Source organism: Oncorhynchus clarkii, chromosome 9 (genome assembly GCF_045791955.1).
Source record: "Oncorhynchus clarkii lewisi isolate Uvic-CL-2024 chromosome 9, UVic_Ocla_1.0, whole genome shotgun sequence".
NCBI lineage: Eukaryota > Metazoa > Chordata > Actinopteri > Salmoniformes > Salmonidae > Oncorhynchus > Oncorhynchus clarkii.
In genome coordinates this window covers 54,442,547-54,504,099 of record NC_092155.1, presented here as the reverse complement: position 1 = coordinate 54,504,099, position 61,553 = coordinate 54,442,547, and the positions used below count along the sequence as shown (strand labels likewise).

Below are 61,553 nucleotides of genomic sequence, written 5' to 3'. Positions count from 1 at the left end.
AATGTCAATCTGAGTTCTCCAGTGGTCTTAAGGATTATTTTCTGTTGCATCCAGAGCCACATTCACAGATTGTTAAGCAGCAATGCTGTAGAACCACTGATCCCATTCTTTTATTTTTATGCCTTTGCATGACGGAACCTGATTAGGTAAGGTGATCATTCGGTCATAAAATGGATGCCTGCATCACCCAGGAGGATGGTCCACATTGATGGTAGATGAAGTGAGTTTACCCCTACATAATGTAACTTCAGGGTATCTCTTACAGACCCAGAGGAAAGCATTTCATAAATGCATTCCATAATCTTCCTGTCTAGTTGTGTTTATCATGTGTTGAAATGTGTCTGTGGATAATACATTCAGAACAACATCTGCATGGAATGTCATAGCAACAAGCCAAAAAAAGAAAAACAAGAAAACAAGCACTTATCAGTGTCAGAAAAAGCCCAAACCAGCATTTTCAACATTCTTTGTATTTTCTTTTAATACCTACATTTGGCCTTTGGAATGTAATGTTTTGGGCTAAGCATTCAAGAGACAGACTGAAAGATGAAGTTGGTTGAGCAAGCATTAAGGACGTATAACTTGTATCCTTTGTACTATAGCTGCTGTTAGGAGGGGGGTGAGGAGAGGAGCAGCATCTTAAGCTTCCACCCTGCTTTGTGTCCTCCCCTCACACTGTGTCCCAGCACAGCATCTCTGCTTCTTCTCATGCTGGGCCTTAATTAACATTCCTGTCTAGGCACTATAAATTGCTTGCGCTTCACGTCTTTTCGTAGTCACACTCCCTTTTTCCTCCTATAATGAAAAGAGAAAACGTCATCGTGTCATGTTTTTGCAAAAAGTTTTGCATTAAACAATTGATGTTTATGTCAATTAGCCATGCTCCCAGCAGGCTTTGCGGGGCCAATAGGAAAAGATGAGCCTCAACCACTTGACGCTTGACCTTGATTGTCACAAGGTTGATGCTTATGTCAATACATTTATGGTCAATGGGAAAATATGACTGTCAATACATGACATTCAATGGGAAAAAATGAGTGTCACAAGGATGAGGCTTATGTCAATACCTTGCATTTAATGTAAAAGAAGAGTGTCACAGGGTTGCATTGCATTCAATGAGAAAAGATGAGTGTCAACTAGAGGTCTTCACAGGTCCACCCAAACCCGAATACCAGATACCTGACCTGGATCGGAGCGGGTCTATTTAACTACCATTGATTGACCGAGTGGACCCAAATAAGATTAATTTATTTACTTATATATGGCCTAACCAACATCTAAAATCCTATTCATTAACCAAAAGAACAACTTGGCTGATAAACCTAATTTCTTTTGTCACTCCAGTCCAATCGGGTCTGTTGTAGACCAGGTCTGGGTTGGGTCTTGGTTTAGTTGTCATCGGGTCCATTCGGGTTCTGGGTCTGATTGTCCTTGGGTCTGTTCGGGTCCGGGTCAAACCTTTTGACCAAAGAAGACCTCTAGTGTCAACCAATTGATGCTTATGTCAATACATTGCATTCAATGGGAAAAGATGAGTGTCACAAGCTTGATTGTTATGTCAATACATCACAGACAATGGGAAAAGATACATGTCAACCAATTGATACTTATGTCAATACATTTACAGTCAATGGGAAAATATTTGTCAACCTATTGATGCTTATTACAATACATTCCAGCCAATGGGAAAAGATGAAGAGGAGTATGTGGAGACCTGCTTGTCGAACATCTCATTACAAAATCATAGGCAGGCTTTCCCGGGGAATTGCTTCCATTCAGCCACAAGAGCATTAGTGAAGTCAGGCACTAACGTTGGGCAATTAGGCCTGGCTTGCAGTTGGCGTTACAAATCAGGGTTGAAGTCAGGGCTCTGAGCAGACCAGTCAAATTCTCCCACAATGTCTCAACAAACCATTTCTGTATGGACCTCACTTTGTGCACGGGGGCATTGTCATGCTGAAACAGGAAAGGGCCTTCCCCAAACCGTTGCCACAAAGTTGGAAACACAGAATCCTCTAGAATGTCATTGTATGCTGTAGCACTAAGAACTAAGGGGCCTAGCCCGATCCATGAAAAACAGCCCCAGACCATTATTCCTCCTCCACCAAACTACATTTGGCACAATGCATTCGGGCAGGTAGCGTTCACCTGGCATCCACAAAGCCCAGATTCGTCTGTCAGACTGCCATATGGTGAAGCGTGATTCATCACTCCAGAGAACGCGTTTCCACTGCCCTAGAGCCCAACGGTGGCGAGCTTTACACGACTCCAGCCGACGCTTGGCATTGCGTATAGTGATCTTAGGCTTGTGTGTGGCTGCTCGGCCAGGGAAGCCCATTTCATGAAGCTCCCGACGAACAGTTCTTGTGCTGACGTTGCTGCTCTGTGAGATAGTGTGGCCTACCACTTCGGGGCTGAGCCGTTGTTGCTCCTAGATGTTTCCACTTCACAATAACAGCACTTACCGTTGACCGGGGCGGCTCTATCAGGGAAAAAAATCGAATGAACTGACTTGTTGGAAAGGTGGTAACTATTTTGCCTGAATACCAAGCGTCACTTCTGGAGGAAACCTGGTACCATCCCTACGGTGAAGAATGTTTTTCAGCAGCAGGGAATGGGAAACTAGTCAGGATTCAGGGAAAGATGAACGGAAGTACAGAGATCCTTGACGAAAACTGTCCTTCTACAGGACAATGACTGTAAGCACACAGCCAAGACAACGCAGGCATGGCTTCGGGACAAGTCTCAATGTCCTTGAGTGGCCCAGCCAGAGCCTGGACTTGAACCCGATCGAACATCTCTGGAGAGACCTGAAAATAGCTGTCCAGTGACGCTCCCCATCCAACTTGACAGGGCTTGAGAGGATCTGCAGAGAATGGGAGAAACTCCCCAAATACAGGTGTGCCATGCTTGTAGCGTCATACCCTAGAAGACTTGAGGCCGTAATCGCTGCCAAAGGTGCTTTAACAAAAGTATTGAGTAAAGGGTTTGTATACTTATGTAAATGTTATTTCAGTTTTTTATACATTTACAAAATGTTTTGTCATTATGGGGTAGTGTGTTAATTGGAGGGGGAAAAAACAATTTAATACATTTTAGAATAAGGCTGTAACATAACAAAATGTGGAAAAAGGTCAAGAGGTCTGCATACTTTCTGAATTTACTGTATAGGGTACATGACAGGATGGCGTTTTGAGGCTGATAATGGGATGAAAGAGCAGAGGCGTGCACTCCCTCAGATATCCATTTTGAGAACCTCCATTTTCACAACCTCAGCCCTTCTACATCTCTTTGTCTCCCTTTTCTCTGATACGATATCCTGTTATGAAAAGTTCTGTATTATTTCATTAGGCATGGGGGATGAGTGTTTCAATTACCAGAAACCACAGTTGACAATTCAGGAAGAAGCCATTATTTAGGAAATATAGAACATCCTTGTAGGTTGAAATTGAGGGCTATAAAACCATGATGTACAGTTGGGGATCTTCGCTACAGGCAGTCTCCCATTCATTTCCCCCTTTTCAGTACCTCCAAATATGAGTCCCCCGCAGGCCTGACTGCCAAACATTTCCATAAGTAATTCCTCACCACTATCTCACCATTGACATTCCTCTGAGGATTCTCCAGTTGCTTTTGAATGTTACAGGAGCAGCAGGAAACCCACATTTTCAGGCACAAGTCTTAAAATTCTCCAAACCATGGAGACCTATAGCCTCGGGGAGGATAAGTACAAAAGTGCAACTTTAACTGCCCTTCCCTTGTGCCGATTCCCAATTTAGACATTTTTCCAGTCACTAATCTTCAAACTGCTTCACAGAAATTCAAAATATGGCTACAGATTATCAGATACAAATGTCTGACTTGCAAGACTAAGAATTCAACTTCTCTACGCTCTCTCCTATGCATGTACTGTTGATTTTGTTACGGCAGTTGCCTTGTGTATACATTTGTGACAGTTCTTAAAAAAACTAATTTATGAGAGGTATTTGCCCACATAAACTAGGATTGTGAACTACGAGTGCAGATACAGGACTCAAAACATAAAATGGCCATGGTAGGCTTTAGGCTACAGACACATGCAAAATGCCTATGCTGACATCTTGTGACTTCAAGGTGCACTGCAACATATAGTAATAACATTATGATAAACTGTTGCCATTATATTATAATACAGTAATGTATCTATAGTGGAACAAGCCATACCAAGACAACTGACACAATCAAGAAAACGCCAATCGAGAGTGACAGACCATTTAATGATCTGTAAGTATGTTAAACAACCATTTTACAGTTTAAAATGTCCTCATAGAGGAACAGCAAAATACACAAATTATGAAATAAGATTTGATCAAAAGACAGTTTAAGATTTTTTTGTTGTATTTAGTTGTCATTTGTATATCAAAATTAAGTGCCTTCAACATTACCATGAGAGTATTCAGCCTGCAGTAATTTAAATATTTACAGCACAAAAACTGAGAATCATGGTTTACTTTCTGCATCGGTTCACAACTAGCTGCGTCTCTTTCAGACTGCCTTGTTTTGTCACACAAATCAAAATATGAGGACACTGAACGGAGACAGTAATACGGGAAAGTACACAAGAGCACAGATTGGGAACATGAGTATTTACAGCATTGGCTCAGGGAGACACTAGTTCAGAGAAAGGAAAGAGAGATGGACAGTTTACACATCCATTCCTGGCATTGTTTAAAGTTTAAGTCACATTTGTTGCCTCATGGATTGGTTTCCCTTTTACTTCTTCAAGTTAAGCATGCTACAGCTGTCATTTAGTCATTTGCTTTTTGACTTTGGGAACACATATTGGTATCCAGGAGTATTTTCAGGGGAACAGTAGGGGGCAGTGGAGGACACAAGGAGAGAGAAGGACTATGCTTACTAGTTTGCTAAACTGTATCCACAATTCAACATCAAATAGAACTGTTAATGGTAGTCAATGGAAATGAGGACATGATTTCACAATGGAGTAGCAGTAGGCTGTAACAGGTTGGGCTGATGAAGAAAATATAATCAAAAACAGAGGCTATTACAGTAGATCTGAGTGACGAATACAAATTCAAGTATGAAAATAGGTTCAGATTATTTAGATACATTGTGGTGATTTTTCCTTTAAAAAATACATTTTGGCACATAATCAATTCTAAAAACAAGGGTTCATAAATGTCACTGAACTGAGTTTTGTTGGGGTCCTTGTCAGTTGCCACCCCCCTCCCTAACATTTTAAAAGTGATAATCTGTCATGTAATCCACTTGGTCTCCCTAAATCTTTTTAATCTTTAAACATTAGAGTTGAAAAGGAGGCAAAAAAAATTCTATATTCTTTAAATATATATTTAGTCCCGTGTTGAGGCATGTACAACTCAAAGTTCCCATATAGCTTCCTGGGGAACATTGAGGAAAGCTGACTGGAAATGAAGTAGAAGGAAATTAAATTGGCAGATGGTAGAAGAAAAAAAGCAGTACAAAAGATTGGTCACTGGAGCATGTCTATTATATGTGTCCTTTTTTTCTCAATCTGTAAAAATATCATGTTTTTTATTTACTTATTGATTTTGTTTTCTCAACATAGAAAACAATTCCGACCAGTCATTCTGCAAAAAAAAATAAAAAATCTAACATTATTTAGATAAGAGTAAAAACATCCCTTAGCCATCCTTCTAATTTAGTTCCCTTGTCCCCTTCAATACTTAGAAAATCAAGACGCAATCCAGTTAACCTTCAACAATGGCAAAAGCGAAATGGATGATCATAGAATTGATCATCAAAACTCCTAATCCACCCTTCCGTATGCTCTCAGTAAAGGCAGAGATTTGTGGAATCAGAGGTGGTAGGATGATTTAAGGACTCGGTGAAGAGAAAAACATATTTTAAAAACAAAAAATGGTTAAACCCATCCAAACTGAGGCATTTCCAGTTTTCTAAACTGGATGAAAGTCCTAAAAGGCTGGTGTTGGCTTGGTTCTGGTGGGTTCAAGAAAATTGAGTTTTTTTATGGAGAGGTATTACACGGAGGCAATGACAATCATGAGGTGAGGGGAGATGCTGGAGATACTGTTGAGAAGGTCGGGGGCAAGCCGGCACAGATGGCTCTCTGAGAACTCACACGGTGGGAAAATCTGCACCACATATGCCGGCTGGGGAAGGAATAGACAATACACATGGTTTGAAGTCAGTTCAGTAGCATACTGCCATCTCCAACTAATGTTTACTTGAATACAGAAAGGAACAGGTCTGTTTGAAAATGGATGCTTACATAGCATAACAGTCAATGCACAACATACCTGATTAGAGCCGGGGTTGGGGACGTTGATGATCCCAGCTGCCTGTTTTTTCTGTAGGTAGGTGATGAAGCCTCCTTTCAAGAGAAGAGTCTGGCTGTGAACGTCCTCCTGATCTCGTCCACATGGCAGAGCTAGCAAGAGGCAGTAGTCATTCTCCACCTGTAAACAACAACCCAATCAAATCGGTTGAGCTTTTCTACTGAAATATTAAGCACGTTTACATTCACAGTTGTAATGAGAACTAGCTGCCTGAAAAGAAAACATCACCAATGAGCGTCCTAAGAATCGTGATAAAAATGCATTGTTTTAATGGCGAACAGCTAGCATCTCACCATCATCCTGCGAGCCACGCCCTCCAGCTGGGACGCTTCCAGTCTCATCCTCTGTGCAATGCGGAGTGGGGCACCTCCCTCCAGGGGCGGCAGTGAGTGGTGAGCCAGCACATTGTTGCCAGAGACAAAGTGGAGCTGCACGGCAACTGAGTCACTCTTCAGTGCCATCAGGCCTTGCCACACTATGGGGTATGTCTGCACAAACAAAAGTAGAGCAAAGACAGGTCAGATAAATAGGTTAAATCTTAAGAACAAGCAATATTACGTAAACTGATTATTATTCTAATCTTACAAATGACGACTGAATGTCTTCAGTATTGCCCCTCTAGTAATTGTTCTAATTCCCATGATCAGCCTCATTACCGTTAAAAGCTGCACCATATCGACGGACCGGTATCCTGAGTGCCCCAGTTTACCCTCGGGGCGCAACTCCGAGGAACCTGAGAGGGGTGCTGCTGGAGGGCTCGACATGAAGACTGGTGGGCCCTTCTGCAGAACTAGCTCTTGCTTGTGGGAGAGAGACATGGGAGACGTATAAGAGGGTGAAATGGTGTCCCTCTGTATCCGGGGCATGTGGGATAGGTCCATGGAGGTTGTGTGACGGAGGTGGGAGTTGTCCGATTTGGTTTCACATCCTCCACCAAGTGACCCAGCAGATAGTGACTGAGACAGCATTCCCCTGTGGCTGAGATCAGCATCCTGAGGAAACAAATAAAAAACTAGATGTTTAGAAACATAAGTAACAAATAGGACTACAGTGCTGCATGCATAGAAGTAATCATGTAGGAGAGAAACAATGTAATAGTAAAAGTCAATCCTAACTGAAAACACTTTGGCAAAAACACTGAACAGATGAAAGCTTATAAACTATTGAACTAAATGTAAGCATGAATGCATTGTTCTCTGACCTGGGAAGGTGTGATGCCGCGGGAAGCCAGGTTAAATCCCATCGAAGAGTGACTGGAAAACTGGGAGTGGAAGCCCCGCATATCCCTGTACACTGGGAAGGAGCCAGCGCCGCCTGGATGAATCAGCTGAACCCCTTGAGGATGATGATGAGGAGACACCATAACAGGGACGGATGAATGGACCCCCATGATCCTGCTGCTCTCGGTATGAGGTGGGTGAGACATATTTGCTTCCAATGGTTTAGGAGTCTCCTTCCCCATCTGTGTCATGCCTTTTCCAACCAAGGGACTATTGGAAGCAGCAGAGATGTTGCTAATTGAGGTTGCTCTTGCCTCAGGAGTTCGTGACTGACGTCCCTCTGCGATGGCGTGCTCTCCTAGCTGATGGTGCATCAGGATGCGCATGTCCCGTATGTCTCTGATGTCTCGGGAGGCCATGCTGTACTGGTCCAGACATAGACCTGCGTGATGCAGCCCTCTCCGTTTCTCTGCCTGCATCATCATCACATCTGATTGGAGCTGGGGTGTAGAGGATCTGCACAGCCCCTGGTGGTAGTGCCTTATGTCCTCCTCGACGCTGCAGTCTGAGGCTCCCCGAGTGGGGCCCACGTGGGACTGCACCACCATGTCTCTGATCACGGCTGGCATGTTGGAGCGCTGAGGGGGCCCAGTGTGGGAAGATGGTAGGAAATCCGTCCGTCTTCCGTAATTCATTCCAGAAAGGTGTGGGGTGTTCATCCTGACCTCGCCGTGAGAGAGGCGACCCATAGACACTGACTGGGTGACGCTATGCGACACTGGGGTCATGATAACAGACTGCTCTGGGTGGGGGTGGTGCATACTGGAGATGTACAGAGACATCTCAGGCATACCAGGATGCAAAACCATAGAGCTGCCATGGGGGGACATTGAGTTGCTGGGAGGGCAAACTTTGGCAAAAGGTGAGTGGCCTGTTGTTCGAGGGGAGTAGGGCTCTTGCTTGAGGTGTGGGACTGACTGATCAGTTGGGGTACTGGGACTAGGACTCATACGGTTTCCAGTCAAAGATGGGTGATGTGGATTCATGATTGGACTGAGGTTGGATGTCTGGTGTGCCTTTGCCATATCCGCCAGCATTGGTATAGATTCTACTCCAAGCCCTTTTTTGTACATCAATACTTGAGGACTTGTAACCGGTTGTTGAACCATCTTTGGTTGAATCATCATTACTGTGCTACCCTGAAGTCCAGTGTGATATGACGACTCTGACTTGTCAGAACCAGGACTCTCCTGCTTAATAGTGGAGATGACAGGCTGAAAATTGTATGACTGGCCAGTTAAGAGTACCCCAGGGTGTCCGTACCCTGTGGGTGTCAGGGGTCCCTTGGGGGTGGAAGGCTGGGATGGAGTAAGCGGTTCTTGCTTAATCTGAGATTTAGAGACAGACTGCTGGAACTCTATGTCAACTGCACTGGCTGGTGGGATCTGGCTAATTTTGGCGCTGATCCGTTGAGGTCCCTCTGTTTTTTGCCCTGAGTAACTTAGTACTACCACACCCTGTGATGTATTCACCCTGAGGCCATGACTGGAGTCTGTGTTGTAGGGTGTGCTCTCAACTACAGACCATCCTCTGCTGTTCAAATCCTCTGCCGCATCCACTCCATGGTAACGATTGTTCTCGTTCATACTTGATCCGAATTTCTGTTTGGGTAAAGATAGGCCAGCATTACGGTTACTTAGGGAGATTCGAGGTGCTTCCTCAGTATCATAGGGCATTGGAATCCGGCTGATGACAGAGGTAGTAGGCGAAGAAATTACTGAATGGACTATCTTCTCTCCAAAGTTCTGCTGGGTCTCTGTGAGCGGGGAAGGTTTTTGAAAAGTGGGATGTGGTATCAAAGGCGAGGTTCTGTCTTTAAGATGCTTGTTCCAAGCGGTCATTGTGTCAGACGAGTTCTCATTCTCTGACATGCGAATGTCTGTCAGCGTTGTCGTTAAGACTGTAGTAGGGATGGCATTGCTGTTTGATGCTGATACATATTTGGGCTCCATGAGGATCTTTCTTAGAGTGCTGGAGCTAGGGTCAATATCCGATGCCTTAGTATCAGGAGGCATGGGTGGATTTGCTGACTGGTTCCCAAGTGCAGTTACTGCTTGTGCAGAGGGAGTGACTACATTAACTTGAATTGCAGGAGTAGCATGAATTCTACTTTCTTCAGATCTGGGAAGCCAGTCTGGTGAAACAGGCATTGTGCCGGGGTGGGGTGGAGGGACATTCAATTGGGTTGGATATGGTTTGAGCGCAAGGGATGAAGAAAGAGCAGGGGCTACTGCTGATAGTTGTAACTTTTTGAAATGAGGAGGACTCTTGGTGCTAGCGTGAAAGGCAGATTCTTCAGGTACGGGTTGTTCCACAGCAGGTTGTTCTGCCTCCTTAGGGGTGTCCACAGTCATGGTGCATGTGACATCCACTGTTGCTGTAGCAGTAGCTGCCTTAGAGTTGATTATTTCCATGTCTTCAGGAATGGACTCTGTTGGCTTGATAGGGGAGGTCTCAGCTTCTGGTACATCTTCAGCAGTCTCTCCCTTCCTGTTGATACAAGCCTTCCGTCCCCTGGACCTCTTTGGAGTCTTAGCTCTGACTGCTTTCCCTGTTATCTTGAGTGTTTCTGGTGAAGGGGAATCATCTTGGGCAGAGGCCCCAGAAACAGATGATTCAGAGGCTTTAGCATCTGGCATCAAGGGCTTGACACTGGGAATCAGAACTCCCATCTCTGGGTCTGGGTCAATAACGTGTTTTTCTGGTTCCAAAACATAATCGGCAGAGAGGGAGACCAGGGGCTCTGGGGTAGGAACAAGTGCAGTGTAAGTGGGAGGAGCTGTGAACCCATCTGTATCAGTAGGTATGTCTTCAGCAGTAATGGAATCAATGGCAGCAGCCAGTTCGGTTTCACTGGCAGGATTAGCAGACTTCTCCCCCTCCATTTCTACAGTGACAGGGGGCAGTGGGGTACGTGGCTCTGCAGGTGGTTCCTTATAGGGTTGAATAGGTTTCTCAACTGTAAGTTTGGCAATATTCTCCACTGCCCGTTCCAGTTCCATCTGACGTGCCAAAAGAGCGGCTGCTGGGTCCACCGGTGGTTCAGGGTCTAATAGAACTTCCCTTTCCTCTGGGCTGAGTTCTGCTGCTTCTTTCAGATACTGAGTCCTTGTTTCTTCTTTATCTGGTGTTCCTGGTTTGGCCTTTTTAACAGTGGTCTCAAAAGATTCAGACTCATCCTCCCCAGAGCAAAGCAACCCTTTCACATCATCTACGCTTACACGAATCTCAAAGTTTCTCAAGCAATGCGATTTATCCTCTGTCACCAATTTGGCATTTTGTGTCAACCTTGGTGCTTTTACTTTCCCACTCTTTTCAGATTGTTGTCTTTTCTCTACATGAGTAGATTCTATCCTGTCAATGTCCCCTTCAGATAACTTTTTTGCAATTTGATTAGTTAGATCTTTGTCTTTTTGTGTTGGCAAGCATTGCTTTGCTTCCTCTAATAATGTCCCTGCTTCTTCAGACTCATCTTTTGTTTTGGGCTCAGGCTCTTCAGTATTATCACCCGACTTCTCTCCTGTTGATGTTGCACTCTCAGATTGTTTGTCTACTCTACTTGCTCTCCTGCCAACAGAGGTTCCAGTAAGTGAAGACACTTGAGCGGTCTGCACTTTCTGCATACGGGGTGAATGCCACCCCTCAGACATTCTTAAACCCTCTCCAGTGTTCACAGGCTCTTTGATATCAATGTCTTCCTCGGTTGCTTTCTGTGTGTCTCCTTTCACTGGTGACACATCTTCCCCTCGCCTGCGTGACTTGGATGGGCGACCTCGCCTTGTGTTAGTAGATGTGTTCAATGTGTCCTGCTGCAGCTGCTGCACTGGTTCTTTGTCAACACCACGTTTACGTGTGGCGCGAGAATACTCCACCACCTCTTTACCTGGTGGCTGGGCCTCCCCTTCAGATGGTGTGGCATAAACAGACCGAACATTTCGGCGTCTAGTCCTTCCGAGGAATAGGCTTGATTCATTCTCAGGGTCAAGGACATGAACTGGTGACTTGGTTATAGGCTCTGATGATATTTCTCCTCGTGGAGATGAAGACCTTTTCAATTTCTCTCTGTCAATTCGCTCACTCTTTCGGGTAACTGGTTTCTCAGAGACAACTGTTTCGGGGGGTTTCAGGATTTGTGTTTCGGACACATTTGGCTTAGCCCTTTTACTCTTGGGTTGTTTGCGAATTGGCTTTGCTGGTTTCATTTCAGCCTCTGAAACTAGCATGTGAACCTCATGGGAAGCTTCAGATTTCTGAGGTGTATCAAAGTCCTTAGAATCTGGTTTCCGTGGTTGGACCTCCATCTTTACCATGTTCATATTCTCTTCAATCTTAGGGGAAGCAGAGCAAGGGAATTCGGAAGCCTCTACATCAAAACAACTTAATGAGGCACCAGGAGTGGGAAGCTTATCATCAAAGAAAGACGCATGATCCACTGTAATATTGCTCTCAGTTGTAACTTTGGGTTCACATAGTTCCTCTCTAGGTTCAACTTTAACCTCAGCCTCTGAAAGAACAGACCGTAGGGGTGTGATTACAATCGAGGATGGTGGTTGGATCTCTACTAGTGGAGGAGATTGGGGTGGGGACAAATCACGATTATGTTCCACTTTTTCCTCTTTAATTGGTGAGACAGTCTGTTCAGATGAGGAAGTTAAAACAGCCTCTTTCTCCTGCTGTGGCAATATCTCTCTGGGTGAAGGAAGAAACAATGAAATTGGTAGGATGAGAGAAGAGCCGACTGATTTAATATCAGCCTTCTGCATGAACTCTGAAACTTTGGAAGACCCTTCTTGTCGTTCATTCTGAACTTCTCCTTCACTCTTATCAACCACATCAACGTTTTCAATGTCTGGTGGAAAGTGGTCCCTTGAGGTCTCTTTCCGTTGTTGAAGCTCTAGAAAGCGGCTATGAAAAAGCACTATGGGCTCTTGAAGGTCCACTCCTCTTGGCTCAGGTTGTCCTTCGACAGAATCCTGTTTGGAAAGATGTCTACCAAATCCCGACTTAGGATCTGGATCTTTGCGCTCAAGATGTTGCAATCGCCGTGAATCTTGCTCAAAGATTGAACTATGAAGAAAACGAGAGGCAAACAGCTCCTGCCGTTGCTGATCCTCTGCTTTGGGGTCCTCCTTTTTGGCATCCAGTTTACCTTCAGAGTCAGTATGAATCTTCTTCTTCTTCATGTACCAAGACGGGATAGGTCGTGGTGCAGACTCTGCCTTTTCTTTGTCTGATCTACTGTGAAGACTTGCAAAGCAAGAGTCTCTGTCAAGAAAGGACCAATTATCCTCCCTTGAGGAAGACAATGACTTGGCTCGCTCAAGAAGTGCTTTTGTGTCTGGAGTTATAGTCTTGTCTAATGCAAAAGAATAAAACTTATTCTTCTCCAGGGAGCCTGAGAAATTCAGGTCTGTCAACCTTTCTTCACGTTCCCTGAGGATAGAGGACAGTGAAGTGTTGGGCTTAGTGGAGTGGTTTTTGTTCTCCCCATCATGATCTGAATCTGACTGTACTTCTCCAGGCTCTAGTTCACGCACAAGACGTTTGCGAATGCTTTCACGTTTCACAATGCTACTGGGGAAGGTCATGTCCATTCTGAGGAAGTCAGATTTGATTCCGCTCTCCCATCGTTGAAGTAGCTCCTCATCACACCCAAGCAATGTTGTCTTAGACTTAGGAAATTCTGTGTTCGGGGAACTGAGACTATTGGGTGTCACGTCCAAGCTGTATTTCAATGAATCTACATGCGAGTAGACTTTGTCCTCTTTTTTAGGAGAGTCTTTAGTCTCTTTATTGGTAACTGATTGTGATAACTGGGAAGCATACACTTCATTTGAGGAAAAGTGACCAGAGCCAGAAAAGGCTGTGACACTCCGGCAAAGGTCTTCATTTAATTCCTGGGAAGACCTGTAGTGTCGTTCTCTCTTAGCACTTAGCAAGTCAAAGTTAAAACTATCAGATTTCTTACGTTTGTTAGATGGAGAATCATGTGTGACATCTTGACGTGATTTTCCTACCTCATGCAACAGACTGCAACGTTCAAAGTCCTCTGTGTTGCTGCCTTGTGGGCTTTCAGTTTTATCTGATTTGTCAGGCTCTCCTAGCTTCTGCCAAAGCCATTGGCTCTGTTCCATTTGTTTTTGGCAGCTCTGAGAGTGGTCAATGTCAGACTCAAGTCGTTCCTCAGTCTCCCCTCTGCTTTTGTATAGTCCTACACCCTGCCCACCATTGTCTTCTTGCGGCTGTACCTTGAATGCGTCTTGGTCAAGACTCCCATCATCAGAGATTTTCATGAGACTTGAACTCCTCTGGATTTTTGATCCCCAAAACTCAATTTTCAGACAGGGTGGGTCTAATGGATCGGTTTCATCTTCTGTTGGCTCTCCAAGTCGTGACTGAAGTTCCAAACTGAGTCCAAGGCCCATTCCCATGGAGACAATATCAGACTCTTGTTTATCTTTAGGACTGAAAACAGTAACAAGTCTCTCAGATTTAACCTTGCAATGCTCTTTCTTATGAACCCCTATTTGCAATAGGCTCTTGTCACCCTCATTCTCCTCCTCAGCTGGCTTCCTGAGTCCCAATCTACCACACTCTTCCACTTCCTGACTGGCCCTCTTCAGTCGATCGGTCTTCAGCATGGATTCTTCAAAACGCCTCTTTCGTGCAGCTAGACGGTCAACATCTAAAGAGTTAGAACCATCAAACCCAGGGCCAGCTTTCATATGTATTTTGGCTTTCATTTTAACATCATTTTCTACAACTTCAACCAGTCTTGCCATGTTTTTGTCTTTGGGCACCTTTCTATGCTTGATTATATCTCCTTTTTGAGGCTTTATGTGAAAGGGAGGACTGTTCTGGTCACTTGAGGGTGGTTCAAGCCGAATACTGTCATTCCCACGTTTTTGTTTTTCTAGGACAGCATGACCAAGCGATTTTCCTTCCTTCTCCTTCACACGCGTTAGCTGCACCACACAAGGTGGTAGGTCTAGCTGTCCTTTGCCCGAGCCTTCTTTTTCCTTAGGAGGAAACTTGCTGACTTTGGTTCGAAGGCCTGGACTACCTTCTCTTTCAAGTTCAGGGTCCGTCTCAGGCGATGGAATACTGGGAGATAGCAACTTAAATTTCCTCAGCTTTTCGCCTTTCTCCTTTTCACCCTTCTCCTTGCGCCCGGCCCGCCTTTCCTTTTCACCGCCAATACCACGTTCAACTTCAAAGGATCTCTCCTTCTCTGGCTTATCACTCTTATTATACCGGTCAGGGTGTTCCTTGTCAGGCTTGTCAAATCTTGGAGGTGAGAGTGAACTGCAGCTGCCACTTTGCTCTGAGGATCTACAGCAAATGCGGCGATCAGAGTCACTTGGTAGACGCTCAGAGAGAGAGGGGGACACTGTAGGACTGACAGGGCGATTAGGGTGAGAAGGGCTCTGGCTGTGTTCAATTGTCCTCCGCCCATGGTCACGTTCACGGTCTGTTTCAAAGCGCTCCCTCTCACGCTCCCTCTGCAAGTAACTGTATTTGCGGATGTCCTGCTCATAGGGGTCTCTGTGATCTCTGTATTCACACGGGTCATCAAAGTAACGTGGGTCATAGAAATCTCCCTGGTATGGGTCCCATTCAGTGTAGGACTCGCGGCTCCTGGCAGGTAACTTGCGACGGGGGTCTTCTATTAAGGCTCCTCCAGGTGTTCGCACATTGTTGTCAAAGAATGGCCGTTCAATTGCAAACTCATATTGAGGCCTGCGTTCATCACTGAAAAACACAAAAATATACACAGGAACCAAAATCATTATTTATATATCATTTATATCATTATTTTTCAATGGGGATCTGTGACAAAAGAAAACTAGAGCTAAATTATACAAACCTTCCTTCAGATAGGATTTCATAGAAGTCGCGAATGTCCTGCCCAGATGCCTGCATTGAGCGATAGAAAGCCATCTGACTTTCCTGATTGGCAAAGTCCACCTGCAAACACATGGAAATTGATAACAACAAAAACAACAACAATTATTGTTTGGACTATGGTCTTCAATCATCTGGCCTATTCCCCCCAACGACAGGCATTCTAGTTCAAAATATGTTTTTTCTGCTGACCTTAATTTTGTTGCCACCAATCTTCCAACCCTTGGTCTCTTTGACAGCGGCCTGTGCATATTCAATGTTTTTATACAGGATAAGGGCCATTCCTTTGGGTCTGTCAAATACAACCTGTGGTGGGAGGGGAGAGAAGAATGACATAAATTTGGTAAAACTATATGATCCTTTAGATAACATGTGGAATGAAATGAAATGTGTCATGAGAAATGGCTTAAACAGGAATAAGCAGCAGGCTTACCTTGACAACATGCCCATAACGACAGAAATGACGAGTGAGATACTGCTCTGTGATGTTGGAGGCTAAACCATCCAACCAAACACAAGTTGTGGGCATGCTTTTTCCAAATCCCAGCTGTAAAAATAGGGATAAATAACATATCAACAATATTATCCTGTTGGCAATACTCCTGTCACTACTATCAACAACTAAAATCTCAGTTGTACATTCAGAATAAGTGTTTTGTGTAAAATGAGAGTTATAATGCTGTCCTCACCTTTAGCCTATTGTTGCAGAGGTACTCTCCATCCATCTTCGTTATGGCCTTACAAACACTGCCAATGTCACAGTACTGTAGAAAGGCATACTGAGGGGCACCATTAACTTTCTTGATGTCAATATCCTATGTGAATGGAAAGGAAGGCAACACTAAATTTATAGAGGCAGTGTTGAATTAGGCAATTCCTCCTCACAAAATCTCCTCTGCAACATGCAGAATGTATTTTACATACCACTATCTCCCCAAAACGCTGAAAGATATTGAGAAGGTCATGGTAGCTGGTGGTCTTTTCCAGGTTGCCAATAAACAGAGTTCGTGTGGCTTTGGGGTGAAATTCGTCTATCCTCTCATCCAGAGGCCGGTACTCATTCTCGCTTTCAGTCTCTAAAAAGAGAAATTCATGTTTTCATAAACCTGTATAAATCATGTTTAAAAAGGTAGAGCACAGATATTTTCCTGGTCAGGTTAAGTGGTTAGGAAAAACTCAAGCCACTTTATATACCAGTTGTGGACGCACCAGGGCCATTCCAGATGATGACCTCAATTTGCATGCCAAAAAACAGCTTCCCCTTTGATGCGCCAAGGGCCTTCTCCTGGTCCTCTTGCTGGCGAAAGAACACAAGTCCATAGCGCTCCTCTAAAGCTCCATGGATTTGCACAGAAGTCACCTTCCCATACTTCTTGAACTCATGGAACAGGCCATCCTTCAGACTTGTATCTGAAAGAGGGAAAAAAGACCATATAAAAGCTTGACTAAATACTTTCAGGTGCATACAGTGCACTCGGAAAGTATTCAGACCCCTTCACTTTTTCCACATTTTATTACGTTACAGCCTTATTCTAAAATGGATTCAAACATTTGTTATCATCAATCTACACACAATACCTCATAATGAGAAAGTGAAAGCAAGTTTTTAGACATTTCTGCAAATGTTTAAAGAATATATATAACAAAAAAAATGTATTTACATACAGTTGAAGTCGGATGTTTACATACACCTTAGCCAATTACATTTAAAAACTCAGTTTTTCACAATTCCTGACATTTAATCCTAGTAAAAATTCCCTGTCTTAGGTCAGTCAGGATCACCACTTAAATTTAAGAATGTGAAATGTCAGAATAATAGTAGAGAGAAGATTTATTTCAGCTTTTATTAATTTCATCACATTCCCAGTGGGTCAGAAGTTTACATACACTCAATTAGTATTTGGTAGTATTGCCTTTAAATTAATCAACTTGGGTCAAACATTTTGGGTAGCCTTCCACAAGCTTCTCACAATAAGTTGGGTGAATTTTGGTCCATTCCTCCTGACAGAGCTTGTGTAAGTAACTGAGTCAGGTTTGTAGGCCTCCTTGCTCGCACACGCCTTTTCAGTTCTGCCCAAAAATGTTCTATAGGATTGCGGTCAGGGATTTGTGATGGTCACTCCAATACCTTGACTTTGTTGTCTTTAAGCCCTTTTGCCACAACTTTGGAAGTTTGCTTGGGGTCCTTGTCCATTTGGAAGACCCATTTGCAACCAAGCTTTAACTTCCTGACTGATGTCTTGAGATGTTGCTTCAATATATCCACATCATTTTCCTCTTCATGATGCCATCTATTTTGTGAAGTGCACCAGTCCCTCCTGCAGCAATGCACCCCCACAACATGATGCTGCCACCCCCGTGCTTCATGGTTGGGATGGTGTTCTTCAGCTTGCAAGCCTCCCCCTTTTTCCTCCAAACATAATGAAGTTCATTATGGCCAAACAGTTCTATTTTTGTTTCATCAGACCAGATTACATTTCTCCAAAAAGTACGATCTTTGTCCTTATGTGCAAACCGTAGTTTGGCTTTTTTATGGAGGTTTTGGAGCAGTGGCTTCTTCCTTGCAGAGCGGCCTTTCATGTTATGTCCACTCGTTTTACTGTGGATATAGATACTTTTGTAACTGTTTCCTCCAGCATCTTTGCAACGTCTGTTGCTGTTGTTCTGGGATTGATTTGCACTTTTCGCACCAAAGTAAGTTAATTTCTAGGAGACAGAGCGCGTCTCCTTCCTGAGCGGTATGACGGCTGCGTGGTCCCATAGTGTTTATACTTGCGTACTATTGTTTGTACAGATTAATGTGGTACCTTCAGGCATTTGGAAATTGCTCCCAAAAATGAACCAGGCTTGTGGAGGTCTACAATTTATTTTCTGAGGTCTTGGCTGATTTATTTTGATTTTCTTGTGATTTTTCAAGCAAAGAGGCACTGAGTTTGAAGGTAGGCTTTGAAATACATCCATAGGTACACCTCCAATTGACTCAAATTTTGTCAATTAGCCTATCAGAAGCTTCTAAAGCCATGACATTTTCTGGAATTTTCCAAGCTGTTTAAAAGGCACAGTCAACTTAATGTATGTACATTTCTGGCCCACTGGAATTGTGAAACAGTGAAATAATCTGTCTGTAAACAATTGTTGGAAAAATTACTTGCGTCATGCACAAAGTAGATGTCCTAACCGACTTGCCAAAACTATAGTTTGTTATCAAGAAATGTGTGGAGTGGTTGAAAAACAAGTTTTAATGACTCCAACCTAAATGTAAGTAAACTTCCCACTTCAACTGGAAGTATTCAGATCCATTGATATGAGACCCAAAATTGAGCTCCGGTGCATCCGGTATCCTTTGATCATCCTTGAGATGTTTCTACAACTTGATTGGAGCCCACCTGTGGTAAATTAAATTGACTGGACATGATTTGGAAAAGCACACACCTGTCTATGTAAGGTCCCACAGTTGACAGTGCATGTCAGAGCAAAAACCAAGCCATGAGGTCAAAGCAATTGTCCTTAGAGCCCCTGAGACAGGATTGTGTCAAGGCACAGATCTGGGGAAGGGTACCAAAAAAATTCTGCAGCATTGAAGGTTCCCAAGAAGACAATGGCCTCCATCATTCTTAAAGGGAGGAAGTTTGGAACCACCAAGACTCTTCCTAGAGCTGGCCGCCCGGCCAAACTGAGCAATCGGGGGAGATGTGCTTAGGTCAGGGAGGTGACCAAGAACCCAATAGTCACTCTGACAGAGCTCTATAGTTCTTCTTTGGAGATGGGAGAACCTTCCAGAAGGACAACCATCTCTGCAGCACTCCACCAATCAGGCCTTTATTGTAGAGTGGCCAGACGTAAGCCACTCCTCAGTAAAAGGCACATGACAGCCCATTTGGAGTTTGCCAAAAGGCACATAAAGACTGTCAGACCGTGAGAAACAAGATTCTCTGGTCTGATGAAACCAAGATTGAACTCTTTGGCCTGAATGCCAAGCGTCATATCTGGAGGAAACCTGGCACCATCCCCAGGGTGAAGCATGGTGGTGGCAGCATCATGCTGTGGGGATGTTTTTAGCAGCAGGGAGTGGGAGACTAGTTAGGATCGAGGGAAAGATGAACAGAGCAAAGTGATCCTTGATTAAAACCTGCTCCAGAGCGCTCAGGATCTCAGACTGGAGCGAAGGTTCACCTTCCAACAGGACAACGACCCTAAGCACACAGCCAAGACAATACAGGAGTGGCTTCTCAGAATGTCCTTGAGTGGCCCAGCAGGAGCCTGGACTTGAACCTGATCCAACATCTCTGGAGAGACCTGAAAATAGCTGGGCAGTGACGCTCCACATCCAACCTGACAGAGCTTGAGAGGATCTACAGAGAAACTTCCCAAATACAGGTGTGCCAAGCTTGTAGCATCATACCCAAGAAGACTCAAGGTTGTAATCGCTGCCAAAGGTGCTTCATCAAAGTACTGAGTAAAGGGTCTGAATACTTATGTAAATGTAATATATATATTTTTTAAATACATTTGCAAAATGTCTCAACTGTTTTTTCTTCGTCATTATGAGGTATTGTATGTAGCTTGATGAGGGGAAAAAACTATTAATCCATTTTAGAATAAGGCTGTAACGTAACAACAAACGTGGAAAATGTCAAAGGGTCTGAATATTTTACAAATACACTGTACATAGTGACTAATTCATATCTGCAGTACAAAGAGCCTCAACAACAATGTCATTAACTCAACAAACGTAATTATTGCCCAAACCTAACAGTATATTGACCCTGTAGTCTAGACTAGACAATGTATGGTATATACACAGCAGAAAAGGGGTCAAATCCTCACCTGTAGAACGCACAGGAAGATTCTGAACCTTGACACCAAAACTTTTTCGAGGCTCATCCTTGTCAACGGCAGATAAAGCCAGAGCTGAAGGTGCAGGGACGGCAGCAGACTGAACTGAACGTGCTGGGGAGTCATCACTCGAACTACTGCTGGAATCACTGCTGCCAGAGAGGAACAGAGGCTTCATGGAAAATAGCATACATAATGTCACAGAACCTCACATAGACATAAGAAGAGGAGTACATCTCTGTAAAGAACTCTAATTCAGAAATGGTGTACTTTTGTCTGAACAATTACAAAATATTTTGATATAGCTCACAGATCTGATGTATATCGTAAACATCATCAATCCATTATACACTCAACAATCAGGTTTGTTTGAACAACCTTCTGTATGAGGTTGGAAATAATGAAGGTTAAACTAACATGAAGATATGGAATAGCATTATTTGTCTTGCAGTGGCACTGTCATCGGCCCAATTCATCAACATGAAATTAAATCTGTTTTGATACAGGGTTTTTTTCTATTCATATGTTGAAGCAGAATATTCTGCATAACAATTCACAGGTTAATATACAAATTATCCCACGAGTGCATTAAGGCTTGAAATATTGGCCACCATTGTTCCAATTTCTCAAAATGTTCAGCAGGTCGTGCCCATATGGATTTGAATGAAATCACCTTGACTAACAACCAAGGTTGGGAGAGTAGCATAGAACTACTACATAGGGGAAATAGAGAGCAATTTGGACAGAAGACTGCTTGTGCTGTTAAATCAGTGTTTGAAATTCACAGCTCAACTGAGGGACCTTACCTTATGTGTGGGGTACAGAGATGAGTTAGTCATTCAAAAATCATGTTATTATTGCACACAGAAAGTCCATGCAACTTAATATGTGACTTGTTCAGCACATTTTTACTCCTGAACTTGTTTAGGCTTGCCATAGCAAAGGGGTTGAATACTTACTGACTCAAGACATTTCAGCTTTAAATATTTTATTAATTTGAATAAAATTCAAAAAACAACTCCACTTTGACATTATGGGGTATCGTGTGTAGGGCAATGACAAAAAAAAAAATCGGGCTAGAACACAAAAGTCTAGGAGTGTGAATACTTTCTGAATTTCCCCTTAATAGTACACCCCAATATTCCTTTCTCTATTTTCCAGCCTTCTCCCTGTCAATTGTTTCCTGCTGCTCCTCCTCCTTCTCTTAAACACTCCCGGAAGTGCTGCTAATGGAGCCTGGCCTGTGGGAGTGGGCAGGGAGCCAGCAGTGGCCAGAAATGTCCAGTTCCAACTGGATCTCACGGAGGGGGGGAGCTATCACCCATACACAGAGGTAGGCAGTGAGAAAATGCACCAGCCATCTCAAAACATTCTCTGTAGCATTTCTCCCTGAAACCACATGTGCAGCTGAGTGCACACCCTGGTTTTCCAGAAATCCTGCTTATTCCCTCCTGTTTCCGGGAATCATCCAACCGGGATATAGCAAAAATCAGGGAATTTATTTAACGTTTTCAGAATTTTGTAAACCTAGTCCTGTCATTACTAAATGTGTTGTGTGATATGTATTTGAATATTTAATTATTATAAAATAATAATAATTACACACAAGAACTTTTGATTAATAAAATATTTAAATCCGTCATCTTCCTCAAATATAGTCCGGAGAATGAAGGGATGATGACCCACTCTCCGAGAGGAAGGGAATCTACTTTGATTGGTCATCAACTCATGGCTCACACACTTCATTCAGGATAAGTAGAGTTAACCTCGAGTTAGCCTGCCCCGAAGCAGGTTAGTTCTGAAGGATTTGTTGCCATAGAAATTGATCTGGCTAAAAGGTGAGCCACTTTCGTGTCAGCAGTTATAACGAGTTGACCAAAGTTACCTCACTAACTCCTCGAGTGGCGCAGCGGTCTAAGGCACTGCATCTTAGTGCAAGAGGCATCACTATAGTCCCTGGTTCGGAATCCAGGCTGTATCACATCCGGCCATGATTTGGAGTCCCATAGGGCGGTGCACAACTGGCCCAGCGTTGTCCTGGTTTGGCTGGGGTAGGCCGTCATTGTAAATAAGAATTTGTTCTTAACTGACTTGCCTAGTTAAATAAAGGTTAAATACAAAAATACAAAAAACAGATTCATAGTATCGGGCTCTGAGGCCAGATTCACAAGACACTACTTAAGAAAAAACGTAAGAAGTTTCTTATGGAAAAAAATAAGAAGTTCATATGATAGTTCGTAAGTGCATTCCTTAATGTTCTTAGGAATTCATAGTTTTCTTAGGAACTTCGTAAATATCTTTCCTAAGAACTTTGTAAATATCTTCTCATGTGGCATTGACATTAGTGACGTGCTTGAAATCAATAAATAAACCTGTGACAGGGATGATAGGATTTGGCCCATTATAATAAAGTGTTGATATTTCAATTTGATTACATTTATTTATCTACTTTATGTCTCGAGAATATACATTTTTTAGGTGGCTCGCAAACCCTTCAAACACAAAAATAAACATTTTTCACAGTTATATCAAAAACAAAAATGGATAACCAAGAAAAGCACAACATTTCAGCAAACAAGAGCTTGAATTAATGGTGGAGGAAATAGCAGCCAGGAAAAGGTTGCTGTTGGGGAGACTCGATAACTGCGGAGTCACTGCAGAGACCAAAAAGAGAGGATGGGTGAGAGTGGCCGAGTCTGTCTCTCCCGTTGGGGGTATGGCAAGGGACAGTGATGTTGTAAAAAAAAAAGTGGTCCGACATCAAGTCGGCTGCTAAGAAAGGAGCTGAGAGAAGCAGGGAGTTGAAGAAGACTGTGGGGGGGGGGGGGGGGGTTAATCGACCATTCATGTGGACCAGCTGGAATGAAGGTGTTGTCCATGAAAGGAGACAGAGTGGTAGAGGGACTGCGTGACCGGTGAGTTAGTTGTTAAGTTAGCCAAGTTCTTCTTTACAAATTGACAAGCTAACACTAGCTATTAAACACTTCTATAATATTGTAATATATTGTTAATTACTAGGTAGCTAGATAATGCGCGTTTAATTTGTTTTCCTGCTGTATTTAAATGTTCGGAAGCAGACTGTCTGTGGCAGTGGCGCAAGAAAATGTTCACGGTTACAAAAGTATCCAGTTGTCACAAGACAAAGGTTTAGCTGTCCTAAAGTTAAGTAGTTTTCCACGAAGAAATCTTAAAACATTATTTTCAAGAATCCCATTTCCTCTTAACTTTTTACTTAGGAGAAACACAGGAAAAAAATTAGGAACATTTCCGATAACTTTAATGAGGAATAGCAACTTTGCTTAAAACTTTTACAGTATCGGTGTGTACCCCGCAGGACGGTTGAGCTAACATAGGCTAATGTGATTAGCATGAGGTTGTAAGTAACAAGAGCATTTCCCAGGACATAGACATTTTGTTAATCTAACTGCAGTGTCCAATTTACAGTAGCTATTACAGTGAAATAATACTATGCTATTGTTTGTGGAGAGTGCACAGTTAAGAACTTGAAAATCTATTAATAAACCAATTAAGCACATTTGGGCAACATTTTGAACAGAAATGCAATGCTTCATTGGATCAGTCTAAAACTTTGCACATACACTGTTGCCATCTAGTGGCCAAAATCTAAATAGCACCTAGATTCCTAAGTCATATATTGGCCTTTCTCTTGCATTTCAAAGGTGATGAAATAAAAATTTAAAAAGATGCATGTTTTTTTTCTTTGTATTATCTTTTACCAAATCTAATGTGTTATATTCTCCTACATTAATTTCACATTTCCACAAACTTCAAAGTGTTTTCTTTCAAATGGTATCAAGAAGATACATATCCTTGCTTTAGGTCCTGAGCTACATACAGGCAGTTAGATTTGGGTATGTCATTTTAGGTGAAAAGTCTTACATACGCTAGCCTATTAACCACGTTATGACTGACTTGTTAGTCCTTGCTAGTTTGATTGTATTGACATACCAATCCTTAAAGTTACATTAGTCCGTTTATGTCCAAAATATTGAGTTATTGAAACTGAAACAGTGCATCACGAATGGAGGCAGCAAACAATGTACCAGGCTAGCTGTGATTTACAACCTGATAGCAATATGTTTTGGACTCCAATAAATGTATTGGTGAATTATATGAATCATGCATTGAACTGCATCGATCTATTCTGCCAACAATGCCTTAGTGTATGTCATTGCAATGTTAAATCAAATATAACCTATTTTTAAACCTCTTATAAAGTTGATTTTGAAGCATGAACTGGGAATTTGATATTTTTTATTAATTTTGTGATTGTTGGTTTGTTTTTTCTTTAATATTGCAAATAGATTGTAGCTTCCATCAATGTAATTGTCTGCATCATTCTCAACTCACCATATATTTTTTGGTAAATATACATATTATTCTCCCTTAACCCTACCACCCCTATCCTAATTGGAGTAAACTAATGGACAAGAACACTTAGGCTTCTATTTCCAACTGATACATACTATATACAGTCTATATTTTACAGACATAATATATTTTACAATAGTTGTTTTTAATCCCATTCAGCTACCTTCAACCCCTCCCGTCTATCGCTGAAGACCATTCAGTTCTATTTGCCATATATGTTTAATTGTGGTGTTTAACAAAAGTTCAACCTATATACATTTTACAGACAGTATATTTTACATTAGTTATCTTGTTGTTTTAAGTCCTACACTTCAGCTCCACTCAACCCCTCCCATCTATCTCTTAACACCATCCATTTTTCTATTTCTATTTGCCATATATTGTTCAACTGTGCTGTGATGTTTCACAAAATTTCAGAACCTTTCTATTCTCATAGCTTCTACAGATTGTAAATGTAACCATTTTTTCTAAAAGTATTATTATAATATTGATCGATTGACTATGACTTTCCAAAAAGCAGTGCTATTTGCAGAGTTAGCTCCAAGTAAATTTTGCAATTTCTCAGCCATTCCTGTACCTGCGACCAAAAACAAGCTACATATGGACAGTACCAAAACAAATGATCTAATGATTCTTTCTCTTCGTGGCAAAAACTGCAGAGCTATATTTAAATTGAAAAATTCTAAGTGTTGAATCCGGCGTCATTTTGGTTATCAGTTCATAAACCATGTGCCATGGAATCGGTCAATCAAAAATCTCTTCCCAACTATTTTTCAATCTATATGGCACAGCTGTTTTTTGTCCTTAAATGAAAATGGTATACTTTTTTATTCATCACAATTTTCTTTAATCAATTTTGGTCTTTAATGCAGGGCCGACAGACAAGTTCCTTACTTCTCCCCCTTCCACATGCCTCTTCAATTTTTGCGGTAAGGTTGCAAATTAGTCTAGCCTCGTGCTAGGCCCATCTCCTGGCTAGCTGAAGAGGTCAATCAGCCACTCCTTGGGCAACAATACATATTTTGCCAATTTGCCTGAACCCATTTTACTACCGACACGGAGCCCCGACGATTCCACCGCGACTGGTCTACCGACGTAATCCGCCTGAGGGGTGTCAACAGGCTCCTCCATTGCAACGTCCCCTGAAGGCCCATCCGCTAGCCTGCTAGCTGTCTAGAACATATCGAACCGCTAGCTGAAGAGGACCATCAGCCAATTTCTTGGGCTACAATACTTATTTTGCTAATCGGCCTTGACCCTTTTACTGCTTACACGGAGCCCTGCAGCCCCCGTCTGAGGGGGCTTCAACAAACTTCTTACATCACGACGTCCCCCGTAAGGCGCTTCTGCTAGCCCCGGCCCGCTAGCTGTCTGAATCGCCGTGATCACTAAGGTACACTAAGGTACCCTAATGTCAATATGTCTTGTCCATTGCGGTTTTGTTTAGTGATTATTGTCTTATTTCACTGTAGAGACTCCAGCCCTGCTCAATATGCCTTAGCTAGCCATTTTTGTTTCACCTCCCACACATGCGGTGACCTCACCTGGTCTAAATGATGTCTCTAGAGACAAAACCTATCTCATCGTCACTCAACGCCTAGGTTTACCTCCACCGTATTCCCATTCTACCATACCCTTGTCTGTACATTATGCCTCGAGTCTATTCTTCCGTGCCCAGAAACCTGTTCCTTTTACACTCTGTTCCGAACGCACTAGACGACCAGTTCTTATAGCCTTTAGACGTACCCTTATCCTACTCCTCCTCTGTTCCTCTGGTGATGTAGAGGTTAATCCAGGCCCTGCAGCACCTAGCTCCACTCCCATTCCCCAGGCACTCTCATTTGTTGACTTCTGTAACCGTAAAAGCCTTGGTTTCATGCATGTTAACATTAGAAGCCTCCTCCCTAAGTTTGTTTTACTCACTGCTTTAGCACACTGCCAACCCGGATGTTCTAGCCGTGTCTGAATCCTGACTTAGGAAGGCCACCAAAAATCCTGAAATAACTATAACATTTTCCAACAAGATAGAACTGCCAAAGGGGCGGAGTGGAAATCTACTGCAGAGACAGCCTGCAGAGTTCTGTCATACCATCCAGGTCTGTGCCCAAACAATTCGAGCGTCTACTTCTAAAAATCCACCTTTCCAGAAACAAGTCTCTCACCGTTACCGCTTGTTATAGACCACCTTCTGCCCCAGCTGTGCCCTGGACACCATATGTCAATTGATTGCCCACCATCTATCTTCAGAGCTCGTACTGTTAGGTGACCTAAACTGGGACATGCTTAACACCCCGCCCATCCTACAATCTAAACTAAATCTCACACAAATTATCAATAATCAACCAGGTACAACCCCAAATCTGTAAACACGGGCACCCTCATAGATATCATCCTGACCTCCAAATACACCTCTGCTGTCTTTAACCAGGATCTCAGCGATCACTGCCTCATTGCCTGGTCCGTAATGGGTCTGCAGGCCTTTCTAATCGACCTGGCCCTGGTATCCTGGAAGGATATTGACCTCATTCTGTCAGTAGAGGATGCCTGGTTAATCTTTAAAAGTGCTTTCCTCACCATCTTAAATAAGCATGCCCCATTCAAAAAATGTAGAACCAGGAACAGATATACAGTGGGGCAAAAAAGTATTTAGTCAGCCATCAATTGTGCAAGTTCTCCCACTTAAAAAGATGAGGCCTGTAATTTTCATCATAGGTACACTTTAACTATGACAGACAAAATGAGAAAAAAAATCCAGAAAATCACAGTGTAGGATTTTTTATGAATTTATTTGCAAATTATGGTGGAAAATAAGTATTTGGTCAATAACAAAAGTTTCTCAATACTTTGTTATATACCCTTTGTTGGCAATGACAGAGGTCAAACGTTTTCTGTAAGTTTTCACAAGGTTTTCACACACTGTTGCTGGTATTTTGGCCCATTCCTCCATGCAGATCTCCTCTAGAGCAGTGATGTTTTGGGGCTGTTGCTGGGCAACATGGACTTTCAACTCCCTCCAAAGATTTTCTATGGGGTTGAGATCTGGAGACTGGCTAGGCCACTCCAGGACCTTGAAATGCTTCTTACGAAGCCTACTCCTTCATTGCCGGGCGGTGTGTTTGGGATCATTGAAAAACATCCTGTGGCATACTGCATTAGCATCGAATAGCGCCCGCGATATGCAACTTTTCAGGGAAGTTAGGAACCAATATACACAGGCAGTTAGGAAAGCAACGGATAGCTTTTTCAAAAATAAATTTGCTTCCTGTGGCACAAACTCCAAAAAGTTCTGGGACACTGCAAAGTCCATGGAGAATAAGTGCACCACCTGCCCACTGCACTGAGGCTAGGAAACTCTCACCACCGATAAATCAACGCATTTTTCTACAGCTGGCCATGCTTTCCACTTGGCTACTCCTAACCCGGTTACAGACCTATATCTATCCTACCCTGCCTTTCTAAGGGCTTTGAAAGCCAAATTAACAAACAGATCACAGACTATATCAAATCCCACCGTACCTTCTCTGCTATGCAATCTGGTTTCTGAGCTGGTCATGGGTGCACCTCAGCCACGCTCAAGGTCCTAAATGATATCATAACCGCCATCGATAAAAGGCAATACTGTGCAGCCGTATTCGTTGACCTGGCCAAGGCTTTGACTCTGTCAATCACCACATTCTTATCGGCAGACTCAACAGCCTTGGTTTCTCAAATGACTGCCTCACCTGGTTCACCAACTACTTCTCAGACAGAGTTCAGTGTGTCAAATCGGAGGGCCTGTTGCCCGGACCTCTGGCAGCCTCTATGGGGGTGCCACAGGGTTCAAATCTTGGGCTGACTCTTTTCTCTGTATACATCAATGATGTTGCTCTTGCTGCTGGTGATTATCTGATCCACCTCTACGCAGACGACACCATTCTGTATACTTCTGGCCCGTCTTTGGACACTGTTAACTAACCTCCAGACGAGCTTCAATGCCATACAACTCTCCTTCCATGGCCCCCAACTGTTCTTAAATGCAAGTAAAATGCATGCTCTTTAACCGATCGCTGCCCACACCTGCCCGCCCGTCCAGCATCACTACTCTGGAATGTTCTGACTTAGAATATGTGGACAATTACAACTACCTAGGTGTCTGGTTAGACTGTAAACTCTCCTTCCAGACTCACATTAAGCATCTCCAATCCAAAATTACATCTAGAATCGGCTTCCTATTTCGCAACAAAGCATCCTTCACTCATGCTGCCAAACATACCCTCATAAAACTGACTATCCTACCGATCCTTGACTTCGGCGATGTCATTTGTAAAATAGCCTCCAACACTCTACTCAGCAAATTGGATGCAGTCTATCACAGTGCCATCCGTTTTGTCACCAAAGCCCCATATACTACCCACCACTGCGACCTGTATGCTCTCGTTAGCTGGCCCTCGCTTCATATTTGTCGCCAAACCCACTGGCTCTAGGTCATCTATAAGTATTTGCTAGGTAAAGCCCCGCCTTATCTCAGCTTACTGGTCACCATAGCAGCACCCACCCGTTGTACATGCTCCAGCAGGTATATTTCACTGGTCACCCTCAAAGCCAATTCCTCGTTTGGCCGCCTTTCCTTTCAGTTCTCTGCTGCAAATGACTGGAACGAATTGCAAAAAAAAAAAATGGCTGAAGCTGGAGACTCATATCTCCTTCACTAACTTTAAGCACCAGCTGTCAGACCAGCTCACAGATCACTGCACCTGTACATAGCCCATCTGTAAATAGCCCATCCAACTACCTCATCCCCATAGTGTTATTTTTGTTGTTGTTGCTCCTTTGCACCCCAGTATCTCTACTTGCACATTCATCTTCTGCACACCTATCTTCTGCACACCTATCACTCCAGTGTTAAATTGGTCATTTGTAATTATTTCGCCACTATGGCCTATTTATTGCCTTACCTCCCTTATCTTACCTCATTTGCACACACTGTACATACTTCTTTTGACTGTATGTTTGTTTATTCCATGTGTAACTCTGTGTTGTTGTTTGTGTTGCACTGCTTTGCTTTATCTTGGCCAGGTCGCAGTTGTAAATGAGAACTTGTTCTCAACTAGCCTACCTGGTTAAATAAAGGTTAAATAAAATATTTTAAAAAAGAGCGTGCAAAGCTGTCATCAAGGCAAAGGGTGGCTACTTTGAAGAATCTCAAATATAAAATATATTTTCATTTGTTTAACACTTTGTTGTTTACTACTTGATTCAATGTGTTATTTCATAGTTTTGATTTCTTCACTATTATTCTACACTGTAGAAAATGGTAAAAATAAAGAAAAACCCTTGAATGAGTAGGTGTGTCCAAACTTTTGACTGGTACTGTATATATTTTTACTTTTTTGACCAATCACAAGTGGAGCGCCTCCTCTAATGGATGAGCCGCTACTGAGAGACACCATATGATAAACTACAGGGGACAGAATGCATGACAGTGAAACTGATGAGAACTTGCTCTACCTACCTGCCACTGGTGCTGCTGCTGGTGCTGCTGACAGAGTTGGAACTGGAGGAACGGCTGCGAGAGCCGGTGCCACTGTGGGAGCGGGGAGGCCAGGATGCTGGACTCGCGAACCTTTGTGGAGAGAGGTTACGTGAATGTGAAGAGTGTGGAGACAGGCTGCGACTGTCATGGTAAGATCGATCTCCATGTCGTCCCTGCTCTTCTTGGTACAGATCCCTGTGATCTATGCTGCCCAGTATAAAGGGTTCTCTGGCACGAGTATCATATTGAGGCTCTGGTGTATCAAAGTGGCTCGGGCTCCGGCTATGTGAACGATAATATCCCACACCAACCGATGAAGATCCTCCACTTCCTCCAGCCACAGTCCCAGCCCCACCACCTGTTCCACAGGCACTGACGCAAGTACCAACAACTCCTCCACCGACCCCTGCAGAGCCAGCCCCAACACCTCCACTGGTAGTGCCAGAGCCAGTGTTAAGCATTCTCTCCCTGGTATCTCTGTAATAGTCTGAATCGTAGTGACGCTGCCGGTCAAAGCTACTGCCAGCACGCTCGTGATGTCCGTAGGCATTGTTATCATATGCTCGATCCCGACTTTCAGCAGTCCTGAGTGACAGGGAGAGATATGGAAGGAGGAAATGGAGGGAGAGAGAGAGAGAGAGAGAGAGAGAGAAACGTTATGCTTTTTGACACTAATTAGTAATCAACTAGTTGAGCTTTACAAGGTGGTAAATAAAAGTGTCAGGCTGTCAAATAACTAAGACAGCAGTCAAGTTGAGTGTTCAAATGGTGTTTGTTTATTTGAGACTTAAAATATACAGTAAACATATCAATTGATATCATACTTTACTTATTAGATATTTGTAAAAATGTCTCATTAATTCATATTGCTCATTATATTTTGCAGAATGTCACTTTTATGCAGATACTTTCTGATTTCTATCTAAATTAAATTTAACAATTACTAACTAGGCATGACGATTAATCTTTCACTTGTTTGTGATTTTTTTCCCCCTAGTATTTGACAAACATCCAAATCTTCGCAATTGGAAAATGTCATGAAAACTAGATAAAAGGAGTAGATATTTTGTACATGGAATTACATGTGCTCGACAGAAAAGCAGAATGAAAAGAAAACTAGTTTCTATATAATTCTCATGACCCACACAATAGAGAGCACAACCGGATGTGGAAAAACAAAAGTCTGGAGACTTCAATGGATGCAGTGCTAAAACCTAACGTTATTAAAAAATATATTTTTCCTATTCTGGACAGCCGTACATTAATAGTGCAGGATCAGACAGATCAAAGATGATGGCTAGCTCCAGTTTATATTTTGCAACCCTAATAACAATACAACAAATATTATTGACAAGAAGCTATTTCAAAGTATGGAATCCATTCTTAAATGGAACTGAGGAGCATTTCAGGCACTAGACAAGCAGTTGATAGTTCAATACTAATCTACTGAGCTCGCATGTTAGCTTGTCATTAGGGATGTCCAGGATTAGATTTTGATATTATGATAACCCTAAAATATCGCAATTACATGGTTTTCACTGTATTGTGCAATTAAGATCATAATGTTATTGCACAATTTGTTATGTTATCTTTTAATTAAATTCACAGGGGTAGCTGCTAGCTAGAAAGATATCGCGCTCATTCATAATCAATTATGTAATCAGTACAATGCAGAAGTTTCTGAGGATTATCCTGCAAGATACTGCAACTTGCTATCTAAAAGTAGAAAATCACCAGACCTCCTAACTGGTAGCTTGTCAAGGTGTGACAGCCTTCATCTATGTCAGAATGGCCTAAAACACCAATCGAAATATTTTAGGTACACTGAAATTGATTGATATCCTCTGCTCTGATAAATTTGTACAATTCTATTCATTAGTTAAGTTCTTATAGAAGGTACACCACCACCTCAATAAGGAGGCATTCGGGGTCCATAAAAAAATGCATGAGTTGGCGAAGTGGTGAATTATCAACAAATATTTAAAAATGTTGTGAATTAGGGCAGAGGAATAAAAAAGCCCAATTCATGCCTACTTAAAAATGGAACAGCTTACAATGTAGCAAACACACTTAGATGATTAATTCACTTTTTCATACGTAGGAGATTAATCTGTGACTTATTGAAACGCAGTATAAAAGGGGCTGGCGGTGTAACTTCTGCTTTGCTTGAGTCTATCAATCTCAAAGAAACCAAAGTATAACTAATATTCAATCTAATTGAAATTATAAACTGGGAGATTCGAGCCCTGAATGCTGATTGGCTGACAGCCGTGGTATATCAGACCGTACACCACGGGTATGACAAAATATTTATTTTTACTGCTCTTATTACGTTGGTAACTAGTTTATAATAGCAATAAGGCACCTCTGGGGTTTGTGGTTTAGGGCCAATATACCTATCATTTATTTGCAATGAGCTATTACTCAACAATCGAGCCCACTAGCCTTTTTTCTGTTAGCAAATGCATTCATATTTATGTTTTCATGTAGATTTGCATGGCTGCATGATGACATGTTGGACAATAGAGCTATATAGAGGACTCCTCTTTGTATCTGTGTCATTATACCATCTGTGATATCCTCAATGGTGCTGCACATGCAATCTTTATTTTGAAGTAGTATATTTTCTTCTTCACGATTGGCTGATCCCTCCTGATGACATGCTTAGACATGACTCCAACAAGGTTACCATGAGGGATCAGTCAATGAATTTGTAAGTCCCACCCAGTTGACTAAATTAAAATGGTGGAAGCCCTCAATGGCGCTGCCCATGCTAATACGGCCTTATGGTCATTAGAGGCCTCTATCATTCTCTATATGCCCCCACCCTAAGTTTCTGAGCAAATATTAGTATTTATTTAATATTGGACATAAAATACTTTAAAAACACCAGGAAATCAGCCCCAAGCGATTTAAATGTTGGAAAAGTGTTCCCAATTATTCCCAAGCATAACAGAGAGACTCGTAATCATATACAAATGCAAGACAGATTTAAAATTATTATGTTTTAGTCAAATATCATATTACATCTTTTGGGCTTCTTGCGGTCAATTTGCAGTCTACAAATGATTTGAAATGATGTTCCGGCCCCCTGACCATCCACTCAACAATTAAATTGGCCCACAGCAAAATCTAGTTGATGATCCCTGCTCTATGGTTTGGACGCAAACTTTTGTGAACTCCTCCATGTAGATATTTGCAACTATGCTGTTTAGTCCAAATCTGGACAGAACCGCGTTAACCTATTTTGGGACTTTCTGAATATTTGAATCTCAAATGTGTGTACAATGCCAGTGTCTCCATTGTCCTGACAGTCATAGAATTTGAATGATTCATGAATCGTAAAATAATTAAACCTATTAAGGCAGGATTTTTATCTATAATTGTTTGTTACCATCACATGCTGGTACTGTATACAGCGAACGGATTGCTAGCTAGCTACTGTAGTAGGTGTGTTGCTGTCAAGTGCATGCACTGCCCATAGCCATAAGGAATAACGGTTCTTTGGCACTGACATATTTTTAGCTACTTTGTGGCTGCCAGTATCATATAAAAACTGTGAGGTTAGTGTGAATATGTCATGCTACCTACTAGATCAACAAAAAAGTATTATAATCGCAGTTCTCTGATTTTACATGCAACATTGTAAATTGTGACAATTAGGGTTGCTGAAGCCAATGGATAATTTGGCTTCCAGTATAAATTCTAAGAAATCTGTTCCTGGACTTATCCTGCTCTTGGGCTCAGAAGAAAAAAGGACTTGACCACAAGTTTCCAAGGTTAGGCTACTAACGATCATGTAGCAAGACCAAATGAGAGACTAGCCATCTAAACATTGGCATAAACCCTTTAGTGGTGGCAAATCTGACAGTAAAATGTCATATACAATAGCAATTCAAATTGGGTTGAATAGAATCCGATTTTGATTAACTGATACAACTATTAAATCTGACGTAATTGTTCATGTTTTAACAAGCATTCAGAGGAGGTGCATGATTCCTTCTCTGTTTACCATGATCTGGCCTGTATCTACATTTTTCACTTTAAATGTGAAAAATGCCTCAGCAAAGTGGTACTATTGACTAGGGAGAGCAGGGATTAGCAGCTGGGAAGTGGGCAGGGTAGGTTCAAGGTGAGGGGAGACAGTAGGTAAAAAGTAAAGAGTCTGCAAATAACAACAAGCAGTTAAACCGTATGTTTAACAGCTACTTCTGTTAGTGAAAAATATGGAGAGACAGGGGTTCAAACTAGGGGTTAGAGAGAACAGCTAAAATACACAGGGCAGGATATACCAACCTTTTGAGACAGCGGTAACCCGACCTACAATTCCAAATACAATCTAGGGAGACAGAACTTTGTGAGCAAAAAAAGGAAAAACCAATAGGGTGGGCATAAAAATGTATCAAAAACATTCTGGTAGGTTTATGTTCAAACAAGTCTTTGCAGCCAAGATAATAAATTATTCCAAGCAGATGTTTGCAGTGCCAATTCCAAAAAGAGTCAATGTAAAAATATATCCACAGAGAAAAGCACACAGTATAGGTAGGTTTATGTTCAAAACAGTAATCCTCGTCAGTATGGCAGGAATCCTCACTTGCTTTGATCAGATAATCCAAAAATCAAATCCAATTGTAACAAGATTTTGATGTGGTGGAAAATAGTCATAGGACTAAACTATCCTTTCAAAAATGGTTACATAAAACATAACTGATAAAAATAAAATCATGGAAAATTAGGCTACAGAGTCCAGTCAAATCAAGAAATTATATCCAATTGTCCAGCTTCTGTAAACAGTGCTCTATTGATACCCCATGAGCAATGAGTCTGGAACATCATGGCACACGATTTTATGGAAAAGTTTTTCATCTTCATCTTTAATAGTCCGCCACATTCTGTGTGCAAAATTGAGCAATAGTCCAACTAGATCCATTGAAGCAAAAATGATCTGACCGTAACACAGTTTACCTGTCAGAAATAATCCAGTTCACCCAATGATTCTCCCGAACATGTACAGTTCCCTTAAAGGCAGTAGGTTTATTCTTTGGGAAGAAGTTGACAGGATGATGTGTGTTCTGATTCTGGGAATAATTGTATCCAAGGATGGACAGATGTAGTTCCACATTCAGGAGGCAGGTAATCCAATGCCAGAAGACAGGTAGCCCCATATTTCCATTTAATTGTATTGATTTGTATGATCCAAAAATAGTCCAAACCTCTAATAAATTATGTTTAATGCTTCCCCCTACATCCATTGGACAGTCTCACTCTTTCAAGAGCAAAAATATAAATAATAATAATTTGAACCACCAACAAAATTAAGTTAGAATTCAAAAAGTGTTTGTAATTTGCTCAACATTTCTGTAATTTCTCTACAAAGTTGATCAACAGTAGAGGTCTCCCAGCATTTAATTCTTAAAACCTGAAACAAAACATAATCCCACACAAAACCGGATAACCCACAACTTTATTGAATGATAGAATATCCTTTTGTGATTGGCCAGTTAATCCAACGGGAATACATATCCGGTTTAGGTTATCCACATGACTCCGGACCACAAGGGAAGTGATGCATTTGAAAACACCACTGGAATGGGTGCAGAATGATCGAGAACCCAATTTCTACTAATCCAAAAACGAATGAATGCGTCTTTAATATGCAAATATGTATTCTTGGTTGAATTGTTATACAAAAATGACCCATTAATCCACCAAGGAGGGCATGGTACTCCAGATCAGGGTGATTCCAGGGAAGGCCGCTGGAACAAACTCTCTCCAGCATCCATTAATCCCGGGAGATTTACGATATCCAATATGCCCCATACTCTCTGCAAATGGGATATCCACCTCACAGGAATGTTTAAGTTTACAAAGATAATCCTCAACAGCAAATACGCTATTTACTACACACATAGAAATACAATTGTGTGCATGATGTACATACATGCTCATTTACAGTTTCTTGGTGTCTACCATATCAATCCATGAGCGATGGCGACGCTCTGAGGACTTTGGAAGGGATGCCTACAGATTTATTCCTGCGTATGAACTTATTTTATTTCCCCCTCATTCTCCTCTTTAACCCGCAAACAAGTAAATTAATAGATTGTGGAATATGCTTGGAGGTAAGGCGTTACAAGAAACCAAGTTCCCCCTGCGTTCAGAGAAACTTTGTCCACTTACCCGTCTAGTCTGCGTTCATAGCGTCCCTCTCTGCTGTGGAGCAATGCAGGGGGCACATACACCAGGTCCCCTGCCACCCTTGTGAACCCTGAAACATCCCGCCCACGAGAGCCTAAGGACAGGCTATTGTCCAGCCCTCTCACGGCACTAGGGATTGTGCCTGGCTCATTGTAATCAGTGCGCAAGTCTCTATCCCCCATCTTGTTGATAGAATTATGAGCCTTCTGGGCACTTTTAATGTCCACAAAATCAACAAAGGCTGCAACTCCACCTTCTGACCCCCGCTTTGGAAGGACCTTGACACTCTCCACACGTCCATATCTATGGAGGAAAGGGGGAATTATAAGGAAAAGAGATCAGCAACAAATAATTAATTGATTTAAGGTGTATGCCATATTTCATTGGAAATGGAAACAAGTCAATGGGTAAAGGAGCCTACTGTTCACCATATATGTGTTTTATAATATTGAAATGGAAGGGAAAACCTAGTCAGTTGCACAACTGAAAGATCTCTCTCTCTCATCCCTTTGTGACACATTATTCGTTATTTTTCATAATGCATTGTTGGTTAAGCAGATAGCACTATACATACATTTTTCAATAGAGGATGTATTCTAGTTATGAGAAAAGTTCCTCCTTCTAGCTATTCAAAGATGGAACTCTGATGAGGTCTGCACAATGCAGCATAACTACACGTGACATTTCCTGGTTTCCTCTTGCTTGTGGGTGCAATATGTTTTATGCAATATGGCATTCCAAAAACGCTTGATTAAGAGAAATACAGGAAAAAAGTGATGATTTCAATTGTTACCTTGAATGTAGCCTATAATTAAAATGGTTTACTGCCTGAAAATGTATTTTTATTGTAGCCTATGGCGTTTATAAACCAACTGGAGAAAAAAAATTGTGTTTGGGGTTGGTTATTTGCCAGTCTTGGAGAGCTTAGCTCCATGCAACACTTTTTTTTCCTATTCAATGAAAACTAGAGCATAAATCTGTTTCTGCTTATTTTCCGAAAGACACCCTGAGAATGCCCATAAGTGTAGTCTCTCTGTCATGCCAGTTCCCACATTGAATACCCTCCGACGCCATTTTAGAAAACCGTATACACTGCTTCCTCATTCTGCCGTCCCCCATCTTCAAGGACTCCAATCACAAATGTAGCTGTCATGCACCTGCATACGCTGGCTGTTTCTTGTTACAAAAGCTTTAACTAAAGACTGCTTGAAGAGCAGTGAGTAAGTAGACTACCCCGAAATGTATTTTCCACGGGCACTCATTCCCCTCAACAAAATGCTTCATACTCAAAAGTCAAAACAATATGTATGTGATCAATTGTCCAAAACGTTTGTCTTATTATACGTGTAATAGCCTAAGCATATTAAATTCTTATGACGTAACCAATGCATTAAAATCATAAGCATGACATAAATGCCCCGCAATATTTGAAAAACAGTTAGGCTATCATAAGCCATGCATCTGACAATACCATCAAAGGCTAAGGATTACATTAAAGGAAAGTATGCCTAAATAAACGTCCGTTTTGGCCATTTCGGACTGTATTTTGTAGGATACTCTTGAAGTCATAACGATCTGATGAATATTGTCTACATACACTGCATAGCAAACAATGCGCTTGAAATCGTAGCAGAAATACATACGCCATTTAGCCTACAACACAGGATAGACAGCCATAATGTTACATGAATGCAGCACTTCAGCTAACGTAAAGAAATAATATGGATGTCACATCTTTTAATTAGGCTACTCCTCGTGCCTATATCGAAAGATAGGCAGGCTGTTTTTTCCTTGGCGGCCAGTATGGAGCTAGAGAGCGCACACAGCGTCGAAACAAGAACCAAATGTATTCAGATGTTGGGAAATGTTTAATGCACAAAAACGATAGCCTTTGCCGTCAAATCTGATTTGACATACTGATAACAATGTGAAGTAATAGTAATGGAACAATGTGGCAAAAATGTTGCCCTTTACATTTCAGTAGTGAAAAGTAATTATTTTCAACAATAGCCTACCGTTTTTATATAAAGTTTTTTTTTTTATTAAAAAATTGCTATATCAACATGTAGTCTAAAATCGAGAATATGATCCGTGCCATATATAGCCGTGTTTCTTATATGTTGGCAGTTTCATTAGGGTTTATAATCATATGGTCGTTTGTTTACACAACCTATGAATGCAACCAATGTAAAGGAAGGAAATCTTAGTGACATTGTAGGATATCACTGTAATCTATACCAAATGTTATGTTAATCAACTGAACAACAACTAATAGCAACATTCAATGAACATTTCAGTTTATTTTGATAGTCAACTGGTATAGCCACTGACATTTAATGACATTAGGCTAATTGACGCCATATCAGTTACATTGTGATGCTGCTGGCAAGAGTCAGCTCTGCATCACTTCACACAAGCCACCTCAATATTTGCTACAATGTTGCAGTGAGTCTTGGCGGAACTGCAAACTACCTCAATTGTTTTTGCTTAGTTAGAATTCCATTGCACGAGACACTCTCCGCAACTGGCAAGTTTTAGGCTAACCATAAAATTGTAAACACAATTCAAGTCACTGTCTTAACACACCACAACCGGTAGGCTGTTACAGTGGCAAGAGTATTCAGTGGTGCTAGCTATAGCTGTTTTGCTAAAGCAATTAGCTAGCTAGGCTATTTCCAAGTCCACGGTGTGGAAAAGATGTCTTACAAGACCGCGAAATGCAGGTGTGGGTCATAAGATTGCAATTTGTACGTTCATGTTAGTTAACTACAATATCTATCGACTTACTCTTCATCCGAGTTTTGTGAGCTTGTGTTGCTGGTTTGCTGGCAGTTGCCTAGCCAGGCTACCTACTGTCACTGCCTGGGCAATTCGCTCCAGGATTGATCATCTTCTGATTTTAGGGGAATCCGGCAGACAGATGCTGACAGTTGTGACCTACTCAATCAAATATTCGGAATAAGATCGTTTACTCACCGCTTGAAGTGCTCAATGATTTTCTCCTCTCGTACATTTTCGGGTAAATTTCCCACCCATAAATGTCTGGTTTCACGGACCATACTGTGCGCTCCTGTCCCCCGATCATACAGAAGAGTTTGTGATGTCCTTATCTTTTCCGATACAAAGTAAAATACGTTGCGAAATTGAGCGCAGCAAAGTATCGTGCTTAGATCATCAACTGTTTGTTCTGACCCAATGTAACCATTAGGTTCAATTATTGCACTCTGTTTGATTTCCTTTACTGTGCGCGATCTGGGTGTACGAGCATGCGGTCTATTACCATTCCCGTGACTAGGCGCGTCCCTGACACCATGCGACCTTTGGCTGTCGAAATAATGCTTGTAGCTACCTAAAAAGATGCAGCACCCTTGCTCGTAATGAGGCGCACACAGCGCACGCGTGGCACTGTGTGTGAACTCTTTTTTTCCGCTTTCAGTTGAGATCCCTTTCGTCTTGCGCATGCGTGGGTATCGAATGCTTGAGTTTGGGGTTTGGGTCATTGGTTTGGGTAGACGAAGGGTATGAAATTAATCTTTCACACACACAGGCAGCAACTGGAAAGCAGTCCAACAACAGGCCATTGAAACATGTTTTACATTGTGACATTGAATAGTGTATTATCCATTGGATAAGAAAACATAAAACTGTAGGTTACTGCAGTTACTATACAAAGACGCAAATGACAAAAACAACACATTTAGTAATAAAACCTTTATTAGACAGTTGTACTAAGCTTATATGGAATTTATAAGCTTATAGACATGTATTATTTTCAAGAATTTGACGTGCTTAATAAGGTTGAATTCATTTTTTTAAAGTAGGCTTATGTATTGTCGGTTGTACATGCCTTTATTATTATTGCATTATGTAAAATAAAGAGTTAATTATGACGAAGATGAATGTTCAAATGTGTCATGGAATTGTTTCATCCTGCTGCAAATAGTTTTCTACAGAATAACCCCTTGGCTTGAAGGACATTATGGTTACTGGTAGAGTAGAATTCCACTACCTTGGTATGAGAGAACTACAGCGACAGAATTCAGAACATGGACCGTTCTTACTGTATTCTCCCTGTACATCAAGTCAGAACCGTAGATAAATAAAGGGGGCAGACAATGAACGCTCTTACATTATTCGATGATGTCACGTGTGCTCCCTCTCCGGCCTCTAGGTCACCAGTCTACTCGTTATGGCGCACACCTGTCACCATCGTTACGCGCACCTGCGCGTCATCAGACTCACCTGGACTCCATCACTTCCCTGATTACGTTCCCTATATATGTCACTCCCTTTGGTTCCTTCCCCAGGCATTATTGTTTTGTGTGTTATGTCTGTGTTATGTCTGTGCGTTGTTCGTGTTTCTTATTTTGTATTATGTTGTGTTAATTTATTAAAACACTCACTCCCTGAACTTGCTTCCCGACTCTTAGCGCATATCGTTACAGAATAATGCCTCAACTAAGGGAAGCATCAGGGAGTGTTTTTTGTTTTTTGTGTCAGTGGAAAGACGTCAGATCCGGGAGCCGCTACAGGCTCTCATGCTTCAGCCAGATCGCCAGGCTCCCCTGCCTCCGTCAACTCGCCAGGCTTCCCTACCTCCGCCGGCTTGTCAGGCTTTCATGCCTCAGCCGGATCTCTAGGCTCCCCTGCCTCAGCCAGTCTGTCAGGTTCCCGCACCCCAGCCGGATTGATAGGGTTCCCACACCTCAGTAGAGGTGACCGGTCCACTCCTGATCCCCAGGATCGTAATTTTGGTCAGCGCCCTGCTGTCGGAACCGCACGTAGGGGAGGGGGTACTTTCACGTGTGCTCCCTCTCTGGCCTCTAGGTCACCAGCCTGCTCGTTATGGTGCACACCTGTCACCATCGTTACGCGCACCTGCGCATCATCAGACTCCCCTGGACTCCATCACTTCCCTGATTACCTTCCCTATATATCCCCAGGCATTATTGTTTCTGTTCCTGTGTTATGTCTGTGCGATGTTCGTATTTCTTCATTTGTATTAAGTTGTGTTTATTTATTAATACACTCACTCCCTGAACTTGCTTCCCGACTCTCAGCTCACATCGTTACAGATGATTACATTTCTCTAAAACAGGCTATAGGCTAGATGTGCACCACCAAATCAGAACAGTCTAGCTTGCTAGCTAAGATTTTGAAAGTATGATGTTGACATGATCAGTCTAATCAAAGCTACGGTAGATAAAACATAATTTTATCTGTGGCCAATGACCTTGAGCCTTTTTGGATGGGCATTTCTAATGTAACTCTATGGCAGCACCCAAAGGACTTAAATTTGAGCTCTCCGCATAGATTTTGCGGCGACATAGTGTCCCCATGAGTGACATAACACTGAGCCAATCACGGCGCAACTAGAGGACATTACCAACCTCTACGCTCCGTATTTCGGCTGGCTGCCCCACCACCACAGAAAGCACTGAGCTAGGCAGAAACACCTGCATTTTGGAGCTGCCTTACTCAAGAAAGCAAAAAAGAGACCATGTTTGTATGCAGCTTATTAACTCAACAATTTTTTTTTTTTACATTGTTTGCAAACTGATATGTGACACCTGCCCTGAATGATGGGTCACCACTTTAAATGGATCTTTATTTGCATAGGGTATACTCACAGCGCTCAGGGTTTCCCCCTTTTTTACCACTTCATCCCTGGAGGATAACTAACCTAGCAAAATACACTACATGACCAAAAGTATGTGGACACCTACTCGTTGAACATCTCATTCCAAAATCATGGGTATTAATATGGAGTTGGTTCCCCCTTTGCTGCTATAACAGTCTCGTCTGTTCTGGGAAGGCTTTCCACTAGATGTTGGAACATTGCTGTGGGGACTTGATTCCCCGCAGCAATGTCACTGAGCTCTTCAGTAAGGCCATTCTACTGCCACTGTTTGTCTATGGAGATTGCTTGGCGGTGTGCTCAATTTTATACACGTCAGCAACGGGTGTGGCTGAAATAGTCAAATCCACTCATTTGAAGTGTGTCCACATACTTCTGTGTATACAGTGTATATCTTTGCCCTTTTGAATAAGTCAAATCAAAGTTTATTGGTGGCTTACCCAGATTTGCAGGGAAATGTAGCGAAATGCTTATGTTTCTAGCTCCAACACTAAGTTGCAATGCCATTTCAACTTAGTGGCTATACCACAGACGTCAGTAACTCAACACTTTTGCTAGTTTCTGAGCTCTGTTTAATAATTAACAGCATAATCAGGCACAAGGCCACAAAACAAAGTAAGGTGATAAGATATAATTGCCTATAGGTCAAAGTCCTTGTGTTGCAAGTTCAGTAGGCCAGCCTTGTTAATGTTATTAAATATCAAATTACTTGATAGAACCGTAGGCTACAGTTTACAGTGAAGGTTTTATGAAATCTAATGAACAGTTTGAATAAAGATGGGTAGGCCTACGTGAAGAAAACAAATCCATTGTTTTAGGCTACGCATGCGCTGCAATGCGGTAAAAAAAAGAAAAAAGGAGCTGCATTTGAACAAGGACGCATGCGTATGGCTCACCTACCAAGGGGCCAGAGATAGACATTTCTAGAAAGGCTACAGTTGAGTCAAATCGTCAACGAGGAGGTACTGGCACGTTATAATTTCCACTAACTCCATACATGAATGCTCTTGGAAATAATCGTGTGCTTCCAATAACAACGCAACGATTTTTTTTTCTGATGTAAAAAGGAACTGCTAAATAAAATCCAATAACCTCGTGGATTGTACAATTGTTTTATTGTCCAAGACAGGCATTTTGTGGTGGAACTATCAAGCCTATACCATGCCATATTCCTTTACACCTTCAGTCTTGGTCGACCCTGGATTATCATGCGGCACCGTTTTATAATCCACACTTCTTCAAATGATCATGGAATAAATAAACGGAATAAACAAGTCTAATGTTGGAGGCAGGCAAATAAATACCTTACTGTGAAATACAATCTGCGCATACTAAGTGGCCAGAAAACTGTTCTCAAAAGATAGAAAAGGACTGATAAAAAATCTGCTCTGTAGGTGCCATAAATGTGGGGTTTAAATGAGGTAGGCCTATCTGCATTCGGCAAAAAACAGTGCCGAATAGATTTTTCCTGTGAGGTGTAATTTAAAATGCTTAGCAGGACAGTACTTTTGGGTGTCCAAATCAAATTTTATTTGTCACGTTTATTTGTCACGTTTGTCGCGTAAGGTGACCTTACAGTGAAATGCTTACTTACAGGCTCTAACCAATAGCGCAAAAAAGGTATTCGGGGAACAATAGGTAAGTAAAGAAATAAAACAACAGTAAAAGGACAGGCTATATACAGTAGCGAGGCTATAAAAGTAGCGAGGCTACATACAGACACCGGTTAGTCAGGCTGATTGAGGTAGTATGTACATGTAGATATGATTAAAGTGACTATGCATATATGATGAACAGATAGTAGCAGTAGCGTAAAAGAGGGGTTGGCGGGTGGCGGGACACAATTCAGATAGCCCGGTTAGCCAATGTACGGGAGCACTGGTTGGTCGGCCCAATTGAGGTAGTATGTACATGAATGTATAGTTAAAGTGGGGGGGGGGGGGGGGGGGGGGGTGTCACACAATGCAAATAGTCCGGGTAGCCATTTGATTACCTGTGCCTTTTTGTCATAGATTTGGCAGTCTGGAAGCGCTTGCCATGCGGTAGTAGAGAGAGCAGTCTTTGACTGGGGTGGCTGGGGTTTTTAACCATTTTTAGGGCCTTCCTCTGACACCGGCTGGTGTAGAGGTACTGGATGGCAGGCAGCTTAGCCCCAGTGATGTACTGGGCCGTATGCACTACCCTCTGTAGTGCCTTGCGGTCAGAGGCCCGAGCAATTGCCTTACCAGGCAGTGATGCAACTGGTCAGGATGCTCTCGATGTTGCAGCTGTAGAACCTTTTGAGGATCTCAGGACCCATGCCAAATCTTTTTAGTTTCCTGAGGGGGAATAGGCTTTGTCGTGCCCTCTTCACAACTGTCTTGGTGTGTTTGGACCATTCTAGTTTGTTGTTGATGAGAATGGGGGCGTGCTCGGTCCTCCTTTTTCTGTAGTCCACAATCATCTCCTAAGTCTTGGTTACGTTGAGGGATAGGTTGTTATTCTGGCACCACCCAGCCAGGTCTCTTATCTCCTCCCTATAGGCTGTCTCGTCATTGTCGGTGATCAGGCCTACCACTGTTGTGTTGTCTGCAAACTTAATGATGGTGTTGGAGTCGTGCCTGGACGTGCAGTCATGAGTGAACAGGGAGTACAGAAGGGGGCTGAGCACGCACCCCTGGGGAGCTCCAGTGTTGAGGATCAGCGTGGCAGATGTGTTGCTACCTACCCTCACCACCTGGGGGTGGCCCGTCAGGAAGTCCAGGATCCAGTTGCAGAGGGAGGTGTTTAGTCCCAGGATCCTTAGGTTTAGTGATGAGCTTTGAGGGTACTATGGTGTTGAACGCTGAGCTGTGGTCAAAGATAGCATTCTCACATAAGTGTTCCTTTTGTCCAGGTGGGAAAGGGCAGTGTGGAGTGCAATAGAGATTGCATCATCTGTGGATCTGTTTGGGTGGTATGCAAATTGGAGTGGGTCTAGAGTTTCTGGGATAATGGTGTTGATGTGAGCCATGACCAACCTTTCAAAGCACTTCATGGTTACGGAAGCGAGTGCTACGGGTCTGTAGTCATTTTGGCAGGTTGCCTTTGTGTTCTTGGGCATAGGGACTATGGTGGTCTGCTTGAAATATGTTGGAATTACAGACTCAGAGACATGTTGAAAATGTCTGTGAAGACACCTGCCAGTTCGTCAGCACGTGCCCGGAGCACACGTTCTGGTAATCCGTCAGTCTGGCCCCGCAGCCTTGTGTATGTTGACCTGTTTAAAGGTCTTACTCACGTCGGCTACAGAGAGCATGATCACACAGTCGTCCAGAACAGCTGATGCTCTCATGCATGCCTCAGTGTTGCTTGCCTCAAAGCGAGCATAGAAGTGATTTAGCTCATCTGGTAGACTCGTGTCACTGGGCAGCTCGCAGCTGTGCTACTACCCTTTGTAGTCTGTAATCGTTTGCAAGCCCTGCCACATAAGACGAGCGTCAGAGCCGGTGTAGTATGATTCAATCTAGGAAAATGTATGGAGTGAAAAGTAAAATATTTTCTTAAAAGGAATGTAGTGAAGTAAAAGTAAAAGTAGTCAAAAATATGAATAGAAAAGTAAAGTACAAAAAACACTTAAGTAGTACTTTAAACCATTTTTTATTTAAGTACTTTACACCACTGATAATCAATAATAATACAAAATATAATCGAAGACTGATGCTCTAAGAGTCCCAGCACAAACAGTTTCTTCCCATGTCAATTAGTCTAACTCTGGTGGTCTCCTCTGGTTCTTACTCCTCTGAGAATGTGGTAACTGGTAACTTCCTCCATATCCTGCATAAATACACACATTTCTATTATGTAAGATACATTGAAATGACAGAAATATTTAGATAAATTGATAAACGTACAACAAGCTGGAATAGCACGGTCAATTGAGGGACACTCATTCTCACCTGTGTTGTAGCATCCAATAGGTCTCTGGAGGGTATCAGACAGCTAGCCTCACCCAGGAAGCACAGGATGATGTGGACCACATCTGCCCAGCGGCCGACAATCAGCATCAGGACCATGAGCCTCCCCCAAGACGCACCACCACTGTGTTTATAACAGCTTGGCCACTTGGCTGACGATGTTGCTCCTCTGAGTAGAAAATAATTATCATCAGCTTTCTCAATGAGAATGACAACAATATGCTTGTCCTTTACTTGCTTTCTGCTATGTACAAAATACCAAATAGTGATCCCATTTTGATGTCACCTGTTAAATCCACTTCAATCAGTGTACAGTGCCTTCGGAAAGTGTTCAGACCCCTTGACTTTTATTTATATTCAGACCCTTTGCTATGAGACTCGAAATGTAGCTCAGGTGCATCCTGTTTCCATTGACAATCCTTGAGATGTTTCTACAACTTAGATTTCACCGGTGGTAAATTCAATTGATTGGACATTATTTGGAAAAGCACACACCTCTCTATATAAGGTCCCACAGTTGACAGTGCACGTCAGAGCAAAAACCAAGTCATGAGGCGAAAGAATTGTCTGTAGAGCTACGGGACAGAATTGTGTCGAGGCACAGATCTGGTGAAGGGTACCAACAAATTCTACAGCATTGAAGGTCCCCAAGAACACAGTGGTCTCCATTATTCTTAAATGGAAGAAGTTTGGAATCACCAAGACGTTTCCTAGAGCTGGCCGGCAGGCCAAACCGATGGTCACTCTGACAGAGCTCCAGAGTTCCTCTGTGGAGATGGGAGAACCTTCCAGAAGGACAACCATCTCTGCAGCACTCCACCAATCAGGTCTTTATGGTAGAGTGGCCAGACACAAGCCACTCCTCAGTTAAAGGCACATGACAGCCCGCTTCGAGTTTGCCAAATGCACCTAAAGACTCTCAGACCATGAGAAACAAGATTCTCTGGTCTGATGAAACCAAGATTGAACTCCTTTGCCTGAATGCCAAGCGTCACATCTGGAAGAAAGCTGGCACCATCTGTAGGGTGAAGCATGGTGGCGGCAGCATTGGTGGTGCATGGTGGTGGCAGCATTATTCTGTGGGGATGTTTTTCAGTGGCAGGGACTGAGAGACTAGTCAAGATTAAGGGAAAGATGAACGGAGCAAAGTACAGAGAGATCTTTGAAAAAGACAATGCAGTGGCTTCGGGACAACCTCTCCCTCAAAGTGATCAAGACAAAGGAGATGATCATGGACTACAGGAAAAGAAGGGCCGAGCACACCCTCATTCTCATTGACGGGGCTGTGGTGGAGCAGGTTGAGAGCTTCCAGTTCTTTTATGTCCACATCACCAACGAACTGTCATGGTCCAAACACACCTAGACAGTGGTGAAAAGGACACGACAACGCCTATTCCCCCTCAGGAGACTGAAAAGATTTGGCATGGGTCCTCAGATCCTCAAAAACTTCTACAGCTGCACCATCGAGAGCATCCTGACTGATTGCGTCACCACCTGGTATGGCAACTGCTCGACTTCTGACCTCAAGGCACTACATAGGGTAGTGCTTAGGGCCCAGTACATCACTGGGGCCAAGCTTCCTGACATCCAGGACCTCTATACCAGGCAGTGTCAGAGAAAGCCCCTGAAAATTGTCAAAGACCCCAGCCACCCAAGTCATAGAATGTGCTCTCTAATACCGCAAGGCAAGCAGTACCGAGCGCCAAGTCTAAGTCTAAAAGGCTTCTTAACAGCTTCTACCCCCAAGCCATAAGACTCCAGAACAGCTACCCAGACTACGTATTTGCGTTGACCTTCACCCCCATTTTTACGCTGCCGCTACTCTCTGTTTATTATCGATGCATAGTCACTTTTACCTCTACCTACATGGACATATTACCTCAATTACCTTGACTATTACTTACTTCAGTTTATTTAGTAAAAACTTTTTTTTAACTGCATTGTTGGTAAAGGCTTGTAAGTAAGCATTCGGCGCCTGTGACAAATACTTAAGGACATCTCTGAATGTCCTTAAGTTGCCCAGCTTGAGCCCGGACTTGAAGACGATCTAACATCTCTGGAGAGACTGGAAAATTACTCTGCAGTGATATTCCCCATCCAACCTGACAGAGCTTGAGAGGATCTGCAGAGAAGAATGAGAAAAACTCCCCAAATACAGGTGTGTTAAGCTTGTACTGTCATACCCAATAAGACTGGAGGCTGTAATTGCTGCCAATGGTGCTTAAACAAAGTACTGAGTAAATGGTCTGAATACTTATGTAAATGTGATATTTCATTTTTTTATAAATTAGTAACATTTCTAAAAAGCTGTTTTTGCTTTGTCATTATTGGGTATTGTGTGTAGATTAATGAGGGAAATAAATATTGGATACATTTTAGAATAAGGCTGTAACATCCGAAGATACTGTATATGAAGGGGAGAAGACAGGTTAAAGAAGGATTTTTAAGCCTTGAGACAATTGCGGCATGGATTGTGAAGGTGTGCCTTTGAACGGGGTATGGTAGTACAGTACGTACCAGGAAGGAAGGAAAAGAGAAGAGGTGAAAAAGGAACATCAGCGATTTATTGTATTGTTAAAAAAATGTACGTCTTGTGAATACATGCCCACTAAAAAGCTTGAGGATTGATCAATACTATTTTCATTGTAGCCGTTTATGTAGTGTATCAACAACTTACATAATATGTTTAGTCAATATGAGACAAAAGATATGTAAAGATCCATCTCAATATCTCATGCTGTAGATAATACTTAATATATGAATGTATATATGAATGAATATGAATATATGAATGTCAATGGAATTGTGCAGCCAGACAAAATAATTCAGGTATTTTCTTATTTGAAGAATGTCAACAGCTGTTTTTTTTTATTTTATTTTATTTTATACAAGAAACTCACCTATCAGAAATAGAAAGTGAAAGGTTTGAGTGAGCTTGGGTGGGATGGTATTCTCCTCCACCTACTCCTCAAGATCCAGAGGAGTATCAATTTCTCATCGATAAAACAGTAATTTAGGTCTACAGAGATTACTACAGACCCAAATGGACATTTTATAATGGAAATGGAAATCTGCCACAAGAAAAAGTTCACTTTACTGAATTGCTATTGCCCAAAATGAAGACAACCTTAAGTTAATTAACAAAACTTATACTTAAACTATCTCAGTGTAGCGGGAATATTGTATGAGGGGGTAGGTTAGACAAGTCATCAACTGAACTATCTTCTCACCCTAACATGTCTAAGGTATTAAACCTCAACATCAAAGAGATGGGTCTACATTCGGAAAGTATTCAGACCCCTAGACTTTTTCCACATATTGTAACGTTAGAGCCTTATTCTTAAATTGATTAAATTGCTTTTTCAATCTACACACAATACCCCATTATGACAACGCAAAAACATTTTTTTTTTGCAAATGTATTAAAACATAAAAAACAGACCCTTTATACTTTTTGAAGCACCTTTTGCAGAGATTACAGCATTGAGTCTTCTTGAGAATGTCGCTACAAGCTTGGCACCCTTGTATTTGAGATGTTTCTCCCATTCTTCTCTGCAGATCCTCTCAAGCTCTGTCAAGTTGGATGGGAAGCGTAGCTGCACAGCTATTTTCATGTCTCTCCTGAGATGTTAGATCGGGTTCAAGTCCGGGCTCTGGCTGGGCCACTCAAGGACATTCAGAGACTTGTCCCGAAGCCACTCCTGCCTTGTCTTGGCTGTGTGCTTAGTGTTGTTGCCCTGTTGGAAGGTGAACCTTTGCCCCAGTCTGAGGTCCTGAGTGTTCTGGAGCAGGTTTTCATCAAGGATCTCTCTGTACTTTGCTCCGTTCACCTTTCCCTCAATCCTGACTAGTCTCCCAGTCCCTGCTGCCAAAAACATCCCCACAGCATGATGCTGCCACAACCATGCTTTACAGTAGAGATGGTGCCAGGTTTCCTCCAGACGTGACGCTTGGCATTCAGGCCAAAGAGTTCAATCTTGGTTTCATCAGACCAGAGAATCTTGTTTCTCATGGTCTGAGAGTCTTTAGGTGCCTTTTTGCAAACTCCAAGCGGGCTGTCATGTGCCTTTTACTGAGGAGTAGCTTTCGTTTGGCCATTCTACCATAAAGATCTGATTGGTGGAGTGCTGCAGAGGTGGTTGTCCTTCTGGAAGGTTCTCCCATCTCCACAGAAGAACTCTGGAGCTCTATCAGAGTGACCATTGGGGTTGAAAGATTAGTGGAATCTGTGTGGGTAGCTGGACAGGTAGGATGACTGACAGTGAAGGTGAACAGGTGGTCACGTGTCAGGTGACAGAGGAATGGATGAGACTGAGGCAGGAATTCCTTTAACCATAAAGTGGCATATTTACTGAGTAGTCTGTGCTGCATCACAAAGGAAACAAATAACATGTATCCAATCAGATTCATAATCAAAGATCAAATCATATCATTCATTATTAACACAAGTTAGGGAGGTCAACAGTTCAGTTCATTAAGTCAATAGTAATCATCCGCGAGTCATTTAGGCTCGTAACTATGTATCATAAATCATGAAAGAATACAAATAGTGAATACAATCTATAATCCCCATCAAAGTCAATCAGTTAGCAAACAATGACGTTTCTCATTTCACTCTTTCAATTGTCTTCATGTGTACATATAATTCATTTCAATACATATGAACCATATCGATTGCATAATTGGCCTATGAGGATCCGTAGGGCCGTGATCATTGACAATTCACATTACACAATATGTTTGAAGCGTGCGCTCCAAGCCGCGCTCCGCGGTAAAACCTATAAACAATAACTGAATGGCCCACTCTCCCGATCGCCACAGATAATTCAGATGAAAGGTAACATAGTCGGTGGACTTACGTGGATTCATGGACGCACAGAACTTCTGGATCAGATGGAGTTAAGGAAGAGAAAGCAGCGAGATCAGGCGATGGCAATTTCCTCCTTTTATGGAGTTGAGATCTGTCTGACATTTCCACCTGACCTAATTAGAGCGCCCCTGGTCCAGCTGAGTAAATGGCAATGAATTAAAGGAGTATTTCACCAACTCCATGGGCCTTTTCTACAGGGGTCTTTGTCACCTCCCTGACCAAGGCCCTTCTCCACCGATTCCTCAGTTTGGCCGGGAGGCAAGCTCTTGGAAGAGTCTTGGTTGTTCCAAACTTCTTCCATTTAAGAATGATGGAGGACACTGTGACCTTGGGGACCTTCAATGCTGCAGACATTATTTTGTATCCTTCCCCAGATCTGTGCCTCGACACAATCCTGTCTCGGAGCTCTATAAACAATTCCTTCGACCTCATGGCTTGGTTTTTGCTCTGATATGCACTGTCAACTGTGGGACCTTATATAGACAGGTGTGTGCCTTTCCAAATCGTGTCCAATCAATTGGATTTACCACAGCTGGACTCCGATCAAGTTCAAAAACATTTCAAGGATGATTAACGGAAATAGGATGCACCTGATCTTATTTTCGAGTCTCATAGCGAAGGGTCTGAATATTTATTTCTAAAAACCTGTTTTACCTTGTCATTGTGGGGTATTGTGTGTAGATTGGTGAGGAAAGAAAATAATTTAGTCAATTTCAGAATAAGGCTGTATCAAAACAAAATGTGGAAAAGGTTAAGGGGTCTGAATACTTTCCGAAGGCACTGTATGCGAACTGTAGAGATAAACATCCAACTGAAAGAAAACACTCTCATACCCACAATTCATATTCAAGAATTTACCTTTTTATTGTAAACTTTTCTTTAATTGACTGTGTTTGAAGACAGACAGGGATGCCCTCTGTCCAGTTATTGATTTGCTCTGGCCATAGAACCCCTAGCTTCAATAATTAGTACTCATATAGAGTTTGGTGGAGAACAATGTGATATCATTGTATGCAGGTTACATTTTACTGTATTTATCTGAACAAGAACATTGTCAGTCATTTATTTTGCAACTCTTGGACACATAAGGTGCTGTATCAGAATTCAAAATTAATTGGGAGAAAACTGAAATAATGCCCATTTCTAATTATGACTTGTCAAGCTTGAAAAGTAGATTTCAGTGGAACTGGACAAAGACACATATGAAATACCTGGTTGTATGGATACCATGCAATGGAGGTGGACAATAAAATCAACTAGTTTCCTTTACTAGATAAGATTGAATCAGATGTTCAGAGACAGAGAACTCTCCGTATTTCTATGTTCGGTAGGGTCAACATAATCAAAATGAATATATTTCCATGGTTAATATGCACTGCTCAAAAAAATAAAGGGAACACTAAAATAACACATCCTAGATCTGAATGAATTACATTCTTATTGAATACTTTTTTCTTTACATAGTTGAATGTGCTGACAACAAAATCACACAAAAATTATCAATGGAAATCAAATTTATCAACCCATGGAGGTCTGGATTTGGAGTCACACTCAAAATTAAAGTGGAAAACCACACTACAGGCTGATCCAACTTTGATGTAATGTTCTTAAAACAAGTCAAAATGAGGCTCGGTAGTGTGTGTGGCCTCCACGTGCCTGTATGACCTCCCTACAACGCCTGGGCATGCTCCTGATGAGGTGGCGGATGGTCTCCTGAGGGATCTCCTCCCAGACCTGGACTAAAGCATCCGCCAACTCCTGGACAGTCTGTGGTGCAACGTGGCATTGGTGGATGGAGCGAGACATGATGTCCCAGATGTGCTCAATTGGATTCAGGTCTGGGGAACGGGCGGGTCAGTCCATAGCATCAATGCCTTCCTCTTGCAGGAACTGCTGACACACTCCAGCCACATGAGGTCTAGCATTGTCTTGCATTAGGAGGAACCCAGGGCCAACCGCACCAGCATATGGTCTCACAAGGGGTCTGAGGATCTCCTCTCGGTACCTAATGGCAGTCAGGCTACCTCTGGCGAGCACATGGAGGGCTGTGCGGCCCCCCAAAGAAATGCCACCCCACACCATGACTGACCCACCGCCAAACCGGTCATGCTGGAGGATGTTGCAGGCAGCAGAACGTTCTCCACGGCGTCTCCAGACTCTGTCACGTCTGTCACGTGCTCAGTGTGAACCTGCTTTCATCTGTGAAGAGCACAGGGCACCAGTGGCGAATTTGCCAATCTTGGTGTTCTCTGGCAAATGCCAAACGTCCTGCACGATGTTGGGCTGTAAGCACAACCCCCACCTGTGGACGTCGGGCCCTCATACCACCCTCATGGAGTCTGTTTCTGACCGTTTGAGCAGACACATGCACATTTGTGGCCTGCTGGAGGACATTTGGCAGGGCTCTGGCAGTGCTCCTCCTTGCACAAAGGCGAAGGTAGCGGTCCTGCTGCTGGGTTGTTGCCCTCCTACGGCCTCCTCCACGTCTCCTGATGTACTGGCCTATCTCCTGGTAGCGCCTCCATGCTCTGGGCACTAGGCTGACAGACACAGCAAACCTTCTTGCCACAGCTCGCATTGATGTGCCATCCTGGATGAGCTGCACTACCTGAGCCACTTGTGTGGGTTGTAGACTCCGTCTCATGCTACCACTAGAGTGAAAGCACCGCCAGCATTCAAAAGTGACCAAAACATCAGCCAGGAAGCATAGGAACTGAGAAGTGGTCTGTGGTCCCCACCTGCAGAACCACTCCTTTATTGGGGGTGTTTTGCTAATTGCCTATAATTTCCACCTGTTGTCTATTCCATTTGCACAACAGCATGTGAAATTTATTGTCAATCAGTGTTGCTTCCTAAGTGGACAGTTTGATTTCACAGAAGTGTGATTGACTTGGAGTTACATTGTGTTGTTTAAGTGTTCCCTTTATTTTTTTGAGCAGTGTATATTGTAGGCCATCTAATAATTGGGTATGGTAAGCATGTATTTGAACTCACATTTCACTATCTGACATAATGTTAAGCAACGTTTTGGGCTTTAAATTAGAGATTGACTATTTTTCATGGTTTTTCCATTTATAAACCTTACTGAACGAAGAGCCGTTTGAGAGCCAAATGAGTGGCTCTTTTAGTTGAACGAAACCAAATGATCCGGCTCACAGAAAATACTCAATGTCCATCGCTAGTGACGATCCAGATTTGGAGAGGTTTTAGTGATTTTGACATCCCCACCCTCATTTAAAAATATATACCTGACGTTACCAGTGAATCCTTTTTTTTAAACTAGAAACTAAATCTATTGAACACTTATTCTGTAATTGTTTACATGGTGAGGTGTCCTGGACTGATGTAAAACTATATCTTCACAACAAAATGCATACAACCATTGAAATATCTAAATTTGACATATTATTTTACTACAATGATTCCACAATTGAACGTCAGTATGTCATAAATCCCTTTATTTTATTAAGACACATTTTCTTACACAAATCAACATCTATGAAGAAAAATCGCTTTTTCTTACATTTTTCATCTGATTTGGAAAACTTTTTAGAATCATTAAAACGTATACAAAACTAAATGTAAAAAAAAATGTATTCGCTACATGTCTGTATTTGATTTAATATAATGTGGATTTGTATTTTTTTTCTTTCTTATCTTCCTTATTTATTTGTGTAATCCCTCTGGCTGTTCTGTGTCTTGTGTTTTGCATTTTACTGCTTAATAAATAATAATTTACACAAAAAAAAAGCAGAGGGAGAGGCATGGCAACTGTGAAACGTCATTTCGTAGGAACACAAACCTGTCTACGCGGTGCCCTGGCTGTGTTGGTTCGTAAAACCAAGTGATGTCAGCGAGTGGGATAAGGGGCGGATCTGGCGTGCCCATGAACGAAACTCTTCAGCGTGTCTGAAAGAATGCAACATGGATGATGAAGTTTCCCAAAGTTGTGATTAAGTAGCGGACAGTGGGGTAAGAATATGCTACAATGGAGATCTGTGGGAGTTCGTATGCATTGGCTTTTTTTTTTTGCTGAGGAAAGGATCACTTGACACATTTTTAGGCAGTCCGTATGACCAACGTTCGCTTAACTAGCTTAAGTTAGCCGGCTAACATTGATAGCTAGTAAAGTTAGCAAGCAATGCCAGAAATGAAAGACGAAGTGGGACAGATATTTTTAGACACAGCTAACTGGCTAATATTAAATTCGAGCCAGGGAACTGACACAGGAAATGCAATGATGGCCCAGTCGAACCAGCCACAACATTTAGCTAGCCTCTTCTTCGCGCCGGCAACCAGCATAGTTAGCTAGCTAACCAAAACTTCTAGCCATTCAGTCAGCAACCACTACAGATGTAGTATTTTTTGACCGATAACGTTAGCTAGCTACCGCAGCCATTTAACGCCACGTCGTTAGCCAATCAGTTAACGTTAGCTAGCCAGATACTGATATGTTCATATTGTTAGGCTAGCACCGTTAGCCAGCTAGATAACGCTACTAGTTACAAAAAATAACGCTACTAGTTAGCTAGCTAATGACATTACGTTAGCTAACGCCGGTTTGTTTGAACTAGCCAGTAACGTCGTTAGCTAATAACTGGTATGACGTTACGACAACTGAAAAGCAAGCCAAAAAGCTGTCCTTGGACCTGATGTGATGGAAGATTGCCCTGAATGTTCAAAATAGCTTGTTGAAACGCTTTAGGTAGCTTCACTTTAAAATCCAGATGTCTTGTATTGCTGGATAACGTTTGTTGTGTGTCCATTTATGAATGAATGCATATTTCATAAACATTTATACCGATTTATGTGCACCGATAGCTAGCGGTAATATTTGCATCTTGAAAACAAATCATGGTGTCAATCAGGTTTCCATCTTCAACGTCAATTTACCAGCTACTAGCGATCCTATATTTCAGCCTTGCTATGGTTTTACTGCCAGTGTATAAATAACTTTGAAATTGAATCCAGCCCTCCGTGGTTTGCAGCCACCCTCTACTCCCCCTTTCTACGTTGCTCTCCCAGGCTACCCCTTTTAAGTTGCATTTGGCTTAATGTTAGAATTTTTCATGCTGTATGAAATGTACAATTGCATTTTAATGACGATCCCCTTAATGCAGGAAATGGACAGAAGAATAGAAGGAAAGCTTAGGATCAGCCAGAAAGAGAAGTGAGTAAAGTGCTCAGTTCTGAAACACTGTTGGCCTTCCGGAGACATTCTAGGCACTCACTCACACATTACTCATTAATCAAACAAGTCATGGAGCAAACATTTCTAATAATGAACAGGACTTTTGGAATATAGTCAATTAATTAATGGCATGTGCATTTCATAACCTCATTACTCAAAACATCTGCCTCCCAGCATTTTTACTAGTTTGTTGTTTTGCTCCCAGAGTGTCCAGTAATAACACTACACAGTCGCCATTGAAGACGGGCGTTGTGATCCAGGACGACTCCCCACACGCTGCGCCCCCGCCCCAGATCCGCATTCTGAAGCGGCCCTCCAGTAACGGGTCGTTAGGGTCGCCCCAGGGCCAGAACCGGCCTGTGCCACAGGTCAAGTCCCTGGCCCAGCGGGAGGCGGAGTACGCTGAGGCCAGGAAGAGAATACTGGGCAGTGCCAGCCCTGAAGAGTCGCCTCAGGAAAAGCCCAACACAGACCGGTAAATAAATAACTCACACCTACACCTGTACTGTGTGTATACCTGTACATGTTTGGAACAGACACCATAATCTCTATGATTCTGTAAACAAAGTCTGGGAATCTTGTCACAGCTTTCTAATGGATCGTTATTGTATCTGCTCAATTTACAATAGATTTATTTTGTGTAAATAAAAAAACAGCTTGGAAACCCAACTATTAACTAAAGCCTATTTTTGTAGTTACTATATCCGTTCTTGGCCTTCTCCCTACCTCCAGACCAGGGCGTACAAATTCTACCACACCTCCAGAGGACCGGTCAAACAATCATGCTGTCCGCCAACCAGCAGGCCCCGACGGCACTCAAGGCTTCTGCCAAAACAGATAAGTGGAAGAGGGGCAATCCTGCTATCGGGAGAGATGGAGAGGAAGATGAAATGTCTGGGCTCCAGGGGGTATCACAGGGTTTTAAAAACCATTTCCTTCTATTCCATGGTATGGGATCAGCTGTGAATCGGAATGCAAATGTCCTCCCCTCTCATGGCTCCCACTGGTAATGTGTGGGATGAATTAGAGGCTCTGTAGGAAGCATGCTTTCTCCCCCTCTCCATCCCACCCCCACTGTTTAACACTGTGATAAAGGACATCTTCTGCCTACTGTGATGATCCCTTTAAGTACCCCACCCTACACCCACGTTGTCCAAGGAGTCCTCTCCTTCTCTTGTCATGGGAAACCTATGGGGCTATTGCTTCTGTGGCTAATTTGGTCATCAGCCATGGACACTTCCATATGGATATACTGAGAGCAGAGGATGCTTAACAGAAGAGTAGTGACCGAAGCAAAGCAAAATGAGGGATGGTAGTACAGTGCCTTCAAAAGTATTCATACCACCTGACTTATTCCACATTTTGTTTTAAATATAGTTTTTTCTCATCTGTCTACACATGATACCCAATAATGACAAAGTGAAAACATGTCATTTCATAAGTATTGAATCAGTATTCACACCCCTGAGTCAATACTTTGTGGAAGCACCTTTGGCAGCGATTACAGCTGTGTCTTTTTGCGTAAGTCTCTAAAAGCTTTCCGCACCTAGGTTGTGCAACATTTGCCCATTTAATTATTTTCAAAATTCTTCAAGCTCTGTCATTGCTAGACAACCATTTTCAGGTCTTGTCATAGATTTTCAAGTAGATTTCAATTGTGACTTGGCCACTCAGGAGCATTCACTGTCTTCTTGGTAAGCAACTCCAGTGTAGATTTGGCCTTATATTTTAGGTTATTGTCCTGCTGAAAGGTGAATTCATCTCTGTGTCTGGTGGAAAGCAGACAACCAGGTTTTCCTCTGGGATTTTGCCTGTACTTAGCTCCATTCCATACATTTTTTGTTGTTATCCTATAAAACTCCCCAGACATTAACCATTACAAGCATACCATCCTATGATGCAGCCACCACTATGCTTGAAAATATGGGGAATGCTACTCAATAATGTATTGGATTTTTCCAAACATAACTTTGTCCTGAATACAAAAGTATTCATTGTTTTTTAAAATTCTGTACAGGTTTCCTTTTCACTCTCACTTAGGTTAGTATTGGGGAGTAACTACAGTTTTGTTGATCCATCCTCAGTTTTCTCCTATCACAGCCATTATACTCAGTAACTGTTTTAAAGTCACAATTGACATCATGGTGAAATTCCTGAGCTGGTTCCTTCCTCTCTGGCAACTGAGTTAGGAAGGCTGTCAGTCTTTTTGTAGTGACTGGGTGTATTGATACACCATCCGAAGTGTAATTAACTTCACCATGCTCAAAGGGATATTCAATGTCTACTTTTTTTTTACCCATCTACCAATGGGTAGCATTCTTTGCAAGGCATTGGAAAACCTTGGTCTTTGGTTGAATCTGTGTTTGAAATTCACTGATCAACTGCGGGGACCTCATAGATAATTGTATGTGGGGTACAGAGATGAGGTAGTCGTTCAAATATCATGTTAAACACTTATTGCACACAGTGAGTCCGTGCAACTTATGTGAGTTGTTTAGCAAATTGCTACTCCTGAACTTATTTAGGCTTGCCTTAAAGGGGTTGAATACTTATTGACTGACTCAACATTTCAGCTTTTCATTATTACATAACATAATTCCTATTTGACATTATGGGGTATTGTGTGTGTGTGTAGGCCAGTGGCAAATCTACATTTTAAATGTAGCTTCTAACACAACAAAATGTGGGGAAAAGTCGAGGGGTGTGAATACTTTTTGAAGGCACTATACCTGTTACCAGCTTCACCCAGCAATAATGCTAGAGATACCATTCAATTCCCCCTTACTCCACAGCCCTCATCTCATGTTTTTGTTGTCAATGTTCCACTTATATTTTGATGATTGATGATCAAATCTGTACATTGCCATTAGTTTTCAATGGAGGGTGATGTGTGTAAATTGAGTTCTGATAACTTCTGTTTACGGTTGTCTTTTTTTAAATTTAGCTTTTTCTGCCGTCTGTCCTGATTTCTATTTAAAATATTTAAATAAAACAGTACAACAAGACAAATGGAGATCAAATTGTGGATTTTGGTCCTTTTTGTTTAATATTTTCTGTATTTTTGTATGATGAGACGGTAGTGATGTCAGAGCAGTATTTTAATCAACCCCCATTTTAAATCATTCTGTTAATATCGGTTAGTTCAAACTCAACTGTAGAGGTGGTGCTGGCAGGACTTTGGGGGGGGGGGGGGTGTCATGGGAAATAAATGTACTGCTGTACCCTTTACTGCCCCTCCATATCTACTGTCAACTGTATGTTCATTTCTTCTATGTACTTCACTGAAGTAGTAACTCAGGTGCTGATGAGAGACAGTCTTTGACATTTCAATCTTAGTGAGGGATTGAGTGCAAAAAAAGGTGATGTTCATAATAATACCTGAGTTAGCACCTACTTTCGAAACTGATAATGCTGCACCGATGTGTTCAACAAATGTATGTTTGGAATGAAAGGAATCTGAGTCAGTCCAAGTCTGCCAGGTGGTTAGCCTCTGGCCCCTTCAGTATGCCATGGTATTTGAATGGAGGAATATCACTACGCTACTCCAAAGAACTCAGTGGAGTCCAGGACCCTCTATAGCAGCCATGTTACTGCTTCAGATAGAAATGTGCAAAATGGACACTGTGGTAGTCACTTAACTATGAACCATCCATCTGGAGTGTTCGGTTACATTGCTTCCCCACTGACTTAAGTTTTCACCTGATGTCATATTAGTGAGGAGGTTTTGGTTGTGTAAACTGAATATGCTAAAGGTTAAACCCTGGATACTGTAAGGGATTCCTGAAAGTCTGTCTGCACCAACCCAACTAGCGGGGGGAGGCAGAGGATCAACATGGTTTGTGAAGCTCTGAGTGAGAACACAAAAAGGCCTGTAAATATTGATTGAATAAAAATGATTTGTAAAATAATCCACTGCTTGTCCTTCATATCTCAACTTGGCCATGAGACAGTTTAAAATTATATGGATTTCACCAGTGATACATTGTATATTCTCATATACATTTGTTGTACCAAGTCCATCGGAGTCCCCTATTGAACAAATCTTTATTTATGGGATCAAATTCGCTCTTTACTAAACATTTCAAGTTTCTCAATTCTCACAAATGAATGCAACCTGACAAGGTTATTTGACGTTTTATAGTCTAATATTGCTGGCTGCTACCAGTGGCACAGTATTGTACTTCACATTGCTGTTGAAAATTAAAATGTGTAAAACATACCTCAGAGTTTGCTCATTTGGCTCAGATCCCAGGCACTCTGGCCGGGGGAATAATATTGTCCAATGGGAGGGGAGGCTGATGCTAGCTCAGGCCAATGACTGCATTGGGGCGGGGCTAGTGGTTGGGCTAGGAGGGCGAGTCTGACAGGAGGACTTCTAGGCGCTTGTACTGCTTATTGGACCGTTGCCTCCCTTGTAGCAGACGCAGACAGACCAAGGCATGCGGTACTATCAGTATCTAGAGGAGAGCCGGTGGGACATAGTAACACACAGTCAATCCTAAAATTAGTTTACCTCAAAGAAGGAAGGATGCTTTTAACAATATTGGAACATGGCCCTAGAGTTGGCTCTGCATACAGTACCTCCAATAGGAAGAAGATGACGAAGATGAGTGTGGCTACACTTTTTTTGTAACTGATTTGCAAGACACGTCAGTACAACATTACCAAACCCAACAAATAATGTGATACATTACATGGCCAAAAGTTTCGATAACTGTTTAAATCTTTCTAGGACAAGGGGACTTTTATCAATATATTCACCTGTATTTACCATGTCTACTTTGATGCTAATCAGCATTTTAGAATCTGAGAGTAAATAAAGCTGAATATATTGATAAAAGTCAGCTTGTCCGAGAGGAATTTACATGATTATCAAAATGTAAACTTACACGAAACACAACCCTTACCAGGAATCACCAGCATCACCAGGCAATAACAGGAACTGCAGGTTGACTAGGTTAGTCTTCTCCTGAAAGGGGCACACAAAATGGCAGAGAGTCAACACGTGCTATAGGTGAGTGAGGGTAAAATAAAATTCCAAAGCATTCTTCTGATCCAGACAAATTGAATGTTAGATATCAACAAGAAGTAAGTTAAAACCTGTCATGAGGAAGTGTGCACCGTAAACCCCTCCAAAACATTGCACACATTATCTGTCATATCTCCTGCCTTTATTTCATTCCATAGGTAAATAAACTGTAGGCTTGGCTTAGCAACCACTGTAGAACTCACAGTGTAGAGGATGAGTAAAGACGAGAACTTGGATGAGACTATACAGTACTTAAAGAGACTGAACGATGTCACCAGAGAATACCGGTCCTCCATGTGAGACAGCAAGAATCACCCTTGTCAAAAATAATTACAACAGCACATATTTTTTTCTATGACATTACAGTACTCGGTACTGTTGGATGTCAGGTGTCCTTACTGTGTACAGCTGATGTTGATGAGCTGATGA

General features: G+C 42.2%; 2 protein-coding genes across 6 annotated transcripts; one reads left to right on the top strand and one right to left on the bottom strand.

Moving 5' to 3' along the window:
• Window positions 1-4,237: 4,237 nt before the first annotated feature.
• On the bottom strand, window positions 4,238-39,802 carry LOC139416574 (msx2-interacting protein-like). 5 transcript variants are annotated; one of them, XM_071165397.1, is made up of 15 exons: window positions 39,438-39,802; window positions 36,444-36,764; window positions 30,243-30,848; window positions 20,351-20,511; window positions 16,733-16,933; window positions 16,448-16,599; window positions 16,213-16,338; window positions 15,957-16,070; window positions 15,716-15,829; window positions 15,486-15,586; window positions 7,540-15,370; window positions 6,995-7,330; window positions 6,632-6,826; window positions 6,300-6,458; window positions 4,238-6,152 (listed from the first exon to the last, which is right to left on the bottom strand). In XM_071165397.1, exons 1-15 carry the CDS (start codon window positions 39,518-39,520, stop codon window positions 6,021-6,023), a joined length of 10,632 nt encoding a protein of 3,543 aa, XP_071021498.1. In that variant the 5' UTR covers window positions 39,521-39,802; the 3' UTR covers window positions 4,238-6,020. The 5 variants fall into 5 exon arrangements, with proteins under 5 accessions (XP_071021498.1, XP_071021496.1, XP_071021497.1 ...); XM_071165395.1 differs by having other exon boundaries at window positions 16,718-16,933; window positions 39,438-39,748; XM_071165396.1 differs by having other exon boundaries at window positions 16,718-16,933; window positions 20,351-20,508; window positions 39,438-39,748.
• Window positions 39,803-54,708: 14,906 nt separating this feature from the next.
• LOC139416573 (SUZ RNA-binding domain-containing-like) lies at window positions 54,709-60,314 on the top strand. Its single transcript, XM_071165394.1, has 4 exons — window positions 54,709-54,876; window positions 56,025-56,074; window positions 56,301-56,570; window positions 56,828-60,314. Exons 2-4 carry the CDS (start codon window positions 56,028-56,030, stop codon window positions 56,934-56,936), a joined length of 426 nt encoding a protein of 141 aa, XP_071021495.1. The 5' UTR covers window positions 54,709-54,876; window positions 56,025-56,027; the 3' UTR covers window positions 56,937-60,314.
• Window positions 60,315-61,553: the final 1,239 nt, after the last annotated feature.

What these genes read in the sequence shown, in the direction of transcription:
- LOC139416574 (XM_071165395.1), bottom strand. Translation starts at nt 39,520, where the DNA reads ATGGTCCGTGAAACCAGACATTTATGGGTGGGAAATTTACCCGAAAAT. An exon ending in TCTTCCTGTGCGTTCTACAG is followed by an intron (nt 16,934 to 20,350) that starts GTGAGGATTTGA and finishes TCCCTCTTTCAG; the next exon opens with ATACAAGTCTGAAGGATGGC. An exon ending in GTTATGGGCATGTTGTCAAG is followed by an intron (nt 15,830 to 15,956) that starts GTAAGCCTGCTG and finishes CTCCCACCACAG; the next exon opens with GTTGTATTTGACAGACCCAA.
- LOC139416573 (XM_071165394.1), top strand. Translation starts at nt 56,028, where the DNA reads ATGGACAGAAGAATAGAAGGAAAGCTTAGGATCAGCCAGAAAGAGAA. An exon ending in AGGATCAGCCAGAAAGAGAA is followed by an intron (nt 56,075 to 56,300) that starts GTGAGTAAAGTG and finishes TTTTGCTCCCAG; the next exon opens with AGTGTCCAGTAATAACACTA. An exon ending in GAAAAGCCCAACACAGACCG is followed by an intron (nt 56,571 to 56,827) that starts GTAAATAAATAA and finishes CCCTACCTCCAG; the next exon opens with ACCAGGGCGTACAAATTCTA.